Consider the following 72,089-nt stretch of genomic DNA (forward strand, 5'->3'; position numbering starts at 1 on the left):
AAGATGCATAGTCCACATTTGTCATACAATTCTAAGTATTTAAGCTTAGAATTGGTTCTAGGTCTTCATCTTAATTTGCTAATGATTTTGATTACTATTCACCTTACTAGTCAACCAAAATATTAACTTTTTCATACTTAATGGATATGTTAATTCTAATTGCACCAAGATCCCACATTTTGAGTTTTACATTTGTTAGTATTAATTGCCAATTGCAATTTAAAGTCCCCTAATTGCATTTCTAAATTTTCAGTTTTGATTACCTAAGTTTACTATTCCATTGGACAATTCTACAGTGGAAACTAGGCTAACTTTTCTTCATCAAAGTTGTTCCTTATTGTGTCTTCTTTAATTCAATTTTTGAATCACTCCAATTGGAGTTTTGTAGCTCAATTTATGGCCTAAATACCATAACTGGCTGGATAGGGTAGTACCCAAAATTTCTGGACAAAATCCATTTTGGCAGTTTTGGTGTCCTGAGTTTGGTGGGCAATTTCATTAAATTCTGGTCAAACTTTGGAGTTGTATCCTTCATGAAAGTTGTCCTAAATTATCTAAGCTTTCCATTGATATATTTCAGGTCAATTGGACATTTCTACAGTGAGTTATGACCAAATGAATGAACACTGTTCATTTGGTCATTTTGCCCACGCAGAATGTGTGTTACCCGGATTTGGTCAATTTTTAGAGCATCCTAAGTTTATTTTTTGGACAGAGTTACTTCATCAAAGTTATGCCATTATGTGCCTAATTTCATATCCAATTAACCTTGCACCAATTGAACCTACACAACTCAAGTTATAGCTGCTCAAACATGCTGGACTCACATCCAGACCTGCAGTGCACACTGGACAGCATACCTAACCTCAATTCCCATGGCACAAATCACTTCATTTCCTAATCAAACATAGCCAAATGATCACTAATTGACCATTAAAACTTCAATTTACCATCAATATGGCCAAACCCTAATATAGCTCAAAACCCTAATTTCCAATACCTCAATTCATGCATAAGACCTTATAATTCAACTTCTACCATATACAACTCATCAAGAACATTATTAATCAAATTAAATTCCATCAAAATCATAATATCCTCAAGGTTCCTCATGGCTACCGAAATTTATAGCTTTCAATTCCTCAACATATTCTTTCAATTCTTTAAATTTCTAACTCATTTCATACTCCTAACATCAATTTTAAAGAGAAAAGGAAGAGATATGGCACTAACCTTGTGAGCAGAATTTTTCCTTAGCTAACTTCAATCTTTCCTTCACTTTCTTGGCAACCAATCACCTTAGCAAGACTCTAGGATAACTTTTAGTGTTGGGACTTAGGGTTTTTATGGTGAAAACCTAAGGGAAATTGAGCTAAAGAAAAGAAAAATGGTGGATGGGAGAGAGGGAGCTTCGGCTGGTTTCAAGGAGGAAGAAGAAAACTGATTTTCTTTCTTTCATTTCTGTCCATTTAACTCATTTTAAGTGAGTTATAGCCATGTGTCACAATGTGATTGGATAAAAATGTTTTAATGACATCATAATGATGTCAAAATTCTTATTTAATCCTTTTTCTTTCCTTTTTCTTTTCTACTCATTTTCAATTCAATTTTTAACAATATTTATTCATATTTTATATCATAATAATTATTTAATTAACTGGACAAGTCGGCCAAAAATCATCTCCGAAGACAAAATGACCAAAATATCCTCCGTTTGGCTTATTAAGCCAAAATCGTCTATACCGATCGAAAAAAATTTTTAAGCCTTTTCTTGGCATTCTAATGTCATAGAAACCTCAATAACTCTTCTCAAGAGTCCCAAAAATTATTTCATATATTTTCTCCCTGGTTTAGGGCTCCTAGCTGCAAGGACCGCAACTTCCCACTGGTTACCCATTGCTAGGGCACCGGCTCATTTAACTTGGTTGTATTTTATTTCTAAAATTTTTTCTAAATTTTTCTTACTATTATTTGAGTTATTTATGACTCTTCACTTTAGTCTAGATATTTTTTCAGACGTTCTAGCTGTCCGGACCGACATCGGTCACAGGAACAGTAGAATGTACGAAATTGCTACAGTGAGGGTGTTACAATGGACAATGGACTGGAGGATGCTATGGCAGAGATGATGACTGTATAGACATTTGAAATTCTTCCAAAGAGGTGGAAGCTTTCATAAGAACATCTTGGAAAGGCCAAACCACATTTTCAAATACCAAGGCATTACGACATTTCCAAATGTACCATAAAATGTGAATAAGAAGTTGTAATAAAGCTTTAGCATTAGCATGTTGTCGAATAACATTAGAAAGTTCAATCCAATAATCAACTAAATGATTACTAAAGAGCAAAAGAGATCATACTCGAAAAGGTGAATGAATCCATACTTCCATAGCTTTACGACACTGGAAAAAGATATGTTGCAAAGATTCCACAGTTCTACAAGTTTTACATTTTACTAGAATATTCGAAATTCTGTGATGTAATAATTCCCCACAAGGGAGTCTTTCATGAAAAAGCTTCCATAAGAAAATAGAAACTTTGGTAGGCAATTGAATATTCCATAAATCTTTCTAAAAGTTGTCAGTTATAGCAACAGAGGTTGGACTTGGACCCGCTCTCGAATGTCTAGATGAATCATTATGAAGATATCGAGCAACATAATACCCGGACTTGACATTATAATTTCCACCCTTGTTGTAATGCCAAATTAGCTTGTCTTCGTCTCTGAATAGAGAAATTGGTATAAACAGAATATTGGCAACTTCCTATGGTTGGAAATTTTCCTTCAAGGCTTGAATATTCTAAGAACATTGAGTGGGATTCATTAAATCAACAACCCAATTGATGGATGGATGGATTGGTGGAAGATGTGATTTGGGGTGAACGAGGGAAAGGATTTAGGAATCTAAGTATCTTGCTTACAAAGAACAGATTTTCCATCACTAATGCACCATCTGATGCCCTTTTATAACACTTGCCTACCCCATAATATGCTTCTCCAACCAAAAGATGCATCTGTATTCACATTCGCATTCAAAAAGGAAGTGTAAGGGTAGTATTTACCTTTAATTACTCTAGCAAACAAAAAGTTGGGTTGAGAAATGAGACGCTAACCCTATTTAGTTGATACTGTTTGGTTAAAGTCTTGCAAATCTTTGAAACTAAGACCACCCTTACGCTTAGGAGTACACATCAAATGCTAAGAAATCCAATGCATTTTTCGTTCCTCAGCTTGTTGGCCCCACCAGAAATTAGCTACCAAACGATTAATATCTTGGCAAAGAGTCACAGGAAGTTTAAAACAACTTATTACATACACTAGGATTGCTTGGGTCACTGCTTAGATAAGAACTTCTTTTCCTCCTTGTGATAATTTTTTTTTTTTCATCCAGCTGTTTTTCATTGAATTCTTTCTTTAATTAAAGTAAAATCATCCTTTTTAGATTGAGGAAAAGTGGAAAGCAAGCCTAAAAAGCAATCATGACAAGAAATATTTTTGAGATTTAGGATGGCAGCTATATTAGATTTAACAACACCACGAGTATTTCTGTTAAAAACTAGGGTAGACTGGACAAAATTAATGAGTTGGCCACTAAGTTTAGCATAATTCTTCAAAATAGTATCAATCAAGTTAGCTTCATGAGTAGTTGCTTTGGAAAAAAGAATGGAGTCATCAGTAAACAGTAGATGAGTAATACGAGGACCTCATGGAGAAGTGGATTGACCATAAAAACCTGATTCTATAATCATATGAGATAATCCTTCAGCAAAAGATAAGGAGAGAGAGGTTCTCCATGTCTAATACCTCAAGAGCATGAATAAACTCGGTATGAAAACCATTCACTTGAAGAGTGAAGGAAACCATAGTCACATATTCTATTATCCAAGAGATCCATGTAGGATGAAAACCAAATATAGTAAGCATATGCTGAAGAAAGGGCCATTCCACACATTCATAGGCCTTACTAATGTCCAATTTGACTGCCATTCCACCATCACCTTACCTTGTCACTTAGAAAAAGAATGCACGAGTTCATGACATATAATGATATTGTCTGAGATGTGTCAACCCCGAGTGAATGCACTTTGCTCTTCCCCAATTATATTATCCATAAGAGTCTGAAGTCTGTGAACCAAAATCTTGAAAATGATCTTATAAAAAACTATACATAGTGTTAGTAGTATGCCCTAGAGCATATCATTTAGTATGTATCTTGTACATGTTTTATTAATAAAAGGCATTTTTACTTTTCCGTTTACATAATATATTTATGTGTAATAGAAAAGGTCCATTAATATTTTGTTAGAAATTCTATTCTTAAGCTGTTAAGAATATGACTGACAGTATTTCTAGCATAAATAGGTTCACAATCGAGGATACTTCACAATAAGGACATGACTTATCCATAAAGATTGTAATCATGTTTGTTCCCAAGTTATTTATATGAGATGTAAATAAGATGGAATGGTGAGTCTCATGCCATATAACAAACATGATAGGCACTTATATATGATAAGTAGGTCGAACCAGTGACATTTATAATAAGCACATGGAGTTTACTCTTGTCAATGTATTGTCATAAATTATATCAGTGCATATAATCTTTAGACCTGAGATAGCACAGTTATCTTGTATATAGGTGGTTTGAGTTTGATACTACTTTCATACTTGTACTGTGTATGGGTATATGGGCATGTGTTGGCTCCTACTAGTTATATATGGAGGTAGGTGTTGATCAAGATAGAATCTATTCCTCTAAGTAAATAGGGATAAAATCCTATGTTCATTTAATTGTTCTTGATGTTTTAAGTTCCTGACCAGGACAGATAGATTTAATCAGAAAAGAGTTTCTGATGAGAAAATCCTTTTAATCAAGAACTGAAATTAAAAAAGAACATAATATTCATAGCAAATGGGGTTTGACATAAACCATGACTCCAGCTCGAACTGAGATTTTATAACAGAGAGATTCTAGTGCATGGTAACATATGATTATAAGTTCATTTAAGGTAAACCTTATTACTAATTGGGTGGCCATGGCAATCTATGCTAGGTGTTAACTATGGTCTATGAGGTGCATAAAATGATTTAGAGAAATCATTTATGGTAAGAAAGAGTTCTGATGATATCAAGAGTTAATATTATGTCTCATTGCCAATTAGTGATGAGCCGAGTAAGTTACACACATACACAAGTAATTACCAAATTAAATATGATTTAATTAATTAATTAAAGAGTTTAATTGATTAATTAAATAGGTTTGGTTTGCAATTAGAATGCAAAGTCCCTAGCATGGCTTGAAACCAAATATAAGTTATTGGATGTATAGTATAAGTTAAAATTATATTTAAAGTGTTTAAATATGAATTTAATTAATGAGAAATTGATTAATAGAGATTAATTAATTAATTTATATTTGATATAAATTGATTATAAGAAGAGAAATAATTATTTTGGGTTAAGAACTAAAAATTAAGACACAGGGGTATTTTAGTCATTTCACAGGGTGACATGTGGCACCATGAGATGGTGACACATGACACTACACATAAGCTTGCCATATGTCTTTTAATCATGTAAGATAATTAAAGTCAACATTAAATATAGGTTTGACACTTGGCACAATGTGATTGAGTCAATTAAACCTAGAGCCAATCAGAAAGTGACATGTGGCAAGGGTTTTAAATGATGACCTAGCTATATAAGTGTTGTTATGAAAGAATAAAAAGTGTGGGCTGCTGTCCTTCTTTGGTGCCGCCACCCAAAGAACATCTCCCTTCTCTTCTTCTTCATCTCTCATCATTTAAAAGAGATTAGCAAACAATCTCTTGAATTAAAAATACTAGAAATTATTTCTAGTGTCCTGTTTATATCTGTAATCTCTCAAAAGGCAAAACTTGATTTTCTAATTCATAGAAAAAGCTTTAGAAGCTGTTCAAGGGCTGCCATAGGTGATCTTGGTGTGGACAAGCTAGAGGGACAACATCTGGTGTACTAAAGACGTATCTCAAAGGTGCCAAACACACTGCAGTGCATCAAAAGGTTAGTGCACTTGTTCTTGATCTAATCTAGGGTTCTAATGGATTAATCTGTTAATTCTAAAATCTTAAATGATAAATGTAGATCAAAAAATATATTAAAAGAGTTTTAATATGTTGTTTATCATTGAAATCAAATAAATAAAAATAAATCTTGCATGATGCATGTGACCTTAGAAGAAAAATTTTGAATTTCAATGATCTAAACTTATAGTTTTCATGCTTCCGCTCCTTAAATTGGTATCAGAGCCACTATATTTGCCATTTAGATTATTTATTATATGATTTAATTGTTTGGTATGATCATGAGATGAAAGATCCATTACTGGTTGCAATGAAAAGGTGGCGGCTCAGATGGGACACCATGTGTGCGCAAGGTTTGTTCATCCCTTATGGTGCGCATGGTTTTGGACAATATTTATGCAATTGTTGTATGATCTAATGCTCATAATTATGTCCATTTTATGTCTAATTAAATTGTTTAATTAGAGTTTTATTCACACAATTAAATTTTGATTCAAATCTGAATTTTAAAAATTGTTTGAATGTGATTCAAATCTAAATTTTTAAAGTTGTTTGAATGTGATTCAAATCTGAATTTTAAAAGTTGTTTGAATGTGATTTAAATCTGAATTTTTAAAGTTGTTTGAATGTGATTCAAATCTGAATTTTTGAATTTGTTTGAATGTGATTCAAATCTGATTTTTTAAATTTGTTTGAATGTGATTCAAATCTGAATTTTTAAATTTGTTTGAATGTGATTCAAATCTAAATTTTTAAATTTGTTTGAATCATATTCAAATCTGGATTTTAAGTTGAATATGAGATATTCAATTTAATTTAAGTATGTATGTTTTATTTAATTGTTAAATAGTGATATGCATGATGGATGATCATGGACTATAAAAGACCAATGTGATTGGATTTATTTCTTTTATGTTTCTTTGGGCTGTAAATTAATTAATTTATTTTAATTTATTTTGGGTATGTATTATTAAGGTTGTAATAATTTTTTTGTTGTAATTTTATTCATTTAGTTCTTGTAAATTCACATTGGTATGCCAAGGATTACTATGTAATTGGATTGCAAGAAGATCAAGGAGGTCAAGAGTATTGGTAGGACCAGTGGGAGGAATTCAAGATCAAGTGTTGATTATGTACTCCTTCAGCAACTCTTGTAAAATGAATGAATGAAATGCACCTACGAATGCCCTGATTCAATTTTTGGTGGCTCAAAATTGAATCCCTTAGAAAGTCCATGATTATACCATATTTACTGTTTATCTATGAATGCATGAAATATATGGGAATGTATGCAAGTATATGATATATGCATACTAAATGGATAATGTGCAAAGTGAGACCTTAATAGTAATTAGGATGACCACAAAATCTTCCAAACAAATGATTAAGTTAGAAATGGTATAATTAAAGTAATTATAACATGAGCCCATTATTTTAAGAAATTTTAAATACTTGCATAAGATGCAATTAATTTAAGAGATTTTTTTAAGAATAATTGTTAAGCATGAGATGTTGTAAATATGTAAATGGTTTGGTGGCTAATATTGGATGTACCTGAGGACATTAAAATTATTTGCATAATTACTGGCTCAATGGGATCAACTTAACTAATGCAAGATAAGTCAATAATTGATGTACCTGAGATTTTGAGCATTAAGGGTTAGGTAAAGGATTGAACCTCACATGAGATGTGATGGGCAAAGAGTTTCTCACTTATAGTTTATTGTAATTCCAATAATGGATGTACCTGAGGATGATCAATAGAATTATAAGAATTCAATCACCCACTAGAAATCCATCCAACTAGGATTTCCGTTTTCTACTTTGGAAGTGTAGGATTCGCTAAGTTTGTGGGAGGACCAATTTGATTAAAAGACCATAATCATTTTGGTTAATTACATGATACATTTACTAATTAATCTGATTATTTTCTACAGTTAATTTTCTAATAACAATGAGCACAGAAAAACCACCACCATCCAATATCCTTATAAGCATACTTGATCAAAATAGGTTGACAGGGCCTAATCTATCTGATTGGCTAAGAAATTTGAAACTTTTCCTGAACCTTGAACATATAGGATATGTTCTAGATTCAAATGTTCCTGGTCCCTTACCTCCAGAGGCCACTCCAGAGGAACATGAAATTTTGGACAAGTGGAAGGAGCATGATATGAGAGCTAAGTGTTACATGCTTGCTTCTATGAGTAATGAGTTACAGAAGCAGCATGAAAACATGCAGAGTGCAAGTGAAATCCTCCTTCACCTACAAGAGTTGTATGGTGAGCACAGCATGAATGCTAGGTATGAGATATTTAGATAGCTATTCCGCATGAGGATGTCTGAGGGACAGAATGTTGGGGATCATATCCACAAGATGATTCGACTGATTGAGCAGCTGGAACACCTTGACTTTAACATGAATTTCCAACTGCAGACGGATTTGATCCTTCAGTCCTTACCTGAGTCATTTGGGAATTTTGTGACAAATTTCCATATGACTAAGCAGGAATGCACCTTGGCTGGTTAACTCAACATGTTGGTTATTGCCCAAAAGAATATGTCGGGCAATAAAAGAAAAGAGGTAGCTTTGATTGCATCTTCTTCTGCTGGAAAGTCCAATAAGAAAAAGGGCAATAAGAAAAAAAAACCTCAGATTCCTGGTCCTTCCAAGAAAAATAGCTAAACAGAAAGGGAAGACTAAAGCTGATAGAGGCAAAGGAAAGTGTTTCCACTGCCAGCAGGGTGGGCACAGGAAAGGGAACTGCCCAGAGTATAGCAATCTAAAAGAATGCAATGCCATGATAAAAATCAACTCAAGTTCAAAATATATTTGGCACTTAAGATTAGGTAATGTTGCGGAAAATAGGATTGCAAAATTGGAGAAAATGGGGATTTTATCCTCATTGGGCTCTGAGCCTACTCCAACTTGTGAATCCTTCCTTCAGGGCAAAATGACTAGATCACCCTTTATTAGACAAGGACTAAGAGTTGAAAATATTTAGGAACTAATATATAGTGATGTATGTGGCCCATTTAGAGAAATGGCTAGAGGCAGTTTTCACTACTTTATTACCTTTACTGATGATAAATCAAGGTTTGGGTATTTGTATTTAATGAAATACAAACATGAATCCTTTGAAAAGTTCAAAGAATTTAAATCTGAAGTGGAAAATCAAACAGGAAAGAGTATTAAAACTCTTCGATCAGATCGTTGAGGTGAATACTTGAGTACTGAATTTGATGAATACTTAAGAAAGCATGGCATTGTTTCCCAGCTGACTCCTCCAGGAACACCACAGCTGAATAGTGTATCTGAAAGGAAAAATCGTACCCTATTGGATATGGTACGTAGTATGATGAGCTATACTGATATGCCAATATCTTTTTCGGGATTTGCATTAGAATCAGCTTTGCATATTCTGAATAGGATTCCATCAAAATCAATATCTTCCAAACCTTATGAGATATGACATGAAAGAAAACCAAGTCTTAAGCATGTTAAGATTTGGAGTTATCCAGCTTATATCAAAAAGCTAAACAATGATAAATTAGAAACCAGATCAAAAAAGGATCGATTTGTTGGATATCCAAAAGATAGTTTTGGATATTATTTTTATTTGCCTACATCACAAAAGGTTATGGTAAGTAGAGATGCCACATTTCTTGAACAACAGTTTGTTCAAGAAGGAGGCAAAGGAAGGCAAATAGAGTTAGAATTGGAGAATTCTGACTAACCAACAGATCAGATGGATATAGATCCATCTAGTCAACCTACACCTATTGATAAAATATCTACAGTTGTTCCTCGTAGAACAACCAGGGTATCTCACCCACCAGTGAGATATGGTTTCCTTCATGAAGAAGAACAAGAGTTATCTACTCATGAAGAAGTAGATCATGGAGATGATCCACTTACCTATGAAGAAGCTATATCAGATATACATTTTTCAAAATGGATTGATGCTATGAAATATGAAATTGATTCCATGTATAAGAATCAAGTTTGGGATCTTGTTGACCCACTTGAAGGTATTATACTTATAGGGAACAAAAGGATTTTTCAAGAAGAAAATTGGTTCTGATGGAAAGGTAGAGACCTATAAGGCAAAGCTACTAGCGAAAGGGTTTCTCCAAAGGCAAGGAATCGACTATGAGGAGACTTTCTCACCTGTTGCCATGCTTAAATCAATTACGATTCCATTAGCAATAGCTGCATACTATGAATCCCAAGATGGTTCCAAAGTGCACAAGCTAAAGCGATCTATTTATGGGTTAAAACAATCTTCGAGGAGTTGGAACATCCGTTTTGATGAAGCCATTAAATCATTTAGTTTTATCAAAAATGAGGATGAGCCATGTGCATAGAAGAAGGTTAGTGACAGTGCTATCACTTTCCTTGTCTTATATGTGGATGATATTCTGTTAATGGGTAATGACGCGTGTATTTTGACAACTATAAAGGTATGGTTGTCAAATACATTCTCCATGAAAGACTTAGGGGAGGCAACCTATATTCTTGGGATTCGCATCTATAGAGATAGAGCGAAAAGAATAAATAGTTTATCTCAGAGTCTATACTTGGAAAAGGTGTTAAAGAGGTTTAACATGCTTGATTCCAAGAGAGGATTGTTACCAATGTGACATGGTATCCACCTTTCTAAAGAGATGTCTCCAAAAACACCTGAAGAAAGAGATAAAATGGCCAGGATTCCATATGCTTCAGCTATTGGAAGTTTGATGTATGCAATATTGTGTAGTAGGCCGGATATCGCATATGTTGTTAGTTTGACTAGCAGGTATCAATCCAATCCAGGTTTGGAACACTGGATAGCTGTCAAGAATATCCTTAAATACTTGAGAAGAACTAAGGATTTATTCTTGATATATGGAGGTGGAGACTTGCAATTGGATGGTTATATTGATTCTGATTTCCAATCAGATATTGATGATAGAAAATCTATCTCTAGGTTTGTGTTCATTTGTAATAGAGGTGCAATCAGTTAGAAGAGTTCTAAACAGAGTACGACTGCAGATTTCACTACCGATGTCGAGTATATTGCTGCATCAGATGCTGCAAAAGAAATTGTTTGGATATAAAGAATCCCGATCTCACTAGAAACCCAAACACATAGAAAGGCCCTACCATATTATCAGAGAGATAGTTGGGCAAGGTGATATAGCCATGCAGAAAATAGCATCAGCTGAAATATCCAGTTGATTCATTCACTAAGCCTTTGTCACAAGCTCAGTTAGACCAACATCTTGAGAAGATGGGTCTAAGGTATTGTAATGAATGGCTCTAGTGCTAGTGGGAGATTGTTAGTAGTATGCCCTAGAGCATATCATTTAGTATGTATCTTGTACATGTTTTATTAATAAAATGCATTTTCACTTTTCAGTTTACATTATATATTTATGTGTAATAGAAAAGGTCCATTGATATTTTGTTAGAAATTTAATTCTTAAGTTGTTAAAAATATGAGTGACAGTATTTCTAACACAAAGTATCATAAATAGGTTCACAATCGAGTATACTTCACAATAAGGACATGACTTATCCAGAAAGATTGTAATCATGTTTGTTCCCAAGTTATTTATATGAGATGTAAATAAGATGGAATGGTGAGTCTCATGCCATATAACAAACATGATAGGCACTTATACATGATAAGTAGGTCGAACCAGTGACATTTATGACAAGCACATAGAGTTTACTCTTGTCAATGTATTGTCATAAATCATATCAGTGCATATAATCTTTAGACCTGAGATAGCACAGTTATCTTGTATATAGGTGGTTTGAGTTTGATACTACTTTCATACTTGTACTGTGTATGGGTATATGGGCATGTATTGGCTCCTACTAGTTATATATGGAGGTAGGTGTTGATCAAGATGGAATTTGTTCCTCTAAGTAAATAGGGATAAAATCCTATGTTCATTTAATTGTTCTTGATGTTTTAAGTTCCTGGCCAGGACAGATAGATTTAATCAGAAAAGAGTTTCTGATGAGAAAATCCTTTTAATCAAGAACTGGAATTAAAAGAGAACGTAATATTCATAGCAAATGGGATTTGACATAAACCATGACTTCATCTCGAATTGGGATTTTGTAACAGAGAGATTCTAGTGCATGGTAACATATGATTATAGGTTCATTTAAGATAAATCTTATTACTTATTGGGTGGCCATGGCATGCTATGATAGGTGTTAACCATAGTCTATAAGGTGCATAAAATGATTTAGAGAAATCATTTATGGGAAGAAAGAGTTCTGATGATATCAAGAGTTGATATTATGTCTCATTGCTAATTAGTGATGAGCCTAGTAAGTTACACACATACACAAGTAATCACCAAATTAAATATGATTTAATTAATTAATTAAAGAGTTTAATTGATTAATTAAATAGGTTTGGTTTGCAATTAGATTGCAAAATCCCTAGCATAGCTTGAAACCAAATCTAGGTTATTGGATGTATAGTATAAATTAAATTTATATTTAAAGTGTTTAAATATGAATTTAATTAATGAGAAATTAATTAATAGAGATTAATTAATTAATTTATATTTGATATAAATTGATTAGAAGAAGAGAAATAATTATTTTGGGTTGAGAACTCAAAATTAAGACACATGGGTATTTTGGTCATTTCACAGGGTGACATGTGGCACCATGAGATGGTGACACATGGCACTACACATAAGCTTGTCATATGTCTTTTAATCATGTAAGATGATTAAAGTCAAGATTAAATATAGGTTTGACACTTGGCACAATGTGATTGGGTCAATTAAATCTAGAGCTAATCAGAAGGTGACATGTGGCAAGGGTTTTAAGTGATGACATAGCTATATAAGTATTGTTATAAAAGAGTAAAACGTGTGGGCTGTTGTTCTTCTTTGGTGCTGCCACCCAAAGAACATCTCCCTTCTCTTCTTCTTCATCTCTTATCATTTGAAAGAGATTAGCAAACAATCTCTTGAATTAAAAATACTAGAAATTATTTATAGTGTCCTGTTTACATTTGTAATCTCTTAAAAGGCAAAACTTGATTTTCTAATTCATAGAAAAAGCTTTAGAAGCTGTTCAAGAGTTGCCATAGGTGATCTTGGTGTGGACAAGCTAGAGGGACAACATCTGGTGTCCTAAAGACGTATCCCAAAGGTGCCAAACACACTGCAGTGCATCAAAAGGTTAGTGCACTTGTTCTTGATCTAATCTAGGGTTCTAATGGATTAATCTATTAATTCTAAAATCTTAAATGAAAAATGTAGATCCAAAAATATATTAAAAGAGTTTTAATATGTTGTTTATCATTGAAATCAAATAGATAAAAATAAATCTCGCATGATGCATGTGACCTTAGAAGAAAAATTTTGAATTTCAATGATCTAAACTTGTGTTTTTTATGCTTTCGCTCCTTAAACACAGACCAATGGGACATAAATCCTTCATAGATTGCACATGTCTAACCTTAGGAATTAAATAAATGATTGTGTGATGAAAACCTCTCAAAAGCTTCCCAGACTAAAAGAATTCCTTAATAGTAGCTTCTAGATCATTTTGCAACACAGGCCAATATTTTTGAAAGAAAAAGGCTATGAAACCATCTATCCCTGGAGCTTTGGATGGATGAATGAAAAAAATTGCTTTATGGATTTCATCTACAGTGACTTCTCTTATAAGAGAGGCATTCATATTATGAGTGATTCTATGCTGAAAAGAATCCAAAGTAAAAGCAGTGTAGGAAGGTTACTAGTAATATAAATATGGCAAAAATAATCCATAGCTACTTTAGTAACCTCTTGTTGTCCTATACGCCAAACTCCAGAAGAATCAAGAATTCTTGAGATAGTATTCCGTCTTCGTCGTTGAACAACTTGAGCATGAAAGAAAGATTTATTATGATCCCCCAAATGAAGCTAAGATTGTCTAGGTTTTTAAGCCTAAAACGCTTCCTCATGTCTGATTGCATACGCAAGATCATGTTCTAATTGTTTGATCACAGTCATATTTTGCCCATGTGATGAGATTTTCACTTGTTGCAATTGTGTTTGGAGATTGGAAATGCAATTGTTGGCATTAACATGATGGGCCTTACTCCAATGAGAGAGAGCATATCGATAGTTTTTAAGTTTTGAAAAAACTCTAGGAAAATTCAAACCCCTTGCATCCCTTTTCTAGGCATTTTCTATAATTCGTTTCACCTTAGGTTAATGTTGCCAGCGACTGTCAAAACGAAATTGTTTCCTGCATTTCATAGGAGGAGGAGCAATAGACATTAAAATAGGATGGTGGTCTGAGCCTTGATCATTAAGATAAGTTACAGCAGCTGAAGGATATTTTCGTAACCATGCAGGAGAAACTGAAAATCTGTCAAGCCTTTCCTATATTATTAGCTAACCCATCTCACATGTTATTCCATGTAGTAGGAAACCCAAAAAAACCAATATCAATCAATCCCCAGGAGTCAATGAAGTGATTGAAGGCTCTAATTTTTTATTGGAAATGATTATTGCCTCTAATTTTTTCAAGAAAAGAAGTAATGTAGTTAAAATCCCCTGCAAAAACACAATCTTGCCGCACAAAAGACTTATATTGAAGTAAAGTTTGAAACTGACAATCTCTAATCTCATCATCACAATTTGCGTATATTAAAATTAAGTCCCAATCATCATTCAAACACAAGTCTGTAATTCGGCAATGCAAGAAAAAATTATTACCAGTTACCACTTTTCTTCTTCACACATTTTCTTGGTTTTAAACTCTTCTAGAATTAGGTCAATACATTTCCAGGGAACCATTTTGTCAATTCCTTTGTAGAATTTTGTATTACAGCAAGGAAATCAACTCGTTGCATGCCCAAAAGAGAAGGAAAAGAAATTTTAATTCATTCCAAACAAGGAGGAAAAAAATATTTAAAATCGATATTATGAATTAATAAATAAATAAATATATATATATATATATATATATATATATATATATATATATATATATATATATATATATATATATTTTTTTTTTTTTTAAAGATAATACTCATCAAAATGGGGAGAACATTACAAGCCTAAGGCCAAAAGCCTATCCAGCTGAGACCAAAACAGCAGACTATCCAATCCAACCCTGAATACAAAGCTCATGAGCCTAAAAAATAGAAACCCTAGACTAAAGCATATGACTTTTAAAGCAACATTGACAACATCACTCCATTCGCTGCCGTCCATCATGGTTATCGCACAGAAATGACAAAAACGCAACACCTATAGTTGAACCTCACCTTGAAGGAACAAGCCTTTTCAAGGCAAACAATAGAAGGTCCTCAACTCAACCAAACCCAAGCCACTAATTAAGGTCTGTTGGTGCTCTACTCCAAATGGTTCATGAAGAAAGAAAGAGGAGAATGGCAGAGCCCAAATGGTCTCTCATTCTCTTGTAGCCATAAAAGGTAGCCACAATATATTAACACCTTAAGGATAACCATCCTCTCTTAGCAACTCCTTTAGCAACCAAATCATCTCCTGCAGGCCAAGATTCAACCCCCAAGCTAGATCAGACAACTACTTTGGCTTGGTTCAACCACACAAGCATATTTTCACATCATGAAGTCCTAGATCTACACACAAAAACCACAAGATAACCTCTGTGTTCAACCCAACTCAGAGGTGGTGGGGAGGGAGGAACTCACACTTTGGGCTAGGGGAAGGAGCTTTCACCAACTCAAATGTGGCCGAGGACGGCCTCTAGTCGATAAATGACAAGGACTAAGCCTCAAAAAGAAAAAAAAAAACTGAGAGAAAAGTCTCTCTCTGGATGTTAGAGAGAGAGAGAAATTCCTGGGGGTAAGCTGCAATATTTATAAAGTTTAGTTTAATAATAATAGAATTATCAAGAACGTTATGAAGACTCAAAATCGATCCCTTTGAGCCAAAACTAGAAAATAGCGAAGGGGAAATTTTGAAACCTCTAACGCAAGTAATCATTTTTAAGGTGGGACATTTTACTCGCAACGTTGAGGCCATGTGCTGAGGCAGTGTAAAAGCAAGGACATCAATTGTCATTGGGGAGAAGATTTCTGCCTACTTTTTTCTCTCACTTTCTTTCTCAGTTAACCTTTTATGTATTGCTTTAACGGTTCACAGTGTGAAGTAGAGTGTTGAATATTTCATTGTTTCTCACTGCCATATCTCAATTCCATTCTTTCTTCCAAAACAGAAGCTAAAATGATAATTGACAGAGAGATGGCAAGTTATTAAATTGATTTCCCATTCAAATAATTACATTGACAGATTATAGAATGAACTACAGGATGAAGCCATTAGCAATGGCCTGATTTGTTTTCAAACTAGTAGTTTCATAAACTGGTAGCTCCTCTATGTACCTTCCAATCCCAATAAGATGATCTAGCTCGAAAAGATCAGAGCTTGAGCAACTCTCATCATCTTCATCTTCATCGCTATCTTCAATATAACTGTGAAAACCCCTGAAATCTAATTCACTGACACTCTTCTTCTTATAATTCCTGATGTAATTTCCTCCTTTAGCAACATCTTCCTTTAGTGAAGAACTCTTTGAAATTTTTTGAGGCACAGGCATTGGCATCAACCCAGGATCATCTTCATAGATACATTTATGACCACAAGGTCTAGAATCCTCATCAACAATGACACTAACAGGATAGAATCTAACTGACCGTTTATTCCCATTGCTCTGTTTCCCTCTTGAAGGAGGCGTTTTGCTCAAACAAGAACTTGAAAAGGATGTAACTGAAGAACATGCAGATTTTGATTTACGCTGGCAACTCACATCGTCCATGGCACCAATGGAACACATTTGCACTTTCTTGGCACTCCCTGAACGGAAAATAGAATTGAGAAAGCTGGCAATGCGACCTCCTGGTGAAATTGGTTGCTTTGCTTTCTTTAATTCGCCATAGATTTTCTGTGCTCGTAGCTTTGTCTTGGTAAATCCTCCTTCACACTTGGGCTTCTGTTGCTTTTCTGGAAGAGGCTTGTTTCTTTGTGGGGTTAAACTCGATCCTCTTGTTGAATTTTCCTTGACACTAGATTCAGCTTCAGAGGACGAGAAGACTCCACCACTTCCACCTGCTCCAGAGCTAGAATCTGAAGAAGTGCAAGTAGAATTAAAATGCATAGAACGACGAGTGCTTTGCTTCTCCATCCAGGTTTCAATCATGATAGCTCGTCGAAGATTAGATAATTCTTTATCTTCTTCAAGAAACCCATCACGCCGAGCCATAGAAACAGAGTTGGTAGTGCTCTGTTTCTTTATCACAGTAGTTTCTCTATATTGACTGAAAACTTTCTCTACACCACCATTGGGTTCATCAATAGAACGGTAAATGGCATCAAGAAGAGAAGAAGAGAAAGATGGGGTTCTCTTCCTTTGAGTAAATGTGTTTTCCATTTCCCTGGAAGACCTCTCCTTCCTATACATGCTTATATACAGCGAAGAAAAAGAGGCTTATAAAGAGAAGCAGAGAAGAGAGAAGTCTGAAGATGAAAAGACAGGGAGGTATAGTTTAAGGAAGTGGTAAGGTATAGTGTCCGCCAAGAGAATGTCAAAAGCTGCAAGACACATCAATAGAATGGCAAGTAGAAGTAGGTCATGTGAAGAATGAGAGAAAAGGAAATATCTTTTTGTTAAAATAAACGAGGGAGAGAAACAAGAGTACAGAAAGAAAAATTTCCCTGTTGGGTATTCTCTGTAGGGGAAGATGTCGTCTGGTCTGGTCTGTTTGTGTACGGCTGAGCTTTGAATAATCAAAGAAAAAGAGAAGGCAAGAAGAAACTAGCAAAAGGAAGACATGAAAAAGGAGAGGTACGCCAGAGCGCGCGTGCGGTTAAATAATAGTTGAGAGTTGGACAGGGTGGCCGTTTACACTATGTTTGGAAAGGCAGGAAAATAAGGGAGAGAAGAAAATAAAAGAAGAAAATAATTTTATTTTTTATTATTTTTATTTGAATTGAGTAAAAAATAAATATAGAAGAAAATTTTATAGCAAAAATAAAAATGTTTCTTTTTTTTCACTTATTTCTTAAAATGAGAAAAGTAAGAGAAAAATATTTAAAATTATAAATATATTTCTATGTTTTATAAATTTTTTTTTAAATTTAAGGATAAAATTATAATTTTATTATTTATAAAATAACTTTTCTTCCAATATTTCCCCTCAGTTCAAACAAAGGTAAGAAAAATAATTTTTATTTTCATTCCTTATTTTTCTTTCTTTATTTTCCTTCCTCTTTAAAAAGCTTCCAAACGATGTTAGTTAAATGGAAAAATAGATATATAATTTATTTTTATTTATTTTATATTTAAGAATTCACTAATATATGAAAATTTACAATTTATTCACTAAATTTTATCTTGTATTACAATTTAATTTCTAAATTTTAAAATTTTAATTATTTAATCTCTAAATTTTACACTTCATTATGCATTAATTTCTGAATTTCAATAAATGAATTATTTAATCATTTTAATTTTAATATATAGAATAATTTAGTCTTTATAGTTTTAATATTTATAATAATTTCATCTATTAACAGAATGACTAAATTATTTTATATATTAAAATTATAAAACTAAAGTGTGATATAATACAAAATGTAAAACTAAATAATTTATTTCTCAAAATTAATGAACTAAAATGTAATATAATATAAAATTTAGAGATTAAATAATTAATTTTTTAAAATTTAGAGGCTAAAGTATAATATAAACAAAATGTAAGAATCAAATTATAAACTTTTCATGTTATTATGTATTGAGTCTGGACAAAATAGTTCTAAAAAAAATTAATTAAGTGATTAGATAAATTATAAATTTAATATAAAAATATGAGTTCTATTATATATATTTTATTTACATCAAAATAATTAATTAATTTATTAATTATTTTTAAGCTCCAATAACTCAATCAAATAACACAAATTTCAATAGTTTATTTATCTTTTATTCTTAGTAGTTTTTATTTTTTTTAAGGCTTTATATTTAATTTTAAATTTTATACTCATTTTGTAATTAATCAAATCAACCTTTTATTTTAATTACACGTGAGATTGATAAAATTGCTTGCAGTAGAATCGATTTTCATAACCACTTAATGTAAAAGTGAGAGTGCAAAATTAAATAATATCCTATATATTTAATAAGTCTATAAATCATAAATTATGAAATAATTGAAATTATTTTTTAAAAAATAATTAAATTATATTTATAATAAATTTGATTTAAATAATAATTTCTCAAGAGGAAAAATTATCTATATATGTTATTTATAATTGATTTTGAGTTTTCAAATTAAATAATTAAAATTTAGTGGTGGGTGGCAATGTGATGTGAGATAAAAGAAAATAAAAGTTAATTTTGGTGATGATGGTGATGAATGAGAAAATTGGGGCAACTGAAAATTAATCATAACGCAATGCCATTGCGAGGTGAAATCTCTTTGCAAATTTTTATTTTCACATCATCTTTTCTCAAGTCTTTTCACAAGCTTTTACTCACTCAAATCACTATAGGTGAAAAAATCGTTTTCTTGAAAAAAATTATTATTTTAAATATAATTAATTATTTTAAAATTATTATAATTAAAATTTATTTTTGAATATTCTTTTATTAACATATTTAAATATATATTTTTTTCATTAATTATGATTAGTTAATCCTTAAGGATTTATTTGATATTATTGTTAAAATTATTATTAAAAGAATATATTTTTAAATATAATAAATAGAGAGTATTAAAATTGATTTAAAATTAAATTTAATGTATTAATTATAAAAATTTTAAAATAATTAAACAATTTTTTAAAGTAATTTAAAAAAAAAAATTTCCAAGATTTGAAAACTTCCAACTTGTGTTTAAGTTCAAAAGCCTTAACTTATCAACTTACCAAATTGATGGATTGGGAGGTTTTATCTTTGAAATTTTTAAATATTTAAAAAAAAAATTCTTTTTATTAGATATTAAAAAATTATAAAAATTTAAAAAATATAAAAAAAAACTCACTTTTAAAAACTTTATTTTAAGAAGAGAGCCTATTCCCCTTAAAAGCATAAATGCTTTTGCTAAATTCTAGTTTTCAACACGTTAATTGAACACAACTTTCTAATGATGATAAAAAAATTATATATTTTTTTAATTTTATCTTATTTTTAATTTTAGTTTAAAATGTAATATTGATAATAAATTTATCCAATTTGATGTATTAGAAATGAAATATAAATGAAAAACCCAAAAACAAAACTACTTTAATAAGATGAATTGTATTACTTTCTAATATGAACAAAGCATTTACACTTATATCTCATTGTTCTTAAGAAATAAATATATTAATAATGCCTGAATTTTTCTAAATTTTCAAATTAATATTTAATTTTTATTAATTAGCTGAATATGAAAATTTTATTTTATTTAAAATGTATTTAGTTAAATTTATTTATTATAATATTAAAATAGATAAATATATCCTTATATATAGTATTGCTCTTATTTCTCCATTCTATTCATCTCTTCCACTTTTTTTTTTATTTATAATAGATTCTCTCTCTTTTTTTTTTAAATAAAAATTTTATTTTTTTTTCTCTTGTTATATGTAATATAAAAATTTACATATCATAAATTAAATATAGTCAATAATTATTATATGATTCCAATTTCTTGCTTTTTTTGAATTTTTTTTTTTATCAATCTCAAGTTGACTCTTTTTGCATTTTTGTTAACACAAATTAATTTTCTATTTTCTTAGAAATTAAATAGCCTTAATAAATATTATTTATTTATTTATTTGTGGAGATTGAATTTTAAATTAAAAATGATTTGGTTATATAAATTATATATTTTTTTTTATTTTTCTTAAAAGAAAATAAAAAAATAATTTTGTTAAAAAAGGAAAAAAAATAAGAGAAATAAATGAGGTAGAGGAATAAAAGCGATATTATTTAAAGGAAATAAAGGTTTAATTTAATTTTCTGATAAATAAATTCAGTCAAAATTAATTTTAATGAAATTAAATTTTCTATTGGACACTTAATTATTAAAAAATAAAAATCTAAAAGATGAAATACTACCAATATATTTATGATTTATCCCATTGTTTCACAGCGATAATGGGCTCACTAGATAGCTTTGCAGTTGCATGGCATAGACTTACTAGTTCGAGGGCCAATATCTACCTTCTACACTTTTTGGGTTGAAAGTGCTCGAGAATACGAAGTGAACCGACAACCCATGTAATGGCAAGTGATTTTAGACTCAGTTTCGTTGCATGGACTTTTCATTACAGTATTACAAAATAGATTAATGAAAAATTATATAATTTTTATCAAGACAATGGTAAAAAGCTTCTTCCAAAAGTGAACTTGAACTTCATTGATTTAAGCACTCTGTGAATGGCGGAAGTTTTGGCGGTTGGAATGGAATACCAACATCTATTTCTCGAATGACCTAATTATTTATACTCATTGATCACCTATAAAGAGTCTTAACAGTATCATTGTCAAGCTATTGAAAATCCAAACTCAGAAACTTCACTTCTTTGCCTAATTATTAAATATATTGAGAGTATTAAAAATTAATATTTTCTTAAATATAAATATTTAACTTTTCCTAATTTATAAGAAGTGGGATCCATGGCTTTTTCATGAGAAAGCATGCGATAATCCCTCCCTTCTCGACAGTCGAATTTGAAAAGACTAACCGCCAACTAATCAATCATTTACATATGGATGTCATTTAACAATCTAAACAGCTCAACATCATAGCTCCAACTTTACTCTTCTTTTTTTCCCCCCTCTTTTCCTGTTTTTGTCATTGGAATGATGAAGTCCACAACTATACACGGAAGCATTGCTTGAAAAACGAGAGATAGCAAAGAAAAAAAAAAAATAGAAAACACATTCTTTCATTGATACTGATGTGTTGACCACCCATATAACTGTGAATACACAACTATTGCTCTTTATCCACCCATAATTAAAAGAAATTGTTAAAATATAGATTAATTAAGGATATCATCCCAATTCCCACGATGGTATGCTCATGCATCTACCAAGTTGAGGAACTTCACAAGTAAGAAACTTTTCCAAGAATCATGCGAGGAGTCTCCCAAAAATCGAGAGGTGCCAGCAGCACCTGTTTAGATTCTGTATGGAAGAGATTCTACTAGTATGGAAGGAAGAAAAAAAAATGATTCAAAGAAATAGTAGAGATAAACACACCCCCACAATCTTGACAGCACCAGCAGCTACTGTTTTTTGCTCAATTACAAGTATTGTTCATGTATCCTGGCTCGATTCTCTTCCCACCACAATCTGGCATGCATCTCCCCAAATTTTTCCCGGCTGCATCACATTTGCACATAGTAAGTGGACCAGTAAATACAACTCTAAGTTACATAAACAAAATAAAAAAGCCATTGATAAATTCATGCTACACAAGAAAAGAATCAGTGGAAGCAACATGATGAACACAGTAATTTGTTTTTGAAAGTTGTCAATTCAAGTCATAATTGTAAGTTGGCTCAATTATAGCATCGATATCGCTATCATAAAGTCCAAACAATCATTATTGAGTCAGATCAAATCCACTCAAGAACTTACTCATGGAGCATTATCAAATTGTCAGTAATGTTTTTGTCTGTAAAACAGTCCTAGTATTCAAAAGGGGAAAAGTATTTGCCAACAACCATGAAGATTGTATATCCAGATATTCAGGCAGTGTTCCTACACAACCAAGCATACCAGAGCTCATAATCAGTCCAATACATAGGCTTGATATTCAGGCAATAATGCCTTAATCAGATTGCTATTCTGGCAGAATCATGGTACAACACAGTACATGGCTAGAGTAGTCATCTAATTGAGATATAGCTGACTGATCCAACAGTCCATATCAGAGAGTAAAAGATTTAGCACTCAAGGATGGCATATACTTGTATATTATACACACCATATTTTCTCTCCACCAGCCACGCTAATCATAAGAAAATTCAATTGACTAGAATTCAGGTTGGGGACCATTATTTCCTTTATGTCAACTAGCAAAAAGATCAAACAGTGATGAATCCAAGGATCCAAGAATATGCCAGAAACGTCATATTTCTAGTTTGTATCAAAAGGATCCATACTCATGAGCAAAAATGCATCCAATTATGGAGCCGATAATTTCATGACCATGCCGATGACCTATGAGAGCACGTTTGTGTATCACATCCCATATCATATTTAGGAACTTGTTTGTTAGTTACTTCCACATGGTATTCTTTCTGAGAAAATATCAATCCACTTATCATAAAGTGATCACAGAATCTTACCTGAATCTAACTCTTCTGAGCTCCCTTTTGCCACCTGGCAAGGCTCTGATAGTTATGTAAACTCCCGGTTCATCCTGTTCAACCCATTCAGTTTCCATATCACTAGCATTGCTTATTGACAGCTCCCCAGAGCGATCTGCCTCCCTTGATGAGCTACTTCTTATAGAAGCATCCATTGATGATGTTTCTGTCTTGGCCCCACTAATACTAGAGAGTTTTGGGGTCGAAGTGAGACCACCTGAATCACAGTAATGCCGAGCTTGCATTGGATGATGATCCAGTGAATCTGAGGATGAGTAGCCCATTCCCATCCCTGTTGGTCGATACAGATTACAAGGCAAGCGTTCTCTGGTCAGTGGTGGCGTTACAGGGCTGTCTTCTGCAGACTCCATCTTTGAGCTCTGTCCAGGTTTTAAAAGATGACATTTTCAGCATCAAAATATTTTATTTGAATTCATCACTCCAAACGTGTAGTGTGAAAGGAGGTACATCTCACTCCCAACATGCTGGCACCTCACACTACCACTAATGCTCTGTCATTCAATGTAAGATCTTGCTGCCCTACTATTAATCTCTTTTTTGGAGTAGAATGGGTTAACATTGCAAACCGTTGATAAGTAAACTAAATTAACTTAATGTATTGCGAGTAAACTACACTATCATTGCCCTGAAGTGGCTATCTGAGATTATTACACTCTCGTTGATCATGTCCTCATGTCATTGTTTGGGAAGTCATAACTAGTGTGGAAACTCACCTCATCTTCAGATCTTAGGGGTGTTGGAAGGGGAAAAGCCTGGCGATTAAACCTCTGGACATTGTAAAGCTCCATGACCCTGTCATAATTCTCTGCCCACCATCTTTGAGCTTGCCACTTGTTAAACATGTCTCGACTAAAGCAAAGACAATTAACTACATTCAGAAGCCTGATATTCGTGAAATTATGATAATAAAACAGTGAATTAGTGATGCCATGAAATATTTGGCATGTACTATGCATATGGTCAAGGTTAAGGCAACTAAAAATAATATAAGGTGAATTGAATAATGGGCTTGCCAATCAGACAAAAAAATAAATAAATAAAGCATTACCAGATATAATTTTTTTCATATAAAGAATTCATTGAAGTTTAAGTCATAAAATATTTTTACATAAAAACATAGGATGATCAACGGTTCACATGCATCATGCTATCAGCGGTTTACATGCCTATGGCTTGAAGCCTTCAATATATTCTTCGTTAATTATATTAGGCAATAGGCAACCAAGTTGGACAAAGTGCCAAAAAGGAATAGGGTAACTTTTAAGAGGATTTCCAGTGCATGAAATAGAATGGGTAAATTACTCTTTTGTTTTCTATATTATGCCATAATTAACATTTAGGCCATTGTATTTTGTCATACACTTTTATCTTTTCATTCATTTTTCTCAACTTTTGCTGTTAATAAAAAGTGAAATACTTTAATGCCTCTCATAAAAGATTAGTTATTCATCTCACCATTATGAACATTTTTGTTATTAAATTTTTACTATTTTTAATACTTTAATCTCTTATTGACAACCTTTTAGTCCCTTAACTAATAGATAAATTGGCAAAAATTAATGAAGGAATGAAAATATACAATGGAACCAAGAATTTAGGAAGTTTTTATTAAAATAGATGGGCTCACTCAAGTGTTAATTATGAAATAATACAAGAATTAAAAAAATAATTTAACCCAATAGAATAAAAATTTAGGTGGCAACAACATAATCGTGGATGTCTAATCAGTCAAAACACATAGGGTGACTCAAACCAACTGCAATCAATAGCATCATTACATTAACAACTCCAAGCAGAATTATTACATTAACACATACAAGCAAAGGGACCCTCGAATTGGATATAATGTGAAACTAATTTTGGAATAACAAAGTTTAAAAAAAAAAAATGGTTGGAATAGCAAAGGGAATCAAATGTAGAGCAAAAGAAAATCCAACAAAAGAGGGAAATTATTATTTAAGAAGAAAAATTATTTAAAATATATTAATTAGATATTTTTTATTATAAAATTTTAAAATAATTAAATAATATTTTTAAATCGACCGAAACCAGAGTACCAAACATGTTATTAGGCATGAACGTTGTTATCATTGTCCCCTGAGAAACAAGAAACGTCTATTCACTCGCTAGCCATGTCGTAGTTGCTGCCGACACTGGCTGACTTGAGGGCATATTTTGTCTTGTATATAGTTTTGGAGTGGCAGAGGATGTGAGATATCACCAACAACATGACAAAAAATTGGTGTCATAAGGTGACAAAGCCACGGAGAATCAGGAGTGAAAAAAAGGAAAAAATTTTTGAGGAAGAAAAGGAAGGAGGCTCCTCCGACACAGCGACAACGCTCAGTGATAAAGGTACCCAACACAATCAAATCAGCCCCACCACCAGTAATGAGGCACAATGAGTTCTCTTTTTGACTTTTCTTGGATTGCTTTCACTAGGCGTGAATTTTACTGTAGGATATGGGTCCCCTTCTATTTCCTCCGTTTGAACAACACAGAACCAGAGGCGTCCAAGGTTGCGTTTGGATGCTTTCCTTCAAATGGGTTAAATATTGTTTTTTTTGTTGACCATTAAAACCAGAATCCAAATACCGCCTTGCTACTTTTCCTTTTTATCTTTCGTATACAGAAACCAGTCGATGACGTATACTAATCCACGAGAAACAGTACTAAGATATGACCTCAGTTATGAGGCACCAGACACCATCGATCGAAGGCGCAAAACTCAAATTAATGAGAGAGTATATCAAAACGAATCGTGACCGTCTAACATCTAATCAATTAGGAGGGCGTACCTGAAACGTATCCGCTTGAGATCATTTCCTCCGCGCGGGAGAGAAACGAAAGTGATCAGAACACCGGGCTCCACCTGGGCCACCCACTCCTTGGGTTCGTTCTCTTCGACGAACACCACGGGCGGGTCGACCCGGCGCCCACTGCCATTCATTGAGTTTGGGGTCCCTTCGCCGCTCGAGCTCGATATCCCCTTCAGCCTGGCCTCCATCTCCTTCCCCCATGTTCTAGTCGTCGTCGAGCTCGAGCTTCCGGTCCGGCGTAACGACCACCGGAATCGCTCTGACTCTGCGTCAGACTCGTTCCAGTTGCTCCTGAAACGGCCCTGAGTTGTTGGCACCGTGCATGGATTGCAGTGCCGGTATGCTCCGGAGGCCTTTAATGCCATGTCCCTAAGCTATTAAAAAACAAAAACATAATTAAACATTGACTTACCAAACAGAACAACGGAGTGAGGGTTAGGGTTTTGGAATTTGGAAGTACCTGAGTAGTGAGGGATTTGATCGCTTGGTGGTGTTTGGTATTATGAATGCTCGTGGTGCCAGACTCATCGGCTTGACTCAACGAGTCATCGCCGGGTTGCTTCGTTCGAGGTACACACGTCAGCATTTTTCAATTCTGCACACATTGCCAATTTCAAAAAAGTTAACTCAGAATCGTTTTCGTACTCAGAGAATCGAATTTCACCTCCAAATCCAATACAAACCCACAAAGTATTAACAATTAACCGTATCAGAAAGCAGCAACAATTTTCAAAACCATGGATTTTGAATTGAGTGGAATTGAATTCAGGAAAATGAAAATTGATAAGCATTGAAATTCCATACACTTACATGAATCAGTTTGGCTTGAGAGTCGCACCGCTAAAAACGAGATGCTCCTAAAACGCAGTGGCCATGCAGTGCTTGAATGCCCGCTTCAGGTAACGCGATCAGAGATTCTCTGCTCTCAAATTTGTATGAATTACATGAATAAACAAACAGAAGGAGATGATTATGATTATTATAAAGAGGGGAAAAAAGGAAAAAGAAATTGGTCAAAAGGATCGAAATGGGAAAGAAGAATCTTTTTGTCCTTTTCAGCTGAGCTTTGGTGTTGGCTAATCGCTACAATGGGGATAGTAGTAGCAGCAGTTTTGAGCATGCTTTGCAAGTTTACCTGCTACCGGATGGTCACCGCTGATTGTAATAGTCGAGTTACCTGTAGCTCACCATGCTTTGCATAGACTACTGTACCGTCTCTTACATTGCGTCAGGAAGCAGGTTTTAATGGACCTTGGACCCACGTAATAGGCCTCTTTTAACTTCTTTTTTTTTTTTTAACTAAAGCCTCTTTTAATTTAGAAAAAAAAAAATAGTGAAATTATATGAAAAAGTAAAACAAAAATTATTTTTTAATAATTTTTTTATAAATAAAAAATTTTAAAATTGATTTATTTATTTTTAATATTTTAATAAAAGAAAAGCGATAAGCGAAATTATTATATTTTTGTTATTATAAATAAAATTATATTAAAAATAATTATTAAAAGAGAAAAAAAAAAGAATTTTTCACGTAAATTTTTGTAATTTTTTTATAAATTAAGAAAATCAAATTTTTAATAATTTTCCTTTTTCAACAAAATAAGTCCCTTCTTTAATTATTTTTTATTCTTACTACAAAATAGGCTTAAAATTCGCTTCGTACTACTGGGAAGGAAAGTGGAAGCATTTGAAAGAGAGAGAGACTCAGGTAAAATTAAACTTGCGATTAGAGATAAGGCTAGTTTCTTAGGTCTCAAGTAGGGGACAGCGAAAGTCCCCTGATGGTGCTTAGAGAGGAGTATTCGACTGTACACACATTACCCCCACCTCACCTCAGAATTAAATATGTGATAGTTGCCTTTCTGGGTCTATTAAGTATTGTTTTTAAATTGTTATCGAGAAAAATGTTTTTAAAATATATTAATTTAAAATATTAAAAAATAATTTAATAATTTTAATTATTATAATATTAAAATAATATATTAATTTTTAAAAATTAATTTTTAAGAGTATTTAAAATAATATTTTTTTATTAAAATTAATTTTGAAAAAAAGTCCTTTTAAATTGATTTATTTAAGTATATATGAATTAAAAATTTATTTTTATAAGCTTATATTCTCTATTAAATATGAATCTAACATTTTCAATATCATTTGGTCATACAATGCTTAAAGCTCCTCCTCTGTATCTAAGAAAGGACATGTAGAAGAATATTAAATTCAATAACAAAAATACTGAATGGCAATACAAAATTTTTAATTATTATTTTTTATTGATGAAATTAAATTACTAAAAAAATGAGAAAATAATTTTATTATTTTAATATTTTTATAATTAAAATTTATTAAATTTAATTTTTAATTATTTTTAATTAAAATATTTAAAAAAATAATAATTTTTTAATAATAATTTTAATAACAATACTAAACAGATTTAAAAATGCTTCTATCACTCGCTCAGGTCACTTGCTCTTCCATTGCACGTATCACTCGAACCGAGTGCCCGGTCACCATCAGTGTCAGCGAGATGTTTGTTGGTTTGGATTCCTAATTATGGATGGCAAGTCTTCCCAAAACTCAGAACAATTCATCATGCAGCTCAAAAAAAATTTACCATGCACTCAATTTTTTTTTTTCTTACATAATAATACATTATTATATTTTTTATTAAAAAAATAATTTATTTCTATATAAATATTTAAAAATTATAAATTTAATAAAAATATATATATATTATTAAAATTATATTTAAAACTCATATTTTTAACTTATAATTTATTTTGTATTAAATATATTCATATTGTATAATAATAAATAAAAAAAAAAATGTGCCAAGAAACTCATTCTGTCTCACCATGAGTGGCTACCACTTAAAAACTACTAATAACGATTCTTAAACTGACAGTTCAAGTTTTATGAAATAATAAATTTAAACTAAATCTGCATGATTGAGATGATTTGAAATACGGTTCATAAATCATCAGTTTCGATTCAAGTCCTGATTTGAAATGATTTAAAGGTTAATTCAAAAAATTATGGTTTAATATGATTTCGAAATAGTTTATGGGTGATTTAAATAACAAAAAAAATATTAATTTAGAATTGAGTTATATTTATAAAAATATTTTAATTTTTTTAAAATATTTCAATCAAAATAAAATAAAATAAATGAAATTAATTTATTTTTAAAAAAATTAATAAAAAAAACTTGAACTTAATTAAAAAAATTAGAGTTGAAATTAATTTTTTTCAAATAAATGAAAAAATGTACATGAACATAATTTTACCAATGCATCTTTTTTGAATTTAGGGGAATCAAAATTTCTAATTCTATTACTTGTCCTTTTTTAGAAAAATTATATAATAATTAATAATTAAAAAAAGTATTAAAAAATAAAATAAAATGTATTGAAATTTTTATTGAGGATATAGAATAATAATAAAGTAATTGAAATAGAATTAAAAATTTTAATGAACGTATAAACTAATAAAATAAGGAAATTAATATAGTATTGAAAATTAAAAAAAAAATGTATAAAATAATTGCTTAGCGAAATTGAGAGAGTATTGAGAATTAAAGAAAGTGTAAAGAATAACCATATAGAGAATTTAAATTTTATATAAACAAATTAGAAGTCAAGTGAGCTATTTATTGAGCTATTTTATATTTAAACCGTCGATTTCATCCGGTTCGAAATTATCAATTGAATCTGATTTAAAATAACTGGTTTACGATTTTTGAAAAATATGAACTTGAATCAACTCACATAAAAAGCAATTTTTGTCCGATTAAAAATCAATTACGATTTTGACCAATTTTAATTAAACTGATTTTGATTTGATTTCAATTTGAAATCGGACCGTGACCATCCACCCTTATGTCTCACTTATTGATTGGAAAATTCTCACCCAAACCTTAAATCTTAAATTATTTTAAGGCGATAATGGAGAAGCGATCTCTGATCACAACCTTACTTGATGTTATCCCTAGTTCTTATTCCGTTAGAATTATATATATATATATATATATTTGAGATTATTGAAATCAACATGTTTATTTAATTTTTCTGTTAATTTTTTTAATCAATGAATAAATTATTATTTATTTTATCTATTTTAATAAAATTATTTATTTTATATTTATATTTTAGAAAGCACTACCATTCAAATTTTCTATTTTAGTGTATTTAATTAGTTAGTGTACATATTTTAAAAAAATATTACTAAATAAAAAATATAAATTTTATTGTGTGAAGACTAATGTGAATTAACATTTTTCTTCAATTGTTTAAGATTTTCATTTAATTTCCTATGCATCATTTTATTTTTTCTGTAGTAGAAAACAATATTTGATCAAAATTAATTCCCAATAAAAGAATTTATGCACATAGAAATGAATCAAAATTATACTTGAACAATTAAAAAAATTTTAGATTTAATTTTTATATAACAAAATTTTTATTTTTGTGATTATATTTTTTGAAATATATGAATTAATATTTTTAAAATAAAAAATTAAATAATAATATTTTTTAAAATATAAAAATTAATTAATTAGTTTTATTAAAATAAAATAAAATAATAATTTATCTAATTTTAATTAATAAAAAATTTTATAAATTAATTAAATAATTTAATAAAAATAAAATATAAAAATAAAATAATATATTTTTAAAATATAAAATTAATTATTGTTAAAATATTAAAATTAAATAATAATTTTTCCTCTTAATTTGATATAAAAATTGAAATGCAGGGGAAAGAACAGCTACAGGTTGGTAGTAACGTGTAATAAGCGACGCAGACAAGTCATGCCAATAAGCTAGAAAGTCATGCCATACGCAGCGTTTTGTAATTTATTTATACTCCTCCCTCCTCAGGTCACGCGATAAACCTCGTTCCCCACCAAGATCGATGCTCATCCTCATCCACCGTCAAAACAATTTCTCGCCCACTATACTTCTCCGCCGTTGGATCACATCATATCCGTGCTATCACCGCTTGGATTCAACGGCACACCAGGAATTTCCAGATCCTCTAGTAGCTGGAAGAAGCCTAGAAATTTTCTAGTCCGCCACGTGTATTTTTTGTCACGCGGGGCCCAACGCCACCAGGGAATCTTGAAACTTATAAAATTCTACACACCAAGGACAGCCTCCAAAGCTCAACTTCAACAGCCAATAACGTAGTTCCGCGTCGTCTCTCGCCGACTGGTTTTGCGTTCTCCGGTCGACGTCGTTTCATGGTTCCAAACTAAGGATTCCTAATTTAAGCATATAAACATGTGTGGACGAAATTGGGTTTAGGGTTGGACTGTCACTGTCTACTCTACTCTGCTGGAAGCCGAACGAGCTCAGTTTCTATTCGTGAGCATGAACATGTAGCAGATAGAGATGCTCTAATCTGTTCAATCCGATGTTGATTTTGAGGCGGAGGTCGAAAGTGCAGAATTCTTCGGATTTCTCTGAGGTTGAGAAAGACAGAGAGGATGATAAGAAGGATAGAGGAAAGGAGAAACCAAAGCCAAAGCAAGACGGAGGAGAGAGGAGGATAAAGAAATGGACATGCGTAGACAGCTGTTGCTGGTTCATTGGTTGTATATGTTTGATATGGTGGTTTTTGCTTTTCTTGTACAATGCAATGCCTGCCTCTTTCCCTCAGTACGTAGCGGAGGCGATCACGGGGCCGTTGCCCGACCCGCCTGGCGTGAAATTGAAAAAGGAAGGGCTAACAGCCAAGCATCCGGTGGTTTTCGTGCCTGGAATTGTTACCGGCGGGCTGGAATTGTGGGAGGGACACCAGTGTGCTGACGGATTGTTTAGAAAGCGACTCTGGGGTGGCACATTTGGGGAAGTGTACAAAAGGTACCTTTTTCTATTTTTCTTCTTTTTAAATTTCTTTTTTCTCGATTTGTAATTGCGGTTCTTAATTTTATGCAAGTTATGGCTTCAAAGATCCAATTATGTGAATATTTTCTTTTGTTCATGTTCCTTTTTTGTGTTTTTCCATCCAATTAGTAAATGATACCTAACGGGATCTGTGGTTGTATGAGGTTGCTTAGTTGGTAAGGATTAATCAAAAGTGGGTTTGATTTTGATAATGGTGGTCACCTCAGTCCTCACAAGTAACTTGTAATAGATTTTTTAGAATAGTAAAACCTATGGGTTGTACTATTGGTTCCAGTATACTAGTTTCCAGTTGAATATGTATTAATTTTAGGTGGGTGCATCTGCTTTATTACTGTTTACTGTAAGCAGACGGGATAGGGAGTAATTATGTCTGACCATAAGATTAGAATCAACATGAGCTTGTCTGCTGTTACTGTTGACGATCTGGAAGTTTTGGGAGTGTTACGAAGCCTGTTTGAAAGTCCATGATTTGAAATCCAATTTGTTAAGTATTGAACCGATAGATGCTCTAGAATATATAGTAGTGACTAATCCAAACATATGTTAAATGTTCAGGCGTGATTTTCATGTTGGCATGCAGTTACAATCTAATTCTATGGGAAAAATGTGACTGGAAAGTTTATTTGATTAAAAATTTGGTGTGAAAAGAGAATCTAACTGACTCATTCTATACCAACGTGGTTTGAGGGCAAATTTTAGTAGATTAATAATTTGGTGCACGTGGGTGTGCAGAACTACACTTTGTCTTGTTTTTCTGTGATTGTAAAGTGATGTTTGCACAATTATAGTTAGATACCTCTGCTTTGATCTTCTTCTTTGTTAACAGAAATTTTTTGTGTAACTGCTTGTAATTATCATTGGGTTTAACGTCAATGTTTAATTTTGTATCAATTTTTTTCTGACTAGCTGGTATGTGGTTACCATGTTTGTTTCACTCTTCAAAATAAATTTAATTAATTTTAAAACTTAATGCCATATTCCCCCCACAACAAACACCCCCACCACCCCCAAAAGAAAGAGAGAGAGAAAGAGAGAACCTTCTCCTCGCTTCTCTGTTTTTCCACCACCTCTGTATGATTTAAAGTCTCCTTGCCTTAAGTTTTTGCATCTAAAAGAATTAAACAAATATTGGTGTCATGTAGGCTTTGACTTCTATATGCTTTTTCTGGATTTTGCATAACAGTGAACTCTTGTCAAAATTTTGATATATGATAGTGGTGCCATGAAATTCTAATGATAGGTCATGGCATGTGTCTTCCAACCTGTGTTACATGGAATCCACCAAGCATAGCTTTTGCACTATGATATTAGTATATGATGGTTCTTTAAAGAGCATAGTTCTTTGGTATTTAAAAGATCCATTTCTACTGTTCATGTCTTGCCTATTGAGAGACACTAATTGAATAAGTTTTGGGTCATTATGATTTTTTTTTAGTGTTCTTTCTTTTAGTTGGAGTGGTTATTAACAATTGACCGGAATCTTTAGCTTCCTAGCGTGTTCATTAAATCTGTAATGCAAGTGTATTATGTTGTGTAATTATTGTCTTTCTTGTATATCACTAGATCTAAGGACATCTGTCTCTCAGTACTCCAAGGGTACCTTGAGCTAGATTTTGTGGCAAAAAATACATGCAACTAAATCAAAATAGTTGATTGTTTTTAGGACCAATAGTTAGTTTCCTTAGTAGATTTGACCTGCAGGCAGTTGAATTTTTGAAAAATCTATTTGTTCTTAAATGCTTCTCTGAAACAGATATTTCATAATAGATAATATCAGTCACATTATTTGAATATTTTGAAGGCAAACTTTAGTATATATTATGTAGTCAGTTTGTGGCCTGTAAAGTTCCATGATTAATGTATTTTGGTCGTTGGCAATTTTCATCGATTCAACCTGATAATTTAGAGAAGGGAAGGCACTCTTATCTGATTTGATTGCTGTTGTTCCTTGTTCCTATATGTTTATTAAGTGAACCAATTAATTCCTGTTTGAAATGTTCATTTAAAGTAGATTTAATTGGTTCAATTCCTAAAATTTCGCCATTTTCCAAATTATCTTGATTATGAGATTGCACATTAATGGTGGTGGAATTGACTATTTGAAGCTTGTTTCTTTCCCTTATGTTTCTCCTATTTTCATGCAGACCGTTATGCTGGGTTGAGCATATGTCACTGGACAATGAAACTGGACTGGACCCTCCTGGCATTAGGGTCAGGCCTGTATCTGGACTTGTGGCAGCTGATTATTTTGCACCTGGTTATTTTGTCTGGGCAGTTTTAATTGCTAATTTGGCTCGCATTGGATATGAGGAGAAAACCATGTATATGGCCGCATATGATTGGAGAATATCATTTCAGAACACTGAGGTATGGTTTTTTAAGCCATATATTTGCTTTTTTAAGTCATATGTTTTCTTCTAGAGTTTCCAAGTCTTAGTTTTGCGTACTGTCTGTCAGCACTTTTTGTGGTCTTATATATTTCTTCTCCTTAGGTATGTATTGCATTCTTAATTGGTTTACTAATTTCTTTCTAATTGAGTTGATCAGGTAAGGGACCAAACTCTGAGCCGGATAAAAAGTAATATAGAACTCATGGTGGCTACAAATGGTGGGAGAAAGGTGGTTGTTATTCCACATTCAATGGGTGTTCTGTACTTTCTGCATTTCATGAAATGGGTTGAGGCACCTGCTCCAATGGGAGGTGGGGGTGGAACAGATTGGTGTGCTAAGCATATAAAGGCAGTGATGAATATTGGTGGACCCTTTTTAGGTGTGCCAAAAGCAGTCTCAGGATTTTTCTCTAATGAAGCCAGGGATATTGCTGCAGCCAGGTTTTTCTTTTAATTACTAAAATCAAAAGATTAATAACAATTTAATTTTATGTTGCCATGACTTCATCTTTCCTATGAATCTTCTGACTAATTTGTGCTGCTTAATTTTTTGGTCTTGATGAAATGCTAATCATTTTACAGGGCTTACGCTCCGGGTTTTTTGGATAAGGATGTTTTTGGTCTTCAAACTCTGCAACATTTAATGCGGATGACTCGTACATGGGATTCAACCATGTCTATGATACCAAAAGGTGGAGATACAATCTGGGGTGGCCTTGATTGGTCTCCTGAAGGAATCTACAATTGTGGCGCAAAGAAGCCAAAAAACAATAGTACACACACTGCAATTCCAAATGGGAAAGGGGCATCAAGTTTCACGGAAGGTGTGAACTATGGGAGAATTATATCGTTTGGGAAAGATGTGGCTGAGCTTCATTCCTCCAAAATTGAGCGGATTGATTTCAGGGTAATACTTCCTGTTCAGTTAAGGACATGAAAATGTATAACACACACACACACACACACACACACACATGGATTTAAAGTTGATGAAATTAAGGTTATCGGTTCATCTAGTACATATTCATTTATCTCTTTTCCTCAATTCCCCATGATATCATTTGCTCCTTTGGTGATGATCACAATGGTTCTGCCTTTTGATATCCTCTAGACATTGAGGGCTACATTTTGAAAATATTTTTGGTGGAAGTGTCATGCTTCTAATCTCATGCATCAAATCTAAACATGCATAATCAATCATTTTTAGTATGCTAGAATAGAATTTACAATCAATTACTTGAGAAGTCAACTGTTCATCTATTGGTGTATTGCATTCTCAGGTGTTCTTATTCTATTAATCAGTTCATATCAAAGTTTTTTTTCCCCTTTGAATGTTCTGCTTTATTTTCATGATAATAGATAAAACTTAGCTCATTTGCATCTTGAGATATATCAGTTGCTTATGCTGCATGTTTTCTGAGATGTTTGATGTTTTTATGTTTTTTAATGTCATTGATCTGCAGGATGCTATTAATTTTAAAAACCCTGCAAACAACTGTGACATCTGGACAGAGTACCAAGAAATGGATGTCGGGCATATTAAAGCTGTTGTCAACTACAAAGTATACACAGCTGGATCAGTTTTGGATCTGCTTCATTTTGTTGCTCCCAAGCTTATGAAAGCGTGAAGGTGCTCATTTTTCACATGGGATTGCAGATGATTTGGATGATCCTAAATACGAACACTATAAATATTGGTCGAACCCCTTAGAAACAAGGTGAGAATTTCCATATTTTGTTAATGAGAGTTTTTAATTGATAACAAATGAACTTAATTTAATTTTTCTGCACGTAAGTTTGTAAAGCAAGTTCATGTTATATTCTATGATTGGCAAAGTGCTTTTAGTTTGCTTGTGTGCCTGACTCCTCTTGGAACAGCTAGATTATCACAATAAAAACATACAAATTGGAATTTTGTAAATCCCATATCTGTAAATTACTTAATTATATACCAAATATGTTCCACTTGGGCTGATAATCATTTTGTTGTTCTTTTTTTCCCCAGCTTCTCTTGCAACTGTTATCTTAAGCTTTATAGTAATGAATAATTTTAATTCATTTTTGCTTTAGGACGATTACTGGTCAAATCATAAGCTTGTTCTTTATGATGGTCCTGTACTTGATCAAATTTTCATTGGGGGGACTGCTTAATTTTCTTTATTGTTTGTACAGATTACCGAATGCTCCTGAGATGGAGATATATTCTATGTATGGAGTTGGAATACCCACTGAAAGAGCATATGTTTACAAGCTAGCTTCTACTACTGAATGCTCAATTCCATTTCAGATAGATACCTCGGCAACCGGTGGAATTGAGAACTCTTGTCTAAAAGATGGAGTTTTTTCCGTTAATGGAGACGAGACAGTTCCTGTTTTGAGTGCTGGTTTTATGTGTGCAAAGGGTTGGCGAGGCAAAACAAGATTCAATCCTTCAGGCATTCGTACTTATATAAGGGAATATAATCATGCCCCTCCAGCTAATCTTCTAGAGGGCCGAGGCACCCAAAGTGGTGCTCATGTTGATATACTGGGGAACTTCGCACTAATAGAGGACATTATAAGGGTAGCAGCAGGAGCTACAGGAGAGGACTTGGGAGGAGACCAAATTCACTCCGATATTTTCAAATGGTCTGAAAAGATCAGCTTGCATCTATAGTTCATAAGGTGAGCACTGAAAACTGGTTTATATGTTATCTACGAATGAAGTAGAGTACTGATTCAGTTGATGCATTATTTGCCATGTATTTTTAAATATACTATTGGTTCTACTTGTTTTAGTACTCTGTTAATAACAAAACTGGCCTGAGACTAGGTAGGATTGGATCATTTTTCATCTAAGTTGCTTTTCTACGTTGTCATATGAACTAGCAGTTGCCTATATACATTGCAATTTTCTTTCTGGCCTGGCCTCACTCTAGTCACACGTATTGATTGGCAGCAGAAATCATGCCTACTTCCCCCCTTGCACTTGAGACACTTCTAACAGACTGTGAATGCAGCAAATATTGGTGAATTGTGGAGGTACATCTATCAGCTCATGTTGAATGAGGTTTCTGCAACCAATATTGTTTTGGAAAGGACCTCACAAGGTTACTGAGATCAATGAACTTTCTACGTTGCTTGCACCTACCATTTTTGGTGCACTTAAGTTCTATAGTCGCCTGAAATTTTGGTCAACCTGTAATTTATTCAAGTATTGTGAATAAAATGTGTTATAAGCTTGTTTGGCTTCCCTTTGAATTTTTGATCTCCATGTTGTAGCTTTGACCCCTTTCCTAAAGGGCACTGCACTAAAATTTTGTTCTTAGACGTGTTGTTCCTGGTGGTTTTTGGGTCCAGCAGAATGGAGATTTAATTAAAGATGCTTCCACCCCATTTTGATTCTAATGGAATTGATGAGGCCTTTCAAGATCGATTCTTAAAAGAGTTGCCATCCTCTTGAAGCTGGCAGGGGCCACTTTTTTTATTTTTTATTTTTTCAAACTGCAATAAGAATAGATTTTCTAAGTGCCGCCGTTATTGTCTTTTTAAATTCAAGACTTGGGGTTAACCGTTGATATTCTTAATTTAATTCAATTCATAAAAAAAAGATTTATTACCGAATTCGGAATGGATTTAATATGTCAAGATGTTGACAATTTTTAGACGGTCCACACTTTAGGCTTAACGTGTGGGTATGAGAAATCAAACCAAAATTAGATAAATTGAACATTAAAGGCCTACAATCAGAATATGTTTAAAGGTGCTGACAGAGTCATCTGCTTCATTGAGCCTGTTAAACATGTCAATTTTGCTAAAATGTGATATGGACAAGAACTGGTAAAACGAAAAATATCATGCTTTAAGGATTAATAAATCTTAATCTAGCAATATATAAATAAAATATATAATAGATTTGAAGCCAGTTTGGATAATTAAATGATTATTAATAAATAATTAATGTTAGTGGAGGAGGATGCGTCAAAGGACGGAGTCTGAGAGACGTTATCGCCGTCGTGTCGTGACTCTCTGTCAAAAACCTTCATGGGTTGATTAATATTTAAGGATTCTTCGCCCTACTTCTGTTGACGGTGGGAGGAAAAAAAATATATTTATTTTAAAATTTTTATAATTAATTATATTAAACTTAATTTCAAAAATTTTAATTAATCTATAATATATATAAATGTATAAAGGAGGCAGAGAATTTTTGAAGTGATAAAAATATCTTTATAAATTTATTCAATTCACAAAACATAATTAAAATAAATTTAATTTTTATTTTAAAATTAAATTTTATCTGTATTATAGAATTTTAAGTCAAATAAATGTCAATAAATTATATAAATTAATTATATGATAATTATAATGTAGAATTTTAATTCAAACAAGTTTCTTTAACTTATGTACATCTTAATATTTTTTTTATTACGTATATAAATCTCAATTATAAAAGTATTGTTAAAATTAGATTTTTGATATTTCTATTTAGTTTGTTATATTAACCTATGACTTTTAAGGTTATAATGAAATCTTGATGAATTTTAAATTTTAATGCCAAAAAACTTGTAATTAGATAAAAAAATTTAAAAATAAATTAAAATTTGTAACAAAACAATATTTTACATAGAATTCCCATTATTATAAATTTTCTAAAAAAAAAACATTAACTTAATAATAAGCTAAATTAATTAAAATAATATAACATTTATTCAATAATAATAATAAATATGAATTCATGAATTGATGATTCCTGTTAGTAAGTATGTATACTATTTAGAAATAGATTATGAGGATTTATTTTTAAGATAACCTTCTAATTCTTTTAATAATAAAATTCTGAAGCTAATAGAATTCTAATACTATTTAATATATTAATCGAGTCCTGTTAACTCTTTCTATAATTAGTATTAATACATTAATTAATTCATTCAACATAAAACTAAGAAAGCTATTAAATATTATACATGTTGAGTTAAATAATTTTAAAATGATGATTCACAATTCTTAGATTTGCATTGTTCAATTTATTTATTTATTTTTGTTGAAATAGAATTCATTTAAAGAAGAAAATGTTAATATTTTTTAATCACCCTTTTCAAATTGATCAAAATATTATAATGAGGTGCAAGACAAGATAACTAAAATCAAAGTTTTATAATGAAAATTTTGAACAAATAAAAGTTAACGTACTTCAATATTTTTTTTATAAAGCTTAAATTTCAATATCTTCAATTAATTAATGATAATTTATGTCTTTTTCTTTGTTATTATGTACATGTGGCTAATTTATTAACTATAATTAGTACATTTTTTTTCTTTTATATAATAAAAAATGAAAATACGAGTTTAAAAGTATTATTAATAAATATTATAATATTTATATATAATATATAGTGTTATTAGTTTCTTTTTATAAATATGAACCTGTGTCACTTAATATTTAATCTACGTAAATAAGAAAATTTAATGTAGATAAATTTTTATTGAAAAAAAATGCAAAGTTAAAGAATTAAAACAAATAAAAATTTTAATTTTTTCGATAAATTAAAAAAATATCTAATAAACAAAATAAAAATTAGAAAAATTTTAATGTAATTATTAATATACAAGGGCTAAATAATTAATAATGGCAAATCTTAAGGTTCTCAAGGTAATTCATCCTATATAAAATTATGGATGTTATGCCATAAAATTATTATTATTATTATTATTATATAAAATGAAAGCAGGTAAACTTAAATTAGAAAATTATAATACACTATAACTTATAATTTAATATTTATATAATTATAAAATAAAATAGTTAATAGTTAAAATTGCAACGCATGCATAAGAAACTAATATATTTAAAAATATATTTATACCAACAGTTTAATAATAATATCAAGTCCAATCTGTTAAAAAAAAAAAAGCCTTTTATAGAATGACGGGTATAACCCTTTAGACTTAAGGTTTAAGATGACCGTTGACTTTCTTAATTTAATCTAATTTCACAAGAATGAACTTACTATTGAGTCTCAAATAACGCTTAATGAGACGAACAATTGAACAACTTACTGTCAACTTTCACCATATTTCTAATTAAAGACAACAATTAGGGTAGAACAATACAATTTCACCAAATTAATCATCAAATCATCATGACGATTATTAAACTCAAAACACAATCATACTTTCTTGTTTGTTGCTATTTTCTCAAATCACTCAAACAGCTTTCTCTCTCTCTACCTGCTCGATACTTTCTATAAATTTAATTATTTTTTAATTCTCAAATCACTCAATCATTTTTATGAGAATTTAACTCAAAATCGTTCAGAATAGAAAAAGCGAATCCATATAGCCGACCCCAAATTTTTGGGATAAAGGCTTAGTTGAGTTGAGTTTAATTTAGTTTAGTTGATTGATGTTTCTAAGGAAGATTAACAATGATTATATATTTATATATATATATATATATATATAATTTCATTAAATGTCTAAGAATTTTAGTTATGGAGATGTTAAGTTTTCTTTTCTTTCTTTCTTTCTTTTTTTTTTTTTTTTTTTTTTATAGAAATGATAGTTAGTATGAATCTTCTTTTCATAAGGATATTAAAATTTGATAATTTCTATATCAGATTCTAAAAAGATTGTAGAGTTGATAATAGTAGATTATCATTAAGTATAGCGTGTTTCTCATCAAATCGCTAAATCAAATATTTTATCAATACGATCATGTTATTAAAATTAAGATAATTATTATTATATTTTATATAAATAATTTATTTTAAATTTTCTTATGAAATTTTATACTTTCAAATTCCATTTGTTGTGTGGAATGTATTTTCATATAAAAAATATATTTTTTTATATATATTTTTTAACATTTGAGACATTAAAGAAAATCGATCAATAAAAATATTTTTTTGATTAAATAGAAAACTAATAATTTTCTCTTTTCAAAAGAGTAAGCTATTTACTGAATTTTGACAATCTTTCTAAATTATAAAAATATTTATATATATATAATATAAATACATATTATTAATTTAATATTACAACGAAATAATTCTTTTAAAAAAATTATAACTAAATAACGAAAAATATTTTAAATTAGTATGATTATACCTCAACTTTTTTTATTTTAAAAATATTAAGACTTATTCCAAAACATAATTTTCATTAGTTAAAGTTTAAAATTAATAAAAATTTACGTTTTTTGAAAAATTATTAAGACTTATTAAAAATAATTTTCATCAGTTGAAGTTTAAAAGTAGTAAAATTTTACGTATTTTTAAAAATTATTTTAATATATAAATTTATTGACTTGAAAAAAAAATAAAATTTTCTAATTTGTTAATTTTAATAATTTCCACAAAGAAAAGTTGTTGTCAATAATGAAGTTTTTATTTTGTAATTAAAAGAAGTTTCATAATTCTTAAATTTAAGTTAACTTTATTTTATGAGAAAAATAAATTTTAATTCTTACACTAACATTATATTAATAAAGTATTAAACTTTTATCTAATTATAATGAAAATATAATACCAATAAATTATTTATCTATTTTAATAATATTTCTTACTCTTTTTAAAATAATGTCAAGCTTTTTACAAATAGAATAGTTAATTTATTTTTTTAATTAATATTTTTATTATCTTTTAAATAATAAGTGTTAGTATTAGTTGATTTCAAAGTAAATTATATATATATATATATATATATATATATATATATATATATATATATATATATATATAATATAGTGAATTGTTAAAATTTTGTTATGATTTTAATAATTATTAATAAATTACTACTTTGTTTATAAAATTTAAGTATAATATTTTATATATTATAAAATAAAATTAAATATAATTTTAATATAAATATTTTTTATTTATCAATCATATTAACATAATAAATATATAGAAGAAAAATAATACCTACAGCACAGTTTTTTTTTTTAATAAGCATATGAATTAAGTGCAAGGCACATATCCCAACTTTTACATCTCTTTGCACTTAAAGATTTTAACAAAAATTTATTAAAAATACAAAGAATTTGAACAATTTCAATTTTAATAATTTTATTGTTAAATTATGTTTTAAATTATTATTAAGAATACAAATTTTAAAATATTTTAAATATAATTAATTTAAATTAAATTTAATATTTTTAAATAAAATTGTTGGAATTTGATTTTGATTTTAATTTTTATTACAAATCAAATTAAATTTAATATTTTTATTTTGTTCTTTAATACTTCAGTTTATAGTTTTATTTTTAATTTCTACATTCCATTTTGATCCAATCCCAATTCAGTTGTTAAAAGTATTTCATATAGTTTTTATGCTATCATTATTGAATTTTAAAATATTATATAATTATTTTATTATGCATACTAAAATTGAAAGAATACACTATTTCTTTAATTTATTTAGCTCTAATTATAATTTAAATTTGAAATCATACAATTTTGAAGATAACTGCAATATAATTAAAATAAATCTCATTAATTTTTTGTTTTAAATATTTTATTATTAAAATCTTATTCAATATTTGCATAAAAGGTTCATTTTATTTAAATATTTTTAAATAATTAACATCTAATTAAATTAAAAAGATATATTTCATTTTTTTTCATAAATAAATGCTTTAATAATATGAATTTAGAAAATATAACTTCTTAATTCAAAGTAAATTAAAAATAATTTATATTATTGTCATTAAAAAATTATATAAATTAAAATATTACAAAATTATTCTCATATACCAAGAAAATATAGTATTACATAAACAATCATACATATTATTAATGAAAATAGTTACAAAAATTATTTTATTATTTTAGTTTTTATGAGTAAAACTTATTAAATTTAATTTTAAATTATTTTTTAATTCTCTTTAAATAGTATATTTTAAAAAGTAATTTTTTTAATAATAATTTCAATAACAATGCTAAACAGATCTTAAATTTATCGACAAAAGAAGTTTATATTATATTAAATTATTTTATTTTATTTAAATTTTTTTAGACTTTATTTAAACACATTGTTAAAAGAATGTAGGATCTATATGATATTGCTATTAAAATTATTATTGGGAAAAATGTATTTTTAAATATGTTAGTTAGAGGATATTAAAAATTAATTTTAATATATTTTATATATAAAAATTTTAAAATAATAAAACAGTCTAAAATAATACTTTTTTAAAAAAATATTTATTCTGACTTAAAATCTCAATGCAAAACAGGGCTAAAATATTGTTGTAATTTTCAAAATAGATTTAATTAAAATCAGTTTAAAATTGAAATCAAATAGAATCGATTAAAATTGAAATTAAAATTAATTTTAAATTAACAAAATTAAATTATATTACAACAAAATTGAAATTGAAAATGATTGATTTGATTTTTAATTAAATTAAATTTTTTTAAAAAATTGATTAAATTAAAATCACATTAAAATTAAATTGAAATATAAATCAAATAAAAAAATAAAAAAAAATCTTAACAATAAACCAAAATTATCGAATAGAAGCCGAAAAAGGGTTTGTGGCCAGGCCAATTTCAAAATCATCACACCAGAAGATTCGCGCGCGGGCTTCCCAAGGACAGTGAGGGGTGGCCGCGAAAGAAGCTAAAAGGTGTAAGGGCGCGTTTGGAAAGTATTTAGGCCCTGTTAGATCAAAAGAGTCATTTCCTAAAAAATATATTTTTAAGACCAAAATTATTTAGTTTAATGTAATGAATGTAATGTGGTTAATTTTTTTATTTAAATTTAATTTATTATAAATTTAAAATATAATATATATGATAAAATTTATCTATTTAAAATATTAATTTATATATTTATATTTTAGATTTATAATAAAAATTTCTCTATTATGATTTATTGATGTAAAATAAATATAAAAATTATTAAAATATTTTTATTATTATTTTAAATATATAAATAATTATTATATAAAATAAAAATATAAAAATTAAAATTATCTCAAACCATCAATTTAATAATTTAAATACTATAATTCATTATTCTTCAACTGAAAAATAAATAAGGGTATAACTACATCATATAATACGAATACTATAATAAATCATCATCCAAACAGTCGCAAATATGAGGTTAATGTGGGGCGAATAGGTTAAACTGAAAAAATTAAAAGAACAAAAAACTTGGAGGAGAAATGGCGGCGGCGGTGGTGCAGAGTTGCATGGGAGGAGACATGCCCAATTTCTTCCCCACACCTAAATTCCTTGCTTCTACTTGACTTACCAGATCCCAAAGGTTATTTTGACGTTAAAATAAAAAAGTGTAAAACAAAAAGGGGTTGGAGAAGAAATGGCGGTGGTGGTGGTGGTGGTGGTAGCGGTGGTAAGTGTTTTTATTCTATTTGGAGCTGTTAGCCTTTGTGGGTGTTCTTGTGGGCTGTCAAAGAAAAGCACCGAACAACAGAACAATTGAGAGAGAGAGAGGGGCCTTGGTGGTGGACAGTTTCATGGTTGGATACATGCCCAATTTCTTCCCCGCACCTAAATTCCTCCCTTCTACTTGACTTACCAGATCCCAATGGTTATTTCCTCTCTCTCTCTTTTTCTGTCTCTCTTTTTCCTTTTACCCATTTATCGTCCATCATCCAGTCACCTTCCTTCGCCTTAATCTTTTGCTTAACCTGCTATCTCTCTTACTTATCGGTTTCTTTCTGATTCCTTTTCTTTTTATTCTTTTTCGCTTGCTTCTTGTACTTTGAAAACCTGTAATTCTACATCATATAATATGATACTATAATAAATCATCTCCAAACAATAGCAAACACGAGGTTAATGAGGGGCCAATAGAAAAGGACGTTAAAATGAAAAAATGAAAGAGAAAAAAGTTGGAGAAGAAATGGCGGCGGCGGCGGTGGTGGTAAGCGTTTTTATTCTATTTGGAACTATTAACCTTTGTTGGTATTCTTGTGGGCTCAGTCATAGAAAAGATGGAACAACAAGAACAATAGAGAGTGAGAAAGGTGTCTTGGTGGTGGACAGTTTCATGGCTGGAGACATGCCCAATTTCTTTGTTTTTTAAGCCATATATTTGCTTTTTTAAGTCATATGTTTTCTTCTAGAGTTTCCAAGTCTTAGTTTTGTGTACTGTCTGTCAGCACTTTTTATGGTCTTATATATTTCTTCTCCTTAGGTATGTATTGCTTTCTTAATTGGTTTTCTAATTTCTTTCTAATTGAGTTGATCAGGTAAGGGACCAAACTCTGAGCCGAATAAAAAGTAATATAGAACTCATGGTGGCTACAAATGGTGGGAGAAAGGTGGTTGTTATTCCGCATTCAATGGGTGTTCTTTACTTTCTGCATTTCATGAAATTGGTTGAGGCACCTGCTCCAATGTGCGGTGGGGGTGGAACACATTGGTGTGCTGAGCACATAAAGGCAGTGATGAATATTGGTGGCCCCTTTTTAGGCGTGCCAAAAGCAGTCTCAGGATTTTTCTCTAATGAAGCCAGGGATATTGCTGCAGCCAGGTTTTTATTTTAATTACTAAAATCAAAACATTAATAACAATTTAATTTTATGTTGCCATAATTTCATCTTTCCTATTAATCTTCTGACTAATTTGTGCTGCTTAATTTTTTGGTCTTGATGAAATGCTAATCATTCCACAGGGCTTACGCTCCGGGTTTTTTGGATAAGGATGTTTTTGGTCTTCAAACTCTGCAACATTTAATGCGGATGAGTCGTACATGGGATTCAACCATGTCTATGATACCAAAAGGTGGGGATACAATCTGGGGTGGCCTTGATTGGTCACCCGAAGGAATCTACAATTGTGGTGCAAAGAAGCCAAAAGACAATAGTACACACACTGCAATTCCAAATGGGAAAGGGGCATCAAGTTTCACGGAAGGTGTGAACTATGGGAGAATTATATCGTTTGGGAAAGGTGTGGCTGAGCTTCATTCCTCCAAAATTGAGAGGATTGATTTCAGGGTAATACTTCCTGTTCTGTTAAGGACATGAAAATGTATAACACACGCACACATACACATGGATTTACAGTTGATGAATTTAAGGTTATTGGTTCGTCTAGTACATATTCATTTATCTCTTTTCCTCAATTCCCCATGATATCATTTGGTCCTTTGGTGATGATCACAATGGTTCTGCCTTTTGATATCCTCTAGACATTGAGGGCTACATTTTGAAAATATTTTTGGTGGAAGTGTTATGCTTCTAATCTCATGCATCAAATGTAAGCATGTATAATCAATCATTTTTAGTATGTTAGAATAGAATTTACAATCAATTACTTGAGAAGTCAACTGTTCATCTATTGATGTATTGCATTCTCAGATGTTCTTATTCTATTAATCAGTTCATGTCAAAGTTTTTTTTCCCCCTTTGAATGCTCTGCTTTATTTTCATGATAATAGATAAAATTTAGCTCATTTGCATCTTGAGATATATCAGTTGCTTATGCCGCATGTTTTCTGAGATGTTTGATGTTTTATGTTTTTTAATGTCATTGATCTGCAGGATGCTGTTAATTTTAATAACCCTGCAAACAACTGTGACATCTGGACAGAGTACCAAGAAATGGGTGTCGGGCATATTAAAGTTGTTGTGGACTACAAAGTATCCACAGCTGGATCAGTTTTGGATCTGCATCATTTTGTTGCTCCCAAGCTTATGAAACGTGAAGGTGCTCATTTTTCACATGGGATTGCAGATGATTTGGATGATCCTAAATACAAACACTGTAAATATTGGTCGACCCCCTTAGAAACAAGGTGAGAATTTCCATATTTTGTTAGTGAGAGTTTTTAATTGATAACAAATGAACTTAATTTAATTTTTCTGCGCATAAGTTTGTAAAGCAAATTCATGTTATATTCTACATTGGCAAAATGCTTTTAGTTTGCTTTTTTGCGTGACTCCTCTTGGAACAGCTAGATTATCACAATCAAAACATACAAATTGGAATTGTGTAAATCCCATTTTTGTAAATTACTTAATTATATACCAAATATGTTCCACTTGGGCTGATAATCATTTTGTTTTTTTTTTCCCCAGCTTCTCTTGCAACTGTTATCTTAAGCTTTATAGAAATAAATAATTTTAAGTCATTTTTGCTTTAGGGTGATTATTGGTCAAATCGTAAGCTTGTTCTTTATGATGGTCCTGTACTTGATCAAATTTTCATTAGGGGGGACTGCTTAATTTTCTTTATTGTTTCTACAGATTACCGAATGCTCCTGAGATGGAGATATATTCTATGTATGGAGTTGGAATGCCCACTGAAAGAGCATATGTTTACAAGCTAGCTTCTACTACTGAATGCTCAATTCCGTTTCAGATAGATACCTCGGCAACTGGTGGAATTGAGAACTCTTGTCTAAAAGATGGAGTTTTTTCTGTTAATGGAGACGGGACAGTTCCTGTTTTGAGTGCTGGTTTTATGTGTGCAAAGGGTTGGCGAGGCAAAACAAGGTTCAACCTTCAGGCATTCATACTTACATAAGGGAATATAATCATGCCCCTCCAGCTAATCTTCTAGAGGGCCGAGGTACCCAAAGTGGTGCTCATGTTGATATACTGGGGAACTTTGCACTAATAGAGGGCATTATAAAGGTACAGGAGAGGACTTCGGAGGAGATCAAATTCACTCCAATTTTTTTCAAATGGTCTGAAAAAATCAACTTGCATCTATAGTTGATAAGGTGAGCACTGAAAACTGGTTTATATGTTATCTATGAATGAAGTAGAGTACTGATTCAGTTGATGCATTATTTTCCGTGGATTTTTAAATATGCTATTTGTTCGATTTGTTTGAGTACTCTGTTAATAACAAAACTGGCTTGAGACTAGGTAGGATTGGATCATTTGTCATCCAGGTTGCCTTTCTGCTTTGTCATATGAAGTTGCAGTTATCTATATACATTGCAATTTTCTTGCTGGCCTGGCCTCACTGTAGTCACACGTATTGATTGGCAGCAGAAATCATACCTACTTCCCCCCTTGCACTTGAGACACTTCTAACAGACTATGAATACAGCCAGTATTGGTTAATTTTGGAGGTACATCTATCAGCTCACGTTGATCGCGGTTTCTGCAACCAATATTGTTTTGGAAAGGACTTCACAAGGTTGCTGAGATCAATGAACTTTTCTACGTTGCTCGCACCTACCATTTTTGGCGCACTTAAGTTCTATGGTCGCCTGAAATTTTGGTTAACCTGTAATTTATTTAAGTATTGTGAATAAAATGTGTTATAAGCTTGTTTGGCTTCCCTTTGAATTTTTGATCTCCATGTTGTAGCTTTGACCCCTTTCCTAAAGGGCACGCACTGCACTAAATCTGGTTCGTAGATGTGTTGTTCCTGATGGTTTTTGGGTCCAGCAGAATGGAGATTTAATTAAAGATGCTTCAACCCCATTTTGATTCTAATGGAATTGATGAGGCCTTTCAAGATCGATTCTTAAAGGAGTTGCCCGCCTCTTGAAGCTGGCAGGGCCCATCTTTTTTTTTTTTTTTAACTGCAACAATGAAGGATTCTCCAGGTGGGTCGGTTATTGCCTTTTTAGATTTAAGACTTGCAGTTAGCAGTTGATATTCTTAATTCAATTTCTTAATTCAATTCGATTAATAGAAAGGGATTTATCATCAAATGATATGGATTTAGAGATGTAGATATGTACAACAATTAAACGGTTCACACTTTAGGCTTAATATGTGAATGTGAGAAATCGAATTAAAATTAGATAAATGCAACATTAAAGGCCTACAATCAGGTTATGTTTAACGGTGCTAACAGAGGTCATCTGTTTCATTGAGTTAAATATGTCAATTTTACTAAAATGTGATAAAGATATCATGCTTTAGGGATTAATAAATCTTGATGTGATGTGGTAATATATAAATAAATAAAATATATAATAGATTTGAAGCCAGTTTGGATAATTAAATAACTATTAACAAATAATTAACGTTTGTGGAAGAGGATGCAAATATATTTATTTTAAAGTTTTTATAATTATATATATTAAATTTAATTTAACATTTTTAATGAATATATTTAAAAATATATTTATACCAACAGCTTAGCAACAATATCAAGTTCAGATACTTTTTTAAAATGATGATTATGATATTCTTAAACCTAAGGTTTAAAATCACTATTGACATTCTTAATTTAATTTAGTTTTATAAGAATAAATATATTATCGAAGTCTGAGATAATGTCAAATAAGATGAATTATTGAGCAATCCCACTAACGACTCCCACTACATTTCTAAATAAAGATGATAGTCATATGTTGACGTGAAAGAGTAAAATTTAGGTGGAACAATGCAATTCTATCAGATAAATTACCAAACTGCCATGCTGATTATCAAACTCTAAACACAAATCATACTTTCTTATTTGTTGCTATTTTCTCAAATTACTCAAATAGCTTTCTCTCTCCAACTACTTAATACTTTCTATAAATTTAATTATTTTTTAATTCTTAAATTACTTCTTTTTTAGTTGATTGATGTTTCTAAGGAAGATTAACAAGGATTTTACATATATATATATAGAGAGAGAGAGAGAGAATTTAGGGTTTCATTGGTGAAATGAAAAAAAACAAAAATCTTTTTTGGTTCGTCTTCATGTGATTTAAGGAAGCAAATTCTTTGATTTTCAGATGATAAACATAAGGATATTTATAACCATAAATTCACAATTAAACCTTTAAAATAAAATGACTACTCCTCCTTTCCACGCCGTCTGATGTTTTTGATTTTTTTTTATTTTATTTGTTATTTAAAAAAATATTAATTATATTATATTATATTATATTATTATTTTATTTTACTTTAAAAGTTTTTTTTACACTTTTTTTAGAGCATGTTTGATATTGCTATTCTAAAAAAGTAGTTTACATGTTTGGTAATAAAATAAAAAACTATTGTTAATCAAAGAAGCTGTTTGTTAAGTGTTTGGTTAAAATTGCTATTAGAGGCTAAATGACAAAAAAGGACTAATTATAAATACATTATTTTAGTTTTATTAAAAATTAACCATTTATTTTGTTCCTATTATTTTTTTTATAATTGAATTCAATTTATATAATAAAATGTATTTTATTTAAAAAAAAAATATAATTAGTTAAATTTTAATAAACATCAATAAAATCTTTCACTAATATTTTGCAAAATAATTATTAAAATTAATATTCCATTTACTTAATTAAAAAGTATAAATATTTATTACAGATGATCTCTATATTACATATGATCTCTATATGTCATTAAACTACTTGCAATTTGATTGGGAATAATATTCATATACAATTATTCATTATCTCTGTATATGAGTATCAATTGGAATACCTTCAGTATTAGGTAAGATATTGAAAGGCACATATTCAGGATTTCTATTAAATATTTGAAAAATTCTATTACCTCTTGCCTTCTTTCTGATATAATTGTGCAAAGTCATTGAAGCAACAACAATTTTTATTTGTACTTTAAAAGGATAGGCAGACATATTATCCAAAATGTGCCATCTATTATTCCACACTCCAAATGTCCTTTCAATTACACTTCGCAATGAAGAATGTGCACGATTAAAAATTTCTTCTAGTCCTGATGGTGGTTGACCGCGTCTAAATTCTGGTAAATGATATTTGGCATCTTTATATGGTTTAAGATAACCCTTCATATTTGGATATCCAGCGTCAACCAAATAATATTTTTCTATAATTTATCAACAATATTTGATAATTAAAATAATATGTATAGTAAACAAATATTTCTTTAAAAATTTGTTTTTTTATAAAATACCTTTAGGGGGTTTTGGAAATTTAATAATCGGATTTTTAATAGCTGCTAAGAAAATTCTTGCATTATGCGTTATTCCCTCACATCCTGCCCACACAAATGTAAACTGCATATCAAAACTACAAGTGGCCATATAATGTTTTGTGACGAAATTCCCTTTCTCCCAATGTATGGAATTTGATCTTTTGGAGCTATACTTGCCCGCACATGTGTACCATCAATTGCACCAATACAGTCCTATAGAGAGTGTATAAACTAATAAGATAAAAATTGTTTTAAGATATTTAAAAAAAAAGACTGAAATAAAAACACATTACCTTAAAATGAGGCATATATCTTCTATCATTTAAAATCTCTGGTGGTGTCACTGAACTTAGGGTCTATAGGCTTTATTATATCGATTGACATCAGACAGACAACATGTAATACTTGCCTAAAAACTTGACTAATTGTTTCACCAGAGTGTTGAAATCTTTCTTGTGTATGCCTATTTGAAGCATTAAGGACAAGAGTGTATAAATATATTACAACTTTTTCAATCACAGACATCATTCTTAATGATTTCAACCCATATTTACTTTCAAAGTTAGAAACATAATTGGATCATTATATATTTATCCATTCTAAATATATTAATACAGTGATCTAAATGGCCTTATAATACTTTCAACAACCATTTCAAACCTGTTTGGTGAGAAACCATACAAGGCTCTTTATATATATATATATATATTTATAAAAATATTAAGTAATAGCACCAATAATGCTATTACTAGTTGTCAAGTTTCATCATCATCATCATTAAGAGCATGCAATGCTTCCTCCTCTTCATCATTATTATAAGTTTGTATATCAATATCCAAATCCAAAAAAAAACAACATAAATATATTATTATTAATTTGCAAGCTAAATTAATATAATTAAAACAACATGTATATTAAAAATTAATATACTGTAATATAAAATTTTAAAATAGTTAAATAATTTTTAATTATATATATATTAATAATATTAAAAATTGTATATTTTAAAAATATTAATTTGAACTGGCCAATGACAGCTCCAAACGAGCCTGGAAGAAAACTTTTTAAGGAATGTAAAATTTTGAGCTTATAAAAATCTCAAAAATGTTAATTTTTTTTTAATTCATCGGGGTGTTTGATTGGTATTATTTTTAAAAGGTTAAAATTATTTTTCTGAATAAAATCATCATTTTACATATTATTGATAAAAAGAGTTTAGAAAAAATTAATTTATTATTTTAGTATTTTTATGAGTAAAATTTATTAAATTTAATTTAAATTATTTTTTAATACCTTTTAATTAGTGTATTTTAAAAAATAATTATTTTAATAATAATTTCAACAATAACACTAAACAGACTTTAAATTTATAGGCGAAAGAAGTTTATATTGTATTAAATTATTTTATATTACTTTTAAAATTATTTTTACACCTTTTTTAAACATATTGTTAGAAGAAAAAATGGTGATTCAAGTTCAGAATTACATGAAGAGTTTATATGATATAGCTGTTAAAATTATTGTCAGGAAAAATACAATTTTAAATATGTTAGAGGATGTTAAAAATTAATTTTAATATATTTTAAGTATAAAAATTTTTAAATAATAAAATAGTCTAAAATAATACTTTTTCTAAAAAGTTTTTTTTCTGACTCAAACGCTCAATGCAAAACAGAGCTAAAATGTTGATTGTAGTTTTCAAAATAGATTTAATTTTAATCAATTGAAAATCAAAATCAAATAGAATTGATTAAAATTGAAATTAAAATTAATTCTAAATTAATAAAATTAAATTATCTAAATTTATATTAAATTATATTACAAAATTAAAATTGATTGATTTGATTTTTAATTAAATTAATTTTTTTTAATATAATTAATTTTTTTATTTAAATTTAATTTATTATAAATTTAAGATATAATATATATATAATTAAATTCACCTATCTAAAATATAAATTCATATATTTATATTTTAAATTTATAATAAATTTTATATCGCTAAAAATTTCTCTATTATGATTTATTTTATAAAATAAATATAAAAATTATTAAAATATTATTATTATTATTTTAAATATATAAATAATTATTATATAAAATAAAAATATAAAAATTAAAATTATCTCAAATCATCAATTTAATAATTTAAAAACTGAAGGGTATAACTAAATCATATAATATGATACTATAATAAATCATCATCCAAACAGTAGCAAATAAAAAAGGACGCCGAACTGAACAAATGAAAAAAACAAATGAGTTGGAGAAGAAATGGCGGCGGAGGTGGTGGTGGTAAGTTTTTTATTCTATTTGGAACTGTTAACCTTGGTTGATATTCTTGTGGTCTAAGTTATAGAAAAGATGGAACAACAAGAACAATAGAGAGTGAGAAAGGTGTCTTGGTGGTGGCAGTTTCATGGCTGGAGACATGCCCAATTTCTTCCCCACACCTAAATTCCTCCCTTCTACTTGATTTACCAGATCCCAAAAGGTTATTTTGACGTTCAAATAAAAAAGTGAAAAACAAAAAAGGGTTGGAGAAGAAATGGAGGTGGTGGTGGTGGTGGTGGTAAGTGTTTTGATTCTATTTGGAGCTATAAGCTTTTGTGGGTGTTCTTGTGGGCTGTCAAAGAAAAGCACAGAAGAGCAGAACAATTGAGAGAGAGGTGGTGGACAGTTTCATGGTTGGAGACATGCCCAATTTCTTCCCTACGCCAATTTCTTCTTCTTGACTTAGCAGATCCCATGGGTTATTTCCTCTCTCTCTCTCTCTATCTCTCTCTCTCTCTGTCTCTATATTTTCTACTTTACTTTCCAGATCTAAAAGTTTTTTTTCTCTCTCTCTCTCTCTCTCTCTCTCTCTCTCTCTCTGTCTCTTTTTGCTTATACCTATTTATCGTCCATCATCCAGTCACCTTCCTTCGCCTCTTTTGCTTAACCTGCTATCTCTCTTAATTATCGGTTTCTTTCTGATTCCTTTTCTTTTTATTCTTTTTTGCTTCCTTCTTGCACTTTGAAAACCTGTAATTCTACATCATATAATATGATACTATAATAAATCATCATCCAAACAATAGCAAACGCGAGGTCAATGAGGGGCAAATAGAAAGTACGTAAAAATGAAAAAATGAAAAAAAAAAAAGAGTATTTGACTTGTTGGTGGACAGTTTCATGGATGGAGACAATCCCAATTTCTTCCCACACCTAGGTTCCTTCCTTCTAGTTGATTTATCAGATCCCAAAGGTTATTCTCTCTCTCTCTCTCTCTTTCTCTCTCTCTCTCTCTCTATCTCTTTTCCTATCTTTCTGATTCCTTTTCTTTTTATTCTTTTTTGCTTGCTTCTTGTACTTTGTGTATCTGGGTGATGATTATTTTTGGCCATGGAATCTTTGTCCGTGTGGTTTTGTGTTATTTTGCTGTTTTATGTATGCATGTGGGGTTGAGATCATGGTGATAGTGATACTATTTTGGGTTCTCTTCTTTTTCCAAAGTTCTTTTCTTTTTCTTTGCCTTCTTAGCTTGTTCAGTTTGGATATTTCGTTTCTTGGATAACTTTTTCTCCGCAAATGGTAATGGATTTTTAAAAAAAAAAGAAAGCATTTTTTGCCCCTTTGATTTTATTCTGCCAAGCCTGAGATGGTCTTTGTTGGATATGTATTGAATGGGTTATTAATGGCATGGTTACCCAATTCATCTTTAGGGTTTCTGTGATTGGACTTGGTTTATAATTATTCGGTGTTAAGATTGAATGGGTGGTTTATATGAGCATTCATGTTAGGCTTTTAATTCGTTTTATACTTGCCTATACATAGAAAGTCCCTTTAGCTATCTCATCTGCCTACTGAATATAATTAATGGTTGCTGTTATCATACGCGTTTTCTTTATATGCTTTCCTCCTGCTTGCCAATATTAGTGGCTGATCTAGATTCATTGCTTTTGTAGGTTTGTTGGAAGAAATACACGTGGCTTTACTAATGCTTTCTTGGCTGCTTCATTCTACCTCCACTATTTGAAGATTGCATGCGTGCCTGTTTTTATGAATGTATTAATTTTAGACCATGTTTTCCTTAGCTTGATGTGGAGTATCACTTATGAGTTATGGCTATGGCAAGCTCATTTCAGTGGCAGATTGTTTTCAGAATATAGTTTTCTAGCTCTGGTATTTTCTTTCTCATGCAGTTGTTCTGAATATTCTTCTTTCAACTGGTATTTGTAGTAGAAGTCTAGGTCTTTTTTTCCTCTTAGATGCCCATTTTCAATTGCTTACACCACACACACATGCACATGGGAGCTTTTCCAAACACAAGTTTTTGAAGGCAGTCCTACTGATGGGAGTTCAGCATTTTTGGCATGCTTTAAACTAGTATCAAAATTCAATTGAATTCAAATAAAGATTGTGTTTGAAATGAATGAATATTTGAATTCGTCATTCCTTTTTCCTATTAACTGCCCTATATGCATTTCTATTGAGAGGAAGTGAGAGGAAGTGAGAAAGAGGGATGGAAATAAAGATTAGGTTTTTGCTTTGATTAAACAATGAAGTGCATTTAACTCTTGTGAAATTCCTATTCAAAATCTATCAATTTTAATGATCAAAACCTTGGATTTTTAATAATTTCTTTTTGCAAGGTTTCAAACATGACAACTATGAACAAATGAATGCCACAAAAATTTTATGGGATTCAGTTTTTCCAAATTAGGGGCATCATCATTCACTATAGCGTTGGGGTTTAATCAAATTACTGGGCATTTGAGATTATATTTCTATGCATCAATGAGAATGAGATGCTTCATTTAGCTGTTTCATCGTGGAAAATTATTGTATTGAGTGTGTTTTAGTCTCATCTTTGAGCCATTTCCTTTATCATTTGATTATGAATTTTGTAGTTTCATTTTTTTTTTAATTTTAATTTAGGCAGCCCTGGCTCATTGTTTCTTGTCTTGCCATAGACAGTTATTCAGTAATCTCTCTGTGCTTTTAAAAGGATTTTCATCAAATTCGTAAGGTATAGATAAACTAGATGGCTGTACGAATTCAGAACTTGCCCAAGAAAAAGTTTGGTGAAGCCCAGTTTACTTTTAGTTGCCCAGCATGGTGGCATTCGAATGGACAGCAAATTCCAGAGTCTTTATCAAAGAATGTAAGCTTTAAAGTGGACTCTCCACCCCAACTTTATCACAAAGAAAAGCATTTACGTCTTCAAGTCCTGGACCAAGAATCATCTTCAACTCAATCAGTTGGTCAATCTCGCAATGAATGGGCGCTGTTGGGGGAGCCAGTTCACTAGATCAATGCATTTCGTCTAAATCTGGTATATACGTTTAGTTGGATAAATTTGTTTGCATTATATTCTTTATTTTTTTCCTCTCCTTACCTGTAAAGCATAGACTACTACAAATTGCAAAATGAGATGCAAGGAAAAGAAAAGGACGTGAAAGGGGAAAAAGGATAATGGGGATTTTTGTTTCTTTTTTCCCTCCCCCATGAAACAAAATTTATGTAGTTCCTGTTAAATGTGAACTCTATGATTCATTCCTGACATATGTTTGAAGCTCAATAATTTAGTTTCTATTCTATAGAGATCTTTCTCTTTGCATTGAGAACTTTAAAATTAGTTCGGTTTTTTTATATTCTCTTTAGAAGGACATGTCTCCTTTTGTTATTCTTATGAATTTGCTTACTTTCTCCCACTTTATTCCTGAAAATATCTTATGTTAAAAAGTCATTTTCTGTCTTTTTTTGGGATTCTGACTGCTGGTTGCTGTGATCGGTTAATGCATTCACTAAATCAAGACCCTAATTTTGATCATTTATCTCTTTTATAAATTAAGACTGTTAAGGGGAATCTATACTAGTTCAATAGTTCTCATGTTGAAAGTTGCATCTTTGAACATCTTTTCTCTTATATTCATAGTTGCATTTGTCATTTTCTTGATTTTCTATGCTTTATGATTGTAGCTGATCTGGTTAGTGGTTACCTTACCTGAATATTGGAAATCAATATCAAATTAATTAGTTATTGTTCCATGTACTCAGGTGAAGATGAAGGTTGTGGGAAGGGTGCCGAAGGCAGAATGAAGCCAGTTTTCTTGTTTAGTAGTCCAGAAATTGCACTTAATTTTTCACAAACTGAAAATAGTCACTCGGTGGTAAGTGAAATCTTTTTTTTTTTTTTTTTGTTTAAAGGTTTTAAGATATTCAGCGTGTAAATTCATGTTTTTTTTTTTAATTTCAGGCTTGTGCTCCTCTCCCTATGCTGATAATTACTTTGGTGGACTATTTACCCTATATGGACTGCAGACTGTTGTAAGTTTTTGTTGATTACATCTTGTTTGTTTGCTGCCATCTGCAGGCACATTTGTGCCATGCAGTTGTTTTTATGTAGGAAAGATTGTGTACCCATTGGAGCATGTGATTTCTACAAGATGTTCATATGTTGCAAATAATAGGTATTATTTGTTGAAGGAATTTTTCTACTTGATTATGGTATGTTAATTGTTTTGCAATTTACTGTGTTAATGCCAGTTTTCATTCCTAATTCATGACTCTGATGGGCAAGATGCATTTTAATCCTTTTAAAGTGATGATTTGAGCCTCATTTTCTCTTGTTTATGTTCTTTCCTGTTTTATGGTAAGCATAGTGTTGTCCCAAAATAGTCCAAGAGGGGGTGAATTGACTTTAACAATTTTTCGCCCTTGCTTGTAGCCTAATGAAAAATTGTGGCTTTGTTCAACTAGGTGTTTCTATGTAAAATAAAAGTAATATGTGCTTCAACAATGTGTTCCTAAGTTTCAATTCAAGCCTCAATCAATTTATATGGCAATATCTAACAAAACATTTATTATACAATATACAACTAATTTCTCAAGTCACTCAAAATGTCAACAAATTTATCAACTCAATCTATTTAACCAACATTCAATATCATGTATATGAGGAAAATTTAAAATTGCACAAAAGTAAGGAAGTAAGGGTTAGAGAAATCAAACACAAGGATTTTTATAGTGGTTCGGCTTAACTAGCCTACATCCACTCTCTCAAAGAACCCTCTTTGAGTTTTCTCTTCACTATTTGCTCTTTTGAAGGCAAGAGACCAAAAGCCTTTTACAATTTCTCAACACCAAGCTTTTACACCAAGGTAGCTTGAAACCTTCACAAGTGCTATCACAAGCACTTTCTCTCTCAAGCTTCAATTGGTGTTTGTACAACCTCTCTTGAATGCAATTCAATATTTCAACACTCACTCTTACTCAATACAAATCAAACTATAAAGAAGAGATGAGTTGATTTGCCAATGGTAGCTCAAAATCTTTAAAGCTCTTGAATGAAAGTAATAAATGAAAAATCAATGTTGGAGTTCAAATGTTAGCTTTCATCAAATTGAAATGAAGTAAGGATGGTGTATTTATAGTCCCAAATCATTTTAGACCGCTTGAAACCCTTTTGAACGTTATACACACCGCCCAAGACAAAATAGCCGTTATTTTGTCCTTTTGCGCAAGTTGAGCAAAATTTCTAATAAATTAGCAAACTAATGAAATGTTAGTAGCAGTCAGTAAACTGGTTAGTAAACTAATGTTTTTAGCAAACACATTAACAAACCGAAAATTTTAGCAAACCAGTTAGGAAACTAAGTCAACAGCTGCATGTCTCAACTTGCAATGCAAAATGATTTAGACCTTTAAAAATTGTTTCAATAGTTGTGTTCAAGGTCATGATGAGAAAGAGTAATAATAAAATAAATTTTCATTTTTAAGCTCCATATGACTAAATTCTCATCCATTCTTTTTCACACAAGACCTAAGACTCTAACACTATGCTTTTCATACCTTTGCTTTGAGTCTTGATTTCCATAGCCTTTTTCTCATTTTGGATTTGTCTTGAAATATCTTTGAGTATCCTTTTTCCTTAGATACAACTTCAAAGGTTCTTTATGCATAAGGCAAAGAATCTACACATCACTTTAAGGTTAGGTTAGATAGATTCTCTTTGAGTTTTGTTATCATCAAAATCAATGCTCATTTTGAGCTACACGGGGTCAACAATCTCCCTTTTGATGATGACAAAACTCAATCAATCAATCAAAAATAAAAGTGTGTGAGAATTTATGTGAGTATGTAAATCCAAGTATAGTATACCGAAAATGCTCCCCCTAAATATATGCATATAAAATCCAAGAAATCCATTTTCTGTACATAAGCTCCCCCTGAATTTATGCTATAAAACATATTCACACTTCACAAGTATATCCAGCAACACAAGTATCATCACATATATATATCACCACACTTCACAAGTATATATGTCAACACATTTCCATATCAACACATATTCACATATCCATAACCATTCTCCCCCTTTTTGTCATCAATCAAAAAGGAAACAGGAGAAAGTACCCAAAAAGAATCATGTGAGCCAAAATGTAAATGCAGTAAGATAGACAGTAGCAAACTAAAAACCAATATCAGCAAACAGACTAGTAAACTAAATATGCAATCAGTAAACTAAAAATCCAGATGAGATGCTATTTAAGTCTTTTACTCCTGCGAGTGGATTTTGAAGGCACCATTTTCTTCCTAGGCAGTTTAATAACAGGGGCCGGAGGTGCTTGGTCAGCCACTTGATCATCTTTCTCGGCCTCATCGTCTTCAGAAGGGGGTTCAAGAGCAGCAGCTAACGTCTGATAGGGATTGGACATGGTGGACTTGTACCTTTTCTTACCTTTCTTGGCTGCAGGGACAGCAGCTGCAGATAGCTGAGTTTGAGCACTAGCTTGGTGGTCTTTGAAAGAAGGTTCCCGATGTCGTAGTAGAACAAAGCAGCTAGCCTCAACCGTGGAGCAGGTGGAGGTTCAACAACTTGTTCAGATTCTAGAACCTTTTCACCTTCCTTTGGTAACTCACTTTCAGCTTCTACAACCTTGTTACCATCAAGTTCAGTAGGTACATCAGCTGTAGGACCAATCTCAGGTTCAAGGACCTGGTCACTAGCATGCTCATCATGGGCATCCACTACAGGTTCAAGTTCAGCTTCAGCAACTTGACCACTTTCACATGCCATATCAGCAGGAGACTCTTCAACTTTGTTGCTTTCTCCCTTATCAGCAGAAACCTGAGTAGCAGCCTCAACTTTAGTTGGAGCTCCAATTTCCTTGGCCTGCTGAAGAGCCATAATCAGCTTCTTTAACTCCTCATTTTGAGTGAGCAGGTGACTCACTTTATAGTCAACCACATCCACAAATTTTCTGAGAATGTCAAGGGACTGATTTGTTGAACTAAAATGTTCATTAACAGTAGCTTTTATCCCTTGAATTTCATTCAAACCTTCACTAGCGTAACTGTAATCAACTTTAGCAGAGGAGGAACCACCCTTTTCAAATCTTGTCTTTCTCCCATCAGTGTCTGAATGTATTTCTCTAAGCACTATCAAGTCAGCCCTAGAGCTTTCCTTAGTGACATTCACCTTTAGCTCTTTAAACACAGCAGTTAACAAATGTGCATAAGGCAGTTTTCCAATCCCATAGGCTTTGCACATGTTTTTGAAAATTAAGTAAGCTAGATTCAACCTAACTTTATTCACAATGTGCCACATAATACACATGTCCAAGTGACTTAGATAGCCATAACTGCCAGATTTCGGACAGAACACATAGTTCACCATACTGTGAATAATTTTGATATGCTGGAGGGCTTTGCATCGTGGATTTCTCATTTTTGGCGGTGTTAGCAGGAACACCTCATTTTCAAACTCAACCAGATGAATCCTCGCTACTCTAGCAACATCCTTATGTGTGGAAATTCTATTTCCATCATTGGGCAATTTTAAAGCCGTGGCTATCGTTCAATGAAACACTATATGTATTTGTATTCAAAATTACTTCAAATCGATCCTCATCATCAACAATTCTCATGGTTCTATAAAACTCTTGAACAAGCCTAGGGTAGTACTCATTCGCACATTCACATACATCCAACCATCCTTGAAACTCAAAAAGCTCTTTAAATTGAAAGTTTACCTGATTAAAGTTCTCCCATTTGATGAATTTGCAATCCAACAGTGCTTTATCCACTGAACCCGAAAGTTTTTCGATACCCATTTTTCTTTTGGCATCCATCCCTTGCTTCTGTACTGTCTTTTTCTTTTCTGGTGTCGATTTAGGGGATTCGACACCCTTGGACGAGTGAGAAGACTTACTAGCTGATTTTGATTTCGGCACATTTTGCTTTCCTTTCATTTTCTTCCGCAATGCCGCGATAGGAACATCGTCGGAGGCTGACGAGGAAGATGAAGCAGCTGCAACAACAGGGGATTTTCGTTTGGTGCGAGCCATTGAAACAAAAATGAAATCGGGTAATGGTGGTTCGGGGAGTGAAGAGAGGAAGAGGAAAGGAAACTTGAGATTTTTGGTGAGTTAGGGTATGTTTCGCCGGATAGAGGTATCGGGTATGGTTTGGGAGGTGTCGGAAATCGAAACAGTGGAGAGAGAGAAAGCGTGGAGGTTTCGTGTGGCAGAGGGTTTAAGTCCTCTTGAGTCCCGCGCTTTTCATTTTCACTGTACTTTCAACTGAACCTGTTTTTCCCTTTTTTTTTTTTTACTTTAGTTTGCATTTCAAACAAGTCTACCTATACCTATATGCACAAATAAACATTTCTACATGTCTGACACATTACTGAGAGTATGATATCAAATGTGGAAAGATAAATGCATTGGTGAACACGTAGAAAACTTCAAGAACAATCACTTTTTGGTTTGAAATTGGAACAGTACATGATATAGCAAACTAATTTTAGCCACGCAATATTAGTATACAACTTAGTAAACTAATTTCACGAGTACACAAATAGGTTAGCTAATATTCTTTAAAGATTTTTCAGCAAACTAATATCACAGCAGATCAGTTACACATTCAATAAAATGAAGATACATGAAGTTATTATGACTTAGATTTCAAGCAAGTGATTCACACATACCAATTTCCCTTCTAATTCTACAAAAGGTTTCTTCATTAAGAGGCTTTGTAAAAATGTCAGCAAGTTGATTTTCAGAGGCAACAAACTCTATTTTGATATTTCCATTTTGAACATGATCTCTAATAAAATGATGTGTAATCTCAATATGTTTAGTTCTTGAATGTTGGACTGGATTTTCGATCAAGTTTATGGCACTTGTGTTGTCACACCTAATAGGAACAAGATTATATTTTAAACCAAAATCTTCCAATTGTTGTTTCATCCATAAAATTTGAGCAACGCAACTACCAAAGACTATATATTCCGCTTTAGTCAGTAGATAAAGCTATCAAGTTTGTTTCTTCGTACAACAAACTAGTGCAAGACCAAGAAATTGACAAGTACCTGAAGTACTTTTTCTATCTAGTCTACTTCCAGCAAAATCAGAGTCACTATAGCCAACAAGATTAAATGATTCACATTTTGGATACCATAAACCAATTGATTGTGAGCCAATGAGATATCTAAAAATCCTTTTAACTGCACTTAGATGGGATTCTTTTGGACATGATTGAAATCTTGCACACAAGCAAACACTAAAGTGTATGTCTGGCCTAGATGCAGTAAGATACAAAAGAGAGCCAATCATACCTCTATAAAGCTTGGTATCTACTTCTTTACCTATTTCATCACCGTCCATTTTAATTGTTGAACTCATAGGAGTGCCCATGCTCTTCAAATTTTCCATCTTAAATTTCTTTAGCATATCCTTGATATATTTTGATTGATTTATGAAGATGCCATCTTTCATTTGTTTAATTTGAAGTCCAAGGAAGAATGTGAGCTCACCCATCATGCTCATTTCAAATTCATTCTGCATAATCTTAGAAAATTTCTTGCAAAGAGATTCGTTAGTAGCACCAAAAATTATATCATCAACATAAATTTGCACAATGAGCATATCATTATGATGCTTCTTAACAAAAAGTGTTGTATCCACTTTGCCTCTTTGAAAATCATTTTGTAAAAGAAATTTACTAAGCCTTTCATACCATGCTCTAGGAGCTTGCTTTAAACCATATAAGGCTTTAGTAAGTTTATAAACATGATTTGGATGCTCATGATTTTCAAAGCCTGGAGGTTGTGCAACATACACTTCCTCATCAATATAACCATTTAAAAATGCACTCTTGACATCCATTTGATAAAGCATAAAGTCCTTGAAACATGCAAAGGCACACAACATTCTAATAGCTTCAATTCTAGCAACCGGAGCAAAGGTTTCATCAAAATCAATCCCTTCCTCTTGGTTGTAGCCTTGAGCCACCAGTCTAGCTTTGTTCCTAACAACATTGCCTTTTTCATCCATTTTGTTTCTAAAAACCCATTTAGTGCCGATAATTGAATGATCTTTTGGTCTAGGCACTAAATTCCAAACTTTATTTCTCTCAAATTGATTTAGTTCTTCTTGCATAGCAAGAATCCAACTTTCATCATTTTGAGCATCTTCAAAACATTTAGGTTCAATTTGTGAAACAAAAGCAACATTACCAAAATATCTTCTCAATTGTGCTCTAGTCATCATCCTTTGAGATGGATCATCAATAATGTCTTCTTGAGGATGGTTTCTATGGAATCTCCATTCTTTAGGTAAATCTTCATGTTGGGGCTCATTTACTTGTAATTCTTCCAAATTTGGCATTTCTTCATTAATTTGATCTTCATTGGCATCATGGACATCTTTGTAGTTTCTCCTTGAGTTTCCTCATCTTTGTCATCAACTTGTTCTATTTCTTGACTTGATATTATATTTTCTTTTCCAAAAATCTGCTCATTATTATCATCACAAGCATTTTTCCTTCTAATAGAAGGGTTAGTCTCATCAAACAAAACATGAATAGTTTCCTCAATAACCAAACTTCTTCTATTGAACACTCTATAGGCTCTACTCTTTGTTGAATACCCAAGAAAGATTCCTTCATCGGATTTAGCATCAAATTTCTTTAAGTTATCCTTCTTGTTATTTAAAACATAGCACTTACAACCAAATGCTTTGAAATATGAGATATTTGGTTTTCTTCCTTTCCAAAGCTCATAAGGGGTCTTTTTCAAAATTGGTCTAATCAAAACTCTATTCAACACATAACAAGATGTATTAACAGCTTCAGCCCAAAAGTACTTTGGCAAATTATTTTCACTCAACATAGTTCTAGTCATTTCTTGCAAAGTTCTATTTTTCCTTTCTACTACCCCATTTTGTTGTGGTGTTCTAGGAGCTGAAAAATTATGATTGATTCCATATTTATCACAATATTTCTCAAACAAATGGTTTTCAAATTCAGTTCCATGGTCACTTCTTATAGATGAGATGCAAAAGCCTTTTTCATTTTGAACCATTTTACTAAACGAGGTGAATTTTTCAAAAGTTTCATCTTTGTGAGCAAGGAAAAATGTCCATGTATATCTTGAATAGTCATCAACAATAACTAAAGCATATGATTTTCCACCAAGACTAGTAGGAGTTACAGGTCCAAACAAATCAAGATGAAGCAATTCTAATGGCCTAGTGGTAGACACAATGTTCTTAGATTTAAAAGATGCTCTAGTATGCTTTCCTAGTGCACATGCTCTACATTGAAATTCATTTTCATAATTAATCTTAGGAAGACCATTAACAAGTTCCTTCTTAGACAATTTTGAAAGTGTATGCATGCTTGCATGACCTAGTCTTCTATGCCACAAATAGCTTGAGTTATCAAGAGATACTAGACATGTACCATGATTAGTTTCAAAATTTTTCATGTCAAGCAAGTAAACATTATTGGATCTATTGGCAATGAACAATGTGTCATTTTCTAAGTTATTGATTGTACATAGGGAAGAAGTAAATTTTACCTCAAAGCCTTTATCACAAAGTTAGCTTACACTTAGCAAGTTGTATTTCAGTCCTTCAACAAGCGACACATCTTCAATACAAGGTTTGGTTCCAATTGTGCCATTTCCAATTATTTTTCCTTTTCCTTTATCTCCAAATTTTACATATCCTCCATCTTTCATTGCAATTTCTGAAAACTTGTCCTTTTCACTACCATGTGCTTTGAACAACCACTATCTATATACCATTTATCACTTTCCTTCATCCCTTTGCAACAAACCTGAAATTTAATCATTTAGCTTTAGGTACCCAAGCAACTTTGGGTCCTTGGGGGTTAGTGACCTTAGGTAAGGTTCCCTTTGGTACCCATACCTTCTTCACCTTAAAATGACCTTTCCTAAGTGCACAAGAGCTAGTCATATGACCTCTTTTATTGCAATAATAACATGTAACATTAGGCAAGGAAGATGTAGATGCTTTAATGAAATGATTCTTATACTTGTCATAGTTCATGAAACCATTAAAACCAATTCCATATTTTTCACTCGAAATTCTTTGGTTTCCAAGAAGTGCATCTAGAGTTTCTTTTCCTTTTGTAAATTTTGCCAAATCATTTGTCAAAGACTCTACTTTAGCTTCAAGAACTTTATTTTTCTCAATGAGCATTTCACAAGTATCTTTTGAGATTTTCAACTCTAAATCTAGTTCTTTAAACATGGCAATTTGTCCTTTGTAAAATTCATTTTCTTTATGCACATTGGACATGGCAATATTTTGTGATCTCAATGATTCAATCTCTAAATTCATTTTAGTGCACTTTCTCTTGTAATTTCTATACTCATCATATACTCTAGCAAATGCAAGTTCAAGTTCTTCTACATTAGGAGATTCATAAGAGTTTACCTCATTGTCACTTTCTTCTTCCTTTTGTGAACTTTCGACTTTCTCTTCAAGTGCCATCATATAAAGAAGAGCAGCCTCTTTGTCACTTGATTCATCATTTGAAGATTCTTCACTGTTGCTCCATACTACTTTCATAGCTTTCTTGCTACTATCTTCTTTTCCTTTCTTCTTTTTGAGCAATGGACATTTGGGCTTGATATGTCCAGGTTTGTGACACTCATAACATACAATTTCTTCTTTTGAATCTCTGAAGTGTTTATCCTTGGGAGTATACTTTTTCAAGAATTTCTTGTATTTGCTTCCTCCTTTCTTGAAAGCTCTTTTAAATTTTCTTGCAAGCATAGCCATTTCATCATCATCTTCACTCGAAGCACTTGAGTTGTCACTTGAGTCAACTTTGAAAGCAACTCCTTTCTTCTTATCTTCATCCTTATTTGACTTGAGAGCAATGCTTTTCTTCTTCTTTTGGTCATTTTCAACTTCATCCTTCTTGTATACCATCTCATGTGCAATGAGAGAACCAATGAGTTCATCATAGGTGAATGTTTTGAAATCTTTGGTATCTTGGATAACTGTTGTCTTTGCTTCCCAAGACTTTGGAAGTGATCTAAGAATTTTCTTCACAAGTTCAGCTTCCTCAAATCTTTTACCAAGTGCTTTGAGAAGATTTACAAGATCAGTAAACCTTGTACTCATATCCGCAATTGATTCTCCTGGCCTCATTTCAAACAACTCATAATCTCGAATCAGAAGGTTTGCTTTGGACTCTTTAACAACATCAGTTCCTTCATAAGTCACTTCAAGCTTATCCCAAATTTCCTTAGCAGATTGACATCCTGAAACACGATTGTATTCATTAAGGTCAAGTGAGCAATGCAAAATATTAATAGCTTTAGCATTTATAGAGATTTTCTTCCAATCATTGTCATCATATTCATCTTCATGTTTTGGAACTTTTGTAGTTCCAGTACCATTCTTTTAAGGAACATGTGGACCATTTTTAATAATTCTCCATGCATCAATATCTACAGATTGTATGAAATTTCTCATTCTTACTTTCCAAAATGAATAATTAGTGCCATTGAAAAGTGGTGGTCTAGTGATTGAGTAGCCTTCAACTAAAGGTGCAGGTATACCGGCAGTATTACTAGATGAACTAGCCATTATGGATCACTCTAAGGTTGTAATACCCTAAGCAAGAGAGTCAGGCTCTGATACCAATTTGTTGTCCCAAAATAGTCCAAGAGGGGGGGTGAATTGGACTTTAATAATTTTTCGGCCCTTGCTTGTAGCCTAATGAAAAATTGTGGCTTTGTTTAACTAAGTGTTTCTCTATGTAAAATAAAAGTAATATGTGCTTCAACAATGTGTTCCTAAGTTTCAATTCAAGCCTCAATCAATTTATATGGCAATATCTAACAAAGCATTTATCATACAATATACAACCAATTTCTCAAGTCACTCAAAATGTCAACAAATTTATCAACTCAATCTATTTAACCAACATTCAATATCATGTATATGAGGGAAAATTTAAAATTGCACAAAAGTAAGGAAGTAAGGGTTAGAGAAATCAAACACAAGGATTTTTATAGTGGTTCGGCTTAACTAACCTACATCCACTCTCTCAAAGAACCATCTTTGAGTCTTCTCTTCACTATTTGCTCTTTTGAAGGCAAGAGACCAAAAGCCTTTTACAATTTCTCAACACCAAGCTTTTACACCAAGGTAGCTTGAAACCTTCACAAGTGCTATCACAAGCACTTTCTCTCTCAAGCTTCAATAGGTGCTTGTACAACCTCTCTTGAATGCAATTCAATATTTCAACACTCACTCTTACTCAATACAAATCAAACTATAAAGAAGAGATGAGTTGATTTGCCAATGGTAGCTCAAAATCTTTAAAGCTCTTGAATGAAAGCAATAAATGAAAAATCAATGTTGGAGTTCAAATGTTAGCTTTCATCAAATTGAAATGAAGTAAGGAAGGTGTATTTATAGTCCCAAATCATTTTAGACCGTTTGAAACCCTTTTGGAACGTTATACACACTGCCCAAGACAAAATAGCCGTTATTTTGTCATTTTGTGCGAAGTTGAGCAGCTCTGATAAATTAGCAAACTAATGAAATTTTAGTAGCGGTCAGTAAACTAGTTAGTAAACTAATGTTTTTAGCAAACACATTAGCAAACATAATTAGCAAACCAGTTAGGAAACTAAGTCAACAGCTGCATGTCTCAACTTGTAATGCAAAATGATTTAGACCTTTAAAAAATGTTTCAATAGTTGTGTTCAAGGTCATGATGAGAAAGAGTAATCAGAAAATAAATTTTCATTTTTGAGCTCCATATGACTAAATTCTCATCCATTCTTTTTCACACAAGACCTAAGACTCTAACACTATGCTTTTCATACCTTTGCTTTGAGTCTTGATTTCCATAGTCTTTTTCTCATTTTGGATTTGTCTTGAAATACCTTTGAGTATCCTTTTTCCTTAGATACAACTTCAAAGGTTCTTTATGCATAAGGCAAAGAATCTACACATCACTTTAAGGTTAGGTTAGATAGATTCTCTTTGAGTTTTGTTATCATCAAAATTAATGCTCATTTTGAGCTACACGGGGTCAACACATAGTTTTCTTTTTATGTTGTAAGTATCTTTGTGAACTGACCAGATTCAGCCTCCACTGGGTTCTCAGATGGCTGGGATGACAACAGCACGAGTACCTCTGCCCCTTGATCTTGCTGATGATGGGCCCATTTATGTTAATGCAAAACAGTACCATGGAATTCTAAGGAGGAGACGATTACGGTCAAAGCTAGAGGCTCGGAACAAGCTTGTAAAACGTCGAAAGGTACATATAATCTGCATGTATTATTAGGGCGTTAATTATGTTGGAGAGTTTGCATATATTCTGGAAAATCTTATTGTGTTGCTATTATTTTATAGCCAATATTATTTGATCCCTTGTTTGGAAGAAAAATCTCAGTGCTAATAATAATAATGGCAGTATTTTTCTTTATGTAACGATCCACTTACTGAGCTACTGGATGAATGCAGCCATATCTTCATGAGTCTCGGCATCTGCATGCATTAAATAGAGTTAGGGGATCTGGTGGACGCTTTCTCAGCACAAAAAAGCTCCAGCAGTCTGATCCAACTTCCACTAGTAAAATGCATGTTGTCCCTAACGGTGATGTAACAACCCAAAAATTTAAAATAATAATAATAATAATAATAAATAAATAAATAAAATTTAATTTAGTAAATGAAAATAAAATAATTAAATTTTCCTAGACTATATTTATTTTTATCATTATTAGAATTTTATCAAATTTTAACAAAATAAAAATTATTTTTGGACCTAATTGTAAAACGCCTAATTTGAAAAACGCAGCAGACCCCCCCCCCAACTCTCCTTCTCTTTCTCCCCGACTCTCTTCCTCCCTCCCGTTTTCTTCTTGCCGGCAAGGGACCCACTGCCGGTGACCACCTGGGCGACTTCAGCGTGGCCGGGCGACCACCAGGGACAAGGAACGGCGACGGAAGATGGCGGCGGCGACGAGAATAGAAGAGAGAGAGAGCGCGACGGCGAGATCACCCAAGGCCGTTTTCGGCCATCTCCGACGACGAGAAGGCACGGGACGCCGGCAGCAAGCGTCTGGCAGCACTGGGTTCCTCGTCCGACCAAGACTCGCCGGTTTTAATGGAGTTTTCCGGCAAGAAACGAAGAGAGAGAAAGAGGAGAGAGAAAATGATGGCAGTGGCTTTCCGGCCACTTTTCCGGCGATCCGACCGTCGGATTGGAAATCTGAGGCCACCGATGGACTCAGGACGACGAGATCTTCGAGATAGGACTGGTCCCGCTCCGATTGGACACCATTTGAAAAAGGCGATAATCGGACGGTCCAGATCGCTTAGTGAGATTTTCGAACTTTTTCGATTCCCAAAATTTAAAAATAATTTTAGGATAATTATTAACAAAATTTGGACTTAAATTAGGTGCGATCGGATCGAGGATAGCTCACCGGCGTCGGGACTGCATTTTCAGCCAGATCCGGCTGCCCGACGGCCCGTCTCAGAACGTGGTCAATATTACAGTCAATCCTAGCATTTTCAGACGTTCTGGACGCGTTTCAGGTGTCAGAATTGGCATAGGTAAACCCAAACTCCAAGTTGCTCGTTTTCGGCTAATATCGATTTAGAATAAAATTCATAAAATATTCGTGGATTATCGAAAAATTATAATTCCTTTTGCAATAGCTTAGTAATATTGCTAAGGACCGCGGGGCAAAGTTTTAGAATTTTTAGAGCTTATTTGGGCAGTTTTTGCAAAAATGGTCAATTATAGGGACTAAATTGAAATTTTACATATTGTGACGGATGATTGATTTGATGGGCCCAGGAGGGGCTGTGTGATGTGATTGAGTTGTGGATATATGGATTGTGAGTATAGAAGTGTGTTTTGAGCCCTTTTGCAGGTTGGGTAGGTCCTAGGTATAGGGGAGACTCTGCCGGAATTTCGACACGACTTAGGACGTATTGGTCTTTTTCTTTGTTTGTATTGAGTCAGATTTATTAAATGATTGTAATAAAATTGTCAGGTGAGCCGGGACAGCCTTCTTCCTCCGCCCAGCCGCCACAGTGATTGTCGTAAAGTCTGTGAGTAAAATATTAATTTTAATTATAATTTCGATATTATTATATGTTCAGCATGCCCATGCATCACTTATATGCATATAATTATGTATTTAAACTCTAGGCACGATTTATATTGCATTAATAACTGTTAAAGTGCCATGAATGTTGTTGCGGTAATTTGGAGCAGTGTGCGTGCGTTGGCGTGCGTGTGATGTGGTGTGGACTATGGATAGGACGGGTAGTCACGGCTTGAGTTCTTCGCTGGGACCCGATCCTTCGAGGGGTAGTCACGGCTTGAGTTCTTCGCTGGGACCCTCGATTTGGTTATTAAGTGGAAGTCCGAGCTGAGTTCTTCGCTGGCACCAGGTTGGATTTAAGAGAGCTATATAGGGGATCAGCTCCCATATATTATGATTGATGCTACAGGGTGCGTGAGTGCTCCAAATTACCTTTTTGATGCTATGATGTGAATTTATTGCTGATGTTGCATTAGTTTTAGATAGTTATAGAGATTATGGTTAAAATTGATATTTTACTCTCTGAGTCGAACGCTCACTCCTGTTCAAAAATTTTTACAGGCCACAGGAGGATATTTTATTCTGGGTTAACCTGCTTTTCTACTTCGCAGGTTGTTTATCAATATTTGTGTAATTTTATTTACTCCTAGAATTTTCACATGTGTTAGCAGTAATTATTTGAATTTGGTCTGTAATATTATTATCATGTTAGACCTGTAAACTTAATATTATATGCATGTTTGATGGATTGGATGAGGGAGCTGAGCTCCCATTTCTTTTATGATGCTATGAGTATGTGGAGGGTGAGCTGAGCTCCCCAATTGAGTATTTATTGTGTTTACAGGTCGGGTGAGTCGAAAACTCCCCGTTGGAAAGCCCATTTTATGGCCGGATTCTGTCCGTTTGTTTTCTTGAATCTGGGCCCAAATGGGCCTTAGAGTTGGGTCAATGAACAGTTAGGCTTACTACGGGCCTCGGGGGCTTTAGGCTGGCTCAGGTCCTAGTGCCGGTCCGGCCCATAGGTTGGATCGTGACAGGTGATGCCATTTTCATACAGTCAGAACACCGGTTCTCAAGCCTGGTCGCCCTGCAAACCAATGGGGATCTTATGTGCGGTGAAACCTAGCATTGTGTTTCAATTGTCCGGATGCCATGGTACCGGGCGAGCAATTCATCCTTGGCTTTGTCTATTTACTTGTTATGCTATTACTTTTTGCACTGAAAAGTGCATCAATGACTGAATTGTGCTGGTTGTTTCTACAAGTATTGCGTTTAACTGAAGAGGCTTGCTTTTGGGATTCTACAGCA

At 31.8% G+C, this 72,089-nt stretch overlaps 2 protein-coding genes and 3 pseudogenes across 4 annotated transcripts; 3 read left to right on the forward strand and 2 right to left on the reverse strand.

Annotated features, from left to right (window-relative positions):
• Window positions 1-16,303: 16,303 nt before the first annotated feature.
• Window positions 16,304-17,949, reverse strand: LOC110632843 (protein BIG GRAIN 1-like C). The gene has a single exon (XM_021781191.2). It carries the CDS (start codon window positions 17,528-17,530, stop codon window positions 16,376-16,378), a length of 1,155 nt encoding a protein of 384 aa, XP_021636883.1. The 5' UTR covers window positions 17,531-17,949; the 3' UTR covers window positions 16,304-16,375.
• A 4,040-nt stretch (window positions 17,950-21,989) lies between these two features.
• LOC110632851 (protein Brevis radix-like 4) lies at window positions 21,990-27,379 on the reverse strand. Of its 3 annotated transcripts, XM_058145952.1 has the most exons (7): window positions 27,087-27,377; window positions 26,737-26,871; window positions 26,256-26,650; window positions 24,171-24,306; window positions 23,416-23,816; window positions 22,322-22,444; window positions 21,990-22,246 (listed from the first exon to the last, which is right to left on the reverse strand). In XM_058145952.1, the coding sequence occupies exons 2-6, from the start codon at window positions 26,860-26,862 to the stop codon at window positions 22,366-22,368; spliced, it is 1,137 nt and encodes a 378-aa protein (XP_058001935.1). In that variant the 5' UTR covers window positions 26,863-26,871; window positions 27,087-27,377; the 3' UTR covers window positions 21,990-22,246; window positions 22,322-22,365. The 3 variants fall into 3 exon arrangements, with proteins under 3 accessions (XP_058001935.1, XP_058001936.1, XP_058001934.1); XM_058145953.1 differs by having other exon boundaries at window positions 21,990-22,444; window positions 27,081-27,379; XM_058145951.1 differs by having other exon boundaries at window positions 21,990-22,444.
• A 3,829-nt stretch (window positions 27,380-31,208) lies between these two features.
• Window positions 31,209-37,950, forward strand: LOC110635972 (phospholipid:diacylglycerol acyltransferase 1-like; annotated as a pseudogene).
• A 7,479-nt stretch (window positions 37,951-45,429) lies between these two features.
• LOC110635965 (phospholipid:diacylglycerol acyltransferase 1-like) lies at window positions 45,430-48,250 on the forward strand (annotated as a pseudogene).
• An 8,104-nt stretch (window positions 48,251-56,354) lies between these two features.
• On the forward strand, window positions 56,355-72,062 carry LOC110635952 (nuclear transcription factor Y subunit A-3-like; annotated as a pseudogene).
• Window positions 72,063-72,089: the final 27 nt, after the last annotated feature.

This window comes from Hevea brasiliensis, chromosome 4 (genome assembly GCF_030052815.1).
Source record: "Hevea brasiliensis isolate MT/VB/25A 57/8 chromosome 4, ASM3005281v1, whole genome shotgun sequence".
Lineage (NCBI taxonomy): Eukaryota > Viridiplantae > Streptophyta > Magnoliopsida > Malpighiales > Euphorbiaceae > Hevea > Hevea brasiliensis.

Bases quoted from the DNA above. Each gene is read 5' to 3' on its own strand.
- LOC110632851 (XM_058145953.1), bottom strand. From the start codon at position 26,862: ATGCTGACGTGTGTACCTCGAACGAAGCAACCCGGCGATGACTCGTTG. The intron at 24,307-26,255 runs GTACGCCCTCCT...TCTTTGCTTTAG, and splicing joins CTCAAGCGGATACGTTTCAG to TCGAGACATGTTTAACAAGT. The intron at 22,445-23,415 runs GTAAGATTCTGT...AATGTGATGCAG, and splicing joins CTCAGAAGAGTTAGATTCAG to CCGGGAAAAATTTGGGGAGA.
- LOC110632843 (XM_021781191.2), bottom strand. From the start codon at position 17,530: ATGTATAGGAAGGAGAGGTCTTCCAGGGAAATGGAAAACACATTTACT.